This window comes from Bufo gargarizans, chromosome 4 (assembly GCF_014858855.1).
Source record: "Bufo gargarizans isolate SCDJY-AF-19 chromosome 4, ASM1485885v1, whole genome shotgun sequence".
In the NCBI taxonomy this organism is placed as follows: Eukaryota; Metazoa; Chordata; class Amphibia; order Anura; family Bufonidae; genus Bufo; species Bufo gargarizans.
Genome location: NC_058083.1, coordinates 181,695,343 through 181,756,290, shown reverse-complemented (window position 1 = coordinate 181,756,290; position 60,948 = coordinate 181,695,343). Strand labels below are relative to the sequence as shown.

General features: G+C 44.9%; 1 protein-coding gene across 2 annotated transcripts; it reads right to left on the bottom strand.

The window, feature by feature from the left end:
* Positions 1 to 598: 598 nt before the first annotated feature.
* LRRC31 (leucine rich repeat containing 31) lies at positions 599 to 47,279 on the bottom strand. 2 transcript variants are annotated; one of them, XM_044291415.1, is made up of 9 exons: positions 46,959 to 47,277; positions 27,772 to 27,906; positions 25,744 to 25,911; positions 16,185 to 16,352; positions 13,045 to 13,212; positions 7,528 to 7,695; positions 5,160 to 5,327; positions 4,552 to 4,719; positions 599 to 1,262 (listed from the first exon to the last, which is right to left on the bottom strand). In XM_044291415.1, the coding sequence occupies exons 1-9, from the start codon at positions 46,969 to 46,971 to the stop codon at positions 946 to 948; spliced, it is 1,473 nt and encodes a 490-aa protein (XP_044147350.1). In that variant the 5' UTR covers positions 46,972 to 47,277; the 3' UTR covers positions 599 to 945. The 2 variants fall into 2 exon arrangements, 1 of the variants encoding a protein (XP_044147350.1); XR_006388809.1 differs by having other exon boundaries at positions 1,139 to 1,262; positions 4,466 to 4,719; positions 46,959 to 47,279.
* Between the last annotated feature and the right edge of the window lie 13,669 nt (positions 47,280 to 60,948).

The window sequence follows — 60,948 nt, the reverse complement described above, 5'->3', positions numbered from 1 at the left end:
CAGATTGATCCTTTCATTTTCCAAAGGAGCTCTGGAAAATGAATGGTGGAATCTGGTTGCTATGGACAACTAAGTCATTTTTCTTTTGCACCAGTTTGGATATATCTCCTCTATAGTTCTTTGTAATGACGGACCCTGTCAATATTTCATGCTGATCGTTTATGAGGAAGCATGAAACTAATAACAGGTTCCCTTTCAGAAAAAAAAAACTTAGCTTATTCAGATGACGCTAAGTAGAACATTTGAAAGCAGGTATGAAATGTGTTCAGATCTTTTGTACAGAGCACCATAGACAAGGTACTTCCTGCAGAATGATGGTTTCTTGTTTCCAATACCGGCCAAACCGGTTCTGTAAGCAAGCAGAGGAATTTCATAATATCCAGTAAACATCATTTCCAGTGCCCATAAAGCTCAGCCATTTCACTTGCATAGGAAGGTTAAAGGGGTTGTCTCACTTCAGAAAATGGCATTTATCATGTAAAGAAAGTTAATAGAAGGCACTTACTAATGTATTGTGATTGTCCATATTGTCTCCTTTGCTGGCTAGACTCATTTTTCCATCAAATTTTACACCTCTTGTTTCCATGGTTATGACCAGCCTGCAATCCTGCATCGGTGGCTGTGCTTGCACACTATAGGAAAAAGCGCTGGCCTCTATGGAGGCTGGGACTGTGGGAGTGCACAAAGGCCAGTGCTTTTTCCTATAGTGTACAAGCCCGTTGCAGGATTGCAGGGTCGTAACCACGGAAACGAGCAGTGTATAATGCGATAGAAAAATGAATCAAGCAAGCAAAGGAAGCAATATGGATAATCACAACATTAGTAAGTGCCTTGTATTAACTTTCTCTATATGATAAATGCCATTCGCTGAAGCGGGGCAATCCCTTTAAAGGTGGTTCCCACTAAAGCTTTTGAAACTCATGATGTCCATGTATATGTGAAAGATTAGTCCTGGTGTATATTGATCTTAACCTCCATTTGTATACGGCTCAGCTGCTGACGCTCGGCTGTAGACAGCGCCCAGCGTTGCAGTCCCAGTTCCTTCAGCTTTGGTAGCTTAACCACGTTGGATAGCAAATGAATGAACCATGGTCCACATTCACGGGAGGAAGCAGGTCTGAGGCTAATATCTAATTCAACAATGTTCTTCAGGGCGGACAGACTTTCAAAGAACAAAGACCACCCCTCATCAGGCACTGTGTCATTGTAGGCAATGTCCAGCTGCTCCAGTCTTTCCAGATTACCATTTTGTGCTGCTGAGGCTGAAACCCAAAAACAATGGAGTAAACTGACTTAAAATGTACGATATTTTACCGGATTACATGTCATTGCAAAGTATAGTCATATTCTGAAGTCTGCCCTCTAGGTCGGCTAAGACACTGCTTTAGAAAGAATGCTGTAAAGGTAGTCTGTCAGCAGGAAATTCACCGTAAAACCAGGCATAATGCCTTGTAGGACTAGATCAACTGAATGTAATGGTACCTTAGTGATCCTTTGTTTCTTCTTTTAAACCGTATGCACATGAGCAGTTAAGTGCACTGAGGGCGAGTCCAAGAAACTCTGTGCACCCTTGCTGCTCCAGCTTCTTCTGCCAGCCCCACCCTGTCCTTGATTGACGGGGCCAGGTTCCTACATAGTCATCCCACCTAGCCCTGTAGGATGCACAGGGTGGCTTGGTGCACTGATCAGCTGCATATAAAAAAGTACTTTTTCTCCAGAATGAGGCAAAAGATCACTACGTGAAAGGTATCAAAACATCCATCTGAGCTAGTCCTACAAGACATTGGGCCAGATTTATCATTAGCTCAGGTCAGAATAATGGAGTGAAAAAGTCTCAAAAAAGTCCCAAAGGCTAAAACTGCACACAAATTTGCAACTTTTTTCTGCTCTGCACTATGCTTGCCAGTTTTCTGAAAGTGGGCGTGTTTTCTTATGTAAATGAATCTCTAGACAGATTTACTATTGGGACTTTTCTAAAAAGTCGCAAAAAAGTCTCAATTTCACTCCAGTGAGGACCATGCTTATCTTATGAGACTTTTTAATAGAACATGCGACTTTTTCATAAAACGTGTGACTTTTTCATAAAACGTGCGACTTTAGTAAAGCTGCTTACTGACGGATAAACTGCTACCGTCAAACCACATTTATTACAGTCTTAAAGGGCCGATCATAAATTTGACTTGGCTAAAACTGACTTTAGCCATATGTGAAAGTGGAGTGAGCTGTCAGAGTCGTGATAAATCTGGCCCATTGTGTTTGGTTTAAAGGTGATTTTCCTGATAACAGACTTCCTTTAGAAATCTCATTCACATAACATAAAAATGGTTGAGTAGATGCCTTCTCAAAATATGAACTTTTTGAAAGGTGACAAGTGAATACAGAGTTCCCTCTGATTACAATATTAAAGGGGTTATCCCATCTTAGACAATGGGGGCATACCATTGTCTGATAGGTGCAGGTCCCACTTCTGGGACCCGCACCTACAAGGAGAACGGAGCGGAGAAACTTGAGGAGGGCGCACTGCGCATGCGCAGCCACCCTCCATTCATTTCTATAGAGCCGCCGAAAATAGCCAAGCTCTGGCTCGGCTATTTACGTCGGCCCCATAGAAATGAATGGAAGCGGTGGCCGCGCATTCGCGATGCGCTCCCATTCACTTCAATGGGAGAGGCGCGGAGCTGTGCCTGGTGGTGGACGGACTCCGGGAAACTCGGGGTCCTCCAGCCACAACTCTCCCCTGCTCCGTTCTCCTTGTAGGTGCGGGTCCCAGAGGTGGGACCCGCACCTATCAGACAATGGGAGCATACCCTAGCGATATGCCCCCATTGTCTAAGATGGGATAACCCCTTTAATGTCTTCTTAAAGGGATTGTCCAGGTTCAGAGCTGAACCTGGGCATACCTCCATTTTCACCCAGGCAACCCCCCCTGACATGAGCATCGGAGCAGTTCATGCTCCGATGCTCTCCTTTGCCCTGCGCTAAATCGCGCAGGGCAAAGGCATTTTTCTGAGTTCCGGTGACGTACCGGGGCTCTCTATGGGGCTGACAGGCAGCCCGGTGACGTCACCGGCACTGATGGGCGGGATTTGGCTCTGCCCTAGCCCCTCAGAGCCGGTGACGTCACCGAACACACCGCTGGGTGGAAGTTACCGCCCGGCAGTGTGTTATTGAAAACACAAGAGCCCGTGCCCTGCGCGATCTAGCGCAGGGCACGGGAGCGCATCGGAGCATGAGATGCTCCGATGCCAGGCTCAGGAGGGCTGCCGGGGTGAAAATAAGGGTATGTCCGGGTTCAGCTCTGAACCCGGACAACCCCTTTAAGTGGAGTAAATACTTGTATTCCCCATAATATAAAAAATTTGCAGCTTTTTTTCTTAGAACTCTGCGTTTTGCTGCTGCTCAGTTTTTCCTCATAGAAATTTAGGACTAAAATTGACATTAGTTGAAGCTGTGACATGACTGAGGAGTGATGCCAAACTTACTGAGAACACCACCACGGTTAGTGATTGGCTTCAGTGGTCAGGAATGTCACAGTTGCAGCCACTAAGACTGACGGTGGACTGTGGACCATAGGAGCTTGAGAGCAGCGGATTAGAAGGGCTTTTTTTATTTATTAAAGTGTAGGCGCATTAAGGATATTGAGGGCATATTGCTAGGATATGCCATTAATCTCAGATTGGTGCAGGTCCCACCTTTGGGACCTGCTCCTAACTAGAGAACGGGGCCCCCTCTACGGGAGTTCCAAAAATAGCTGAACGAGCATGCTCGGCTAGTTCCAGAAGTCCCAAAGCAGTGAACTGAGGATGGCCACACAAGCTCAGCTGCTCTCTGGTCACTTTGTGAGTCCCGTTCTGGAGACAGGAGTGGGTCCCAGAAATGGGACCTCGACTGTCTGACATTGAGGGGGTATGCCATCAATGTCCCAGATGGAAATGCCCCTTTAAAGGGAACCTGTTACCATGAAAATGCAGTGCAATCTGCAGGCAGCATGTTAGGACAGCAGAAGGAGCTGAGCGTTTTTTATATAGTTTTGTGGGAAAGGATTCAGTAAAACTTGTAATTTACTGATTTATATCCCTGCTCATTCTGGGCTTTGAAGTCCAGGAGACGTCCTATCAGTGACTGACAGCCTTCCCTCCATGACTGTGTATATAGAGAGAGCTGTCAGTCACTGATAGGACGTCTCCTTGACATCAAAGCCCAGAATGAGTAGGGATATAAATGTATAAATTACTAATTTCACAGAATCTTTGCTATAAAACTATATATCGATCTGCTCAGCTCCTCCTGCTCTATAACAGGCCGTGACATGCAGAGGAAAGTGCCTTTTCTTAAAGCCAGGATAAAACCATCTGCCATGCTCTCTGAGCTCATTGTTGCCTGTTTTTGCCAAGCTTGTGAAAACAGCTACCACCCAGGGGTGCCCTGCAGATCTGATAGTAAGTCGGCAACCACTTCCACTTACCTTATCTATGAATTGTAGCATTTCTGTTGTCGGTTCAATGTCACACGTCATATAATAGACTAGTTCTTATATAGCGCAGACTTTACCTAGAACTGCCAGGTCCTGTGCCACCAAATTGCAGCTGCTCAGAAGGAGGCTTTGTAGACCCGTTGCATTCTTCAGAGTTTCCGAAAGCAGTTTCAGGTTTCCTCCAACACATTTATTCCAGGAAAGGTCCAGCATCTGAAGGTCCATCAGATAATGCGAGGCTTCAGCTAGGGATACATGTTATAGTTACATGCCTATCATGGAATTTATCTTTCACTGCATTTTGCATGTATAGTCTAATGAAGACAATGACATGAACTATCAAACAGGACTGGCAAAGTCCAAATGTGCGGATCTTTGCAAAGTTTCCTTGCCAGTGTTTCTAGGAGGTGTTGATGTTTCTATTACAGCGCTGTATTTACCACATAAAAGACAATGGAGGAAGAGATACCGATCCACATTTCATCATTTCAGCCCCGCTGACTTATGTGGGCAATCATGACATGAAGACATCTTCAGACTACCCTTGTCATTTAGTAGTAACATTATACATTTAACTGTTACAAGGAGGAGACGGCCCGTTCTCCATCAGGTTGTCGAGGGGAATACATTGGCAATGATAAAACATGTTTTGAAAATCAAATCATTTTTAAATATAAATCCATACCCAGTCCTGCAAAGGATTCTTTCTTTAATGTGCATTTGCTGATATTCACGGATTTTAATTTAGGCAAAAAACGTAGTCGGCTGAATAGATGTTCAGAAGTAAGTCCTATGCTTTTGTTGGATGACAGATCCAAAGTCTGAAGGTTGGAAAGAAGAGGTATGACCTGGGCTAGAAAATAAAGATACAAAATGATTAGACCACATCATAAACTTCCACTGTTACATCTGCCGTTCTATGCATTCTTGATTCTATTACGGTACTTGTGAGTGATTTGTCTATTTAGTATTTTAAATCCAAAATTGTGTTTTCTGTGTTAAAGAGGACCTTTCACCAATTATTACATTGTGAACTAAGTATACAGACATGTAGAGCGGCGCCCGGGGATCTCCCTGCACTTACTATTATCCCTGGGCGCCGCTCTGTTCTCCTGCTATGCCCTCCGGTATCTCCGCTCACTAAGTTATAGTAGGCAGAGATTTCAGTCACTAAGTTATGGTAGGCGGAGTCTGCCCTTGTTCTGCTCTAGCGCTGGCCAATCGCAGCGCAGAGCTCACAACCTGGGAGGTTATTTTCTCCCAGGCTTTGAGCTCTGCAATGCGATTGGCCAGCGCTACAGCAGAACAAGGGCAGACTCCGCCTACCATAACTTTGTGACCGGAGATACCGGAGGGCATAGCGGGAGAACGGAGCGGCGCCCAGGGATAATAGTAAGTGCAGTGAGATCCCTGGGCGCCACTCTCCATGTCTGTATTCTTAGTTCACAGTGTAATAATCGGTGAAAGGTCCTCTTTAAAGAGGACCTTTCACCACTCCTGACATGCCTGTTTTAATAGCTTCATGCATTCCCCATGTAATACAGTGGACGAAAAGTTTGGGCAACCTTGTTAATAGTCATGATTTTCCTGTATAAATCATGACGATTAACAAGATTCGTGTGCTAGGCAGTAATAACTTGTATAAAGCTAAATGTCGCTATGGGAATCATTTTACGGCAGTGGGATTGATGAGACCACCGATCTATTTCTCCATTGACAATGTCCATTTATCAATCACTGAGGAATGAGGTAGTGATGGCATTAAACCTGATTGTGAGTTCCACAGAGGTCAAGCACTGATGTAAATGTGTTCACTTTTTGTGCTCAGTAATTAAAAAAAGCTTCTCAAGGACTAAAATATTGTTGACCTATCATCAGGATAGGTGATCAACATCTGACTGGTGGGGGTCCGACTCCCAGCACCCACGCTGATAAGAGTTTGAAAGGGGCCAAGGCACTCAGGTGAGGGCTGCCATCCCTTCCACAGTCAGGTACGTCAAATTTATTGGTGACAAGGCCTTTCAGCAGCTCAGCTTTCAAGTGAATAGGGCTGAGCTGTAATACCAAGTACAGCCACTATACAATGTACAGCGCTGTCCTTGGAATACAGTAAGGAGGCCACAGCGCAAGCACCATGGCTTCTTTACCATCTGATCGGCAGGGGTGCTGGATGCCAAACCCCCACCAATCAAATATTGATGACCTGTCCTGAGGAGAGGACATCAATATTTGAGTCCTGTACATTTAACAGATAAAAAATACTTGAAGCATGGCTGTTGTGAGCATTATCTATTTAATTTTTGTTCATCATTTATTTTCACTCATATTATTGATTTTACAGATGTTCGTCCAGAACATATGCTGGATGTGAAAATACAGATTGTGCCGAGATTCTGTGATACATATACATTATATAGAACCTGCTCAGTAAGTCCTGACTATGTTCTATTAAAGGGCATCTGTCAGCAGATTTGTACCTATAAAAATGGCTGACCTGTTACATGTGCGCTTGGCAGCTTAAGGCATCTGTATTGGTCCCATGTTCATATGTGCCCACATTGCTGTGAAAAATGTAATGTTAATATATGCAAATGAGCCTCTAGGAGCAATGGGGGCGTTGTCATTACATCTAGAGGCTCTGCTCTCTCTGCAACTGCCGCACCCTCTGCACTTTAATTGACAGGGCCAGGCGGTGTAAATGTGATCATGTCTGGCTCTGACTTCTCCTAAAGTCAATCATAGTGCAGAGGGCCTGGCAGTTACAGAGAGAACTGAGCCTCTAGGAGTAACGGCAACGCCCCTGTTGCTCCTTGAAGCTCATTTGCATATATTAAAACATAATTTTTCTCAGCAAAGCGGGCACATATGAACATGGGACCAACACAGATGCCTCGCTGCCAAGCGCACATGTAACAGATCAGACAGTTTCATAGGTACAAATCTGCTGACAGATGCCCTTTAAATGGTTGGTGCACTTTAAGAATACTTGTTAATATCAAGCTCCCATTTGGAAGTATTAAGCTATATATAAATAAGAGAAGTCATTGAATTACTCAGTGCTGTAACATCATCCTTGGAAAGGCAGCATTGATGAATGTCTAGTAGTTCCAGTCGTTTGAAGGCCGTCAGACGAGCCGCAGCCTCACGGAATCCACCCCCTGTTGCCTTATTGCATGATAGATCCAATTTTCTCAAGTAAGGCCAATACTGAAATGCAGAACCTTAAGAAAACAAATAAAAAAATGTACCATGAAACTTCTTGTAGACAAAATTGTTTTAGGAAGATGATAAAAAGGCAAATGCATATATTTGTAATTGTTGTAGGGTGCAGGTCAGCTGCATACACATATAAATACATGCACACATCTGAAAGGCCACGTAACTTTTGTGTAGCTCTATTTCCATATTAATCAGAATGGAAAAAAAAATATTTGAACACTATATGCCAGGGATGGCCAACCTGCGGCTCTCCAGCTGTTGTAAAACTACAAATCCCACCATGCCCTGCTGTAGGCTGATAGCTGTAGGCAGTCTGGGCATGCTGGGAGTTGTAGTTTTGCAACAGCCGGAGAGCCGCAGGTTGGCCTTCCTTGCTATATGCTGTATTACTGACGTATTCTAGTCTTGATGCATTGGATCTACCCTGAGGCCCAGATTTACTAATGTGTCTGTGCCACAAAAAAGTGGTGCGATTTGGCACATCTAGAGTTTCTATACTTTGTTCCCATCAGTGGCGTACATAAAGAAGTAAGGGCCCCATAGCAAGGGTCAAACCAGCACCCCCCCCCCCCCTCCCCCCACAGGACAGAAGACTTGCAATAATCCGTGGGCCATTTTTTTCCACTGCCTCATTTGCTAAAAGTTGTCTCTTGAGAAATCTAACGTGTCTGTGTTACAAACTGTGTAGAGATGAGATGTGGCTGAAAGAATTTGTCATGGCTGTCTGGGTCAAATGGAGCAGAAGAGGAAAGAGAAGGTCTACATGACAGGAGATGTCCCTGGATGTAAGAGGTATGTGGTGCTGTATTCTCTTCCAAGTCTTTTTTATCATAGTTATATGTATTTTAAATTTGGCAACAAAATTTTTCAGTTTAGGACCCAATTTGGGGTATTTTTTTTAGTCTGAAGATGTCATATGGCCTATGAAGAGACTGTGGCGCTCTTGAAGCACCGCAGCCTCTTATACAAAAAAATAAATAAAAAAATGGAGGGAGGGGCCCAAGTTGGGTAGACAGCCCCCGGCCTATCGTGCACTTAATCCGCCCCTGGAGGAGATTATCCCAACTGGGCCCCCTTTTGCCCTGAGCCCCATAGCATTCGCATGGTCTGCCGCCATGGTAGTTACACCCCTGGTTCCCATAATGCTCAAAAGGGGAAGGGGCTTAGTGGAAAGGTGTGAAGCTACACATGAAAGGACTGAGGCCTACGATGCATCATAATAGCGCCACAATTCTGTCGTAAAAATAAGCCAATCAATAGTCTATCCCTGCACCAGGTTTATCATCCAGCCTGTGATACATCTGGTGCAGGTATGGACAGTCTGTCTAAGCTTACGCCATCTCTAGGATTAGTAAATCTGGGCCTGAGTGCCCACAACACCATATTACTGATCTGTACTGACTCTGTATGCTACCATACAGACTCGGCTCCATACATGCAGCTCTGTTAATGCATAAGACCTCACACACAACTGCATTACCTATGATGGCCTTTTCCTCCAGCATACCTTCTTCTTAGGGTTCATGCACACGACCATGTGCTGGGCTGGCCCATGCTGCGGATGGCAAATTGCAGTCCGCAATGCACGGGCACCGACCGTGGGGCCACCGCATGCGGATCGCGGACCCATTCACTTGAATGGGGTTCGCGATTCTCATCCGATGGTCCGCATGCCCTACTTTTTTGAGGTGCGGGGGCACGGGCAGAAAACCCACGGAAGTACTCCGTAGGGCTTCCGTGGGCTCCCTATCCGTTCCGCACTGCATTTCCCCATATTGCGGACCCATTCACTTGGGTGCACACGGCCGGTGCCCGTGTATTGCGGACCTGCTGTATGCGGGCTACAATATGGCCACGGCCGGTCAACGGCCGTGTGCATGAGCCCTTATACCACTGTTCTACAGATTATGAACCACAGGTATTTGTTAGAAAACCCCTCCGCTCCTACAGCATTTACTAGCGCTTTGCTTTAGTGTATGGTACGGCAATGTATTAGCATCTGTCAACAGATTTACTGGTGTGAGAATCCGTGTAAGCTTATGTGCTGTACTTTATGTTCATAGTAAATCTTGTTTAAAGGGGTTGTCCAGTTTAGAAACACAAATCCTAATAGAAAATTCTGGAATAATAGAGGAGTATTCTCTGTTCAGGATTCTCGTATGTTGGCCAGAGTAAAGAGCCAAGAGAGGTCCTCTCCTCCATTACATAGATATCCCACTGATTTGAATGGTCACTGTGTAGCGCTGCAAGAAAATGAATGGACATGTTTCCCCACAGATAACAGCTGATTTCTGGGGTCCCAGTAGGTTACACTCTGCAATAAGCTTGTTGTAAACCAGTTAGGGATTGTCCAAAGCTGAGAATACCTTATTTAAGAGGACTTAAAGGGAACCTGTTGTTGTCCCCCTGCTGATCATTGCCTCCATTACTGCAAAATTAAGCCTTTTGTATTATGCAAATTTGGTGTAACGAGGGCACGATCATCGCACACCATCGCACCAACAGCTCCCTTCTTTAAAATGCTTATCTACACCCCCTCATCCCAGTGACAGGGCCAGGCAGTGGTGATATAATATCGCTTGACCCTGCGTTCTAGCTAATAGAGCCAGCAGTACAGCCCTAATGCTTTCTAGGGCTGCATAGTATTGACTTCAGCCCAGGCAAGCATCAGGGCTGTTCTGCATTTGAGCTGATTCCTTAAAGCGTCAGGGCACGGGCGAGAACACAGGGCCAGGTGAGATTACATTGATACTGCCTGGCCCTGTCACTCAGAGCTGGGGGGAGGAGCTAAGCACGATAGGTTAGGGAGCTGTAGGTGTTACGTTGATTCCGTTGTTGCACCGAACAGCTAATTTGCATAATACAAAAGGTTTGATTTCTCAGCAAAGGAAACACTGATCTGCAGTAGGACAACAACGATGGCACAGCAGACTGTGATGAAGTTAGCAGTTTATTTGGTTTATTACATTGTGAGAGATGCTCTTGAAATCAGATCTGTCACTTATAATATGTAATAATTGCAGGTCCACAATATCTTCATGGTCCTTGTCCAATGACCTCATAAAAAGAAGTAATACAGAAAGGCCCCCACTTAAAGCCATCCTTAATGCTGAATGATGGCAGCCTTCATGTGGCTATATACACTGAACAAAAATAGAAAAGCAACGCTTTCGGTTTTGCTCCCATTTTCCATGAGCTGAACTCAAAGATCTGAAACATTTTCTACATACACAAAAGACCCATTACTCTCAAATATTGTTCACAAATCTGTCAAAATCTGTGTTAGTGAGCACTTCTCCTTCGCCAAGATGATCCATCTAACCTCACAGGTGTGGCATATCAAGGTGCTGATTAGACAGCATGAATATTGCACAGGTGTGCCTTAGACTGCCCACAATAAAGGGACACTCTGAATTGTGCACAGTTTTGCCTTACTGGAGGGGGGGCATTCATATCTCGGTAAAGGAGAAGTGCTCACTAACACAGATTTAGACATATTTGTGAACAATATTTGAGAGTAATGGGTCTTTTGTGTATGTAGAAAATGTTTCCAGATCTTTGAGTTCAGCTCATGCAAAATGGGAGCAAAACCAAAAGTGTTGCCGTTATATTTTTGTGTAAGGAGTGAGGAGAACAGGTGTCACGGGGCGCCGACGATGTGCTCACTCTCCACAGCACACTCGGTGCCCCGTTTATCACCCCGGCTTCCTCTGACTATTCTCTGCTTGCTCCATTTGTACTTCGTTGCTCTCCTGGTATTGACTCGGTCCGTTCACGTTCTGTTGTTTGTCTGTTCTGTCCTCCCTGCACTTATTCCAAACTAGGGATTGCAGTCCAGTTGTCCCCTGTCATTAGGACTTGCGAGACAAGTAGGCAGGGCCAGGGGTGAGGGTGGAGCGCAGTGGTCACTTCCCTTCCCCCTGTGTGTGTGTGTGTGTGTGTGTGTACGCGACCGTTACACAGGCCCAGATATAGGGAAAAAATTAAAATACACAAAACTATTGTTTCCCTATATCTGGGCCTGTGTAACGGTCGCGTACACACACACACAGGGGGGAGGAAAGTGACCACTGCGCTCCCCCCTTACCCCTGGCCCTGCCTACTTGCCTCGCAAGTCCTAATGACAGGGGACAACTGGACGGCAATCCCTAGCTTGGAATAAGTGCAGGGAGGACAGACCAGACAAACAACAGAACGTGAACGGACCAAGTCAATACCAGGAGAGCAACGAAGTACAAATGGAGCAAGCAGAGAATAGTCAGGAGAAGCCGTGGTCATAAATACCAGGAGAGTCGTGAAGTACCAAAGGAGTCAGAAGAGGATCGTCAGGAGGAAGCTGGGGCCAGAATACCAGGAGAGCAGCAAAAGTACACCAGGAGCAGGCAGAGGATCGTCAGGAAATCAGCAGGAGGTAAGTACGCCAGGTCAGACACAATCGCAGGTGGAACCTAAATAACAGGCAACCTGTGGCCAGCAGGCTGCCTGTTAAATACTGACTAGCAGGGGTCATGTGACGTGGCCAGCATCACATGACTAACCTTGCTGCATACAGCTGAGCACCGAGTGCCCAGCTCGGTGCTCAGGCTTATTCTGGTTTCTGGGGGAACCAAGGACGCGCTGAGGAGACGTGCGCGGCCGGGTCCGTCCCGACCCCTATCATCTAGGAGACTAGGATGCTGCACGCGTCCTCGCTCCTGCACAGAGGCGGGGCACTGACGGCGCTGTGGAGAGTGAGCACATCGTCGGCGCCCTGTGACAACAGCGGTGGTGATCTACTTATGAATTTTTTAGACCCATAGATATACGTCTGATGTATTCCTTTAACACTAATATAAAAAAGATTGCAAGGTATGTGTTCTGAGATGGAGGCTTGAGGGCCACAGGCAAATTAAATTAAGCTTTAAAGAGGACCTTTCATGCAATATTTTTTTTGTTTAAGTACCTTTATTTGCAGGGTACCCTCCACTGATGCTGCTATCCTTGTTCTTTTTTTTCAAATACCCCTTAGATGCCCCTTTTTTCACACCCAGTATGTTAATACTGAGCATTGGTACAGGGAAGAGGAGACTCCAGGTTTTCTCAGTGGACGTCTCCTTCTCCCGGGCTATGCTGCGGTCCAATGCCCACTGAGAAATCCTGGCATCTCCTCCTCCCTGTACCGATGCTCAGTATGAACATACTGGGCACAAAACCTGCAGGTGGGCACAGAGAGGCAAGCAAGGGGTATTTGAAAAAAAGAACAAGGATGGCAGAATCAGCGGCGGGTACCCTGCAAGTAAAGGTACTTAATTAAAGCAAAATAAATCCATGAAAGGTCCTCTTTAAATGATGTAGGAGATATAGGTACTGACTCAGATACTTGATGCTGTCCTGCCCTAGGCCAGTAGAGCGCAGTTTTAAAACACACAAGCAGGAGCAGTTTTTTAGTTCTTCGGTAATGTTCTTCATTGCAAGTCCAAGCTCCTTGTTTTCTGAAAGTTCCAAAACTTCCATTCTTGCCATCTTGCTAAAAGCCCGTGCTGAAATATGGAAAAAGAAGAAGTCACACAAAGTACTGCAGCCATATCTGCACATGAAAAAAACCATTGAGGCAATGCTTCTTCTGTTCGCTGCTCCCCTCAGTACGAAAAGATAATAGAGGTATGCACCCTGCCCTGGCACTTGAGACCTATTACCATGTTGTGGAAAATACAGTAGACAAAAATATTGGTAACATGTTTTCAGTACACACTACCACATTGGTCTCCACAAGAAAGTGTGGATCTGTTGGGGGTTTCTCTAACTACAGGGTCTGTTGCTGTTCTTCCGGGAATGTAAGGGACTACATAATGAATACTTAGAGTGGAAACTCTGGTTTGTATTTATAGTTATAACTGTTTCTGGGATGGTGCAAGATAGACCGATTACGAAGTTTGACAGACATATGAGAGATAGATAGATAGATAGATAGATATTCAATAGATAATAGGTAGATAGATAGAATATAGATAGATAGAGTGCCTTGAAAAAATATTCACACCCCTTGAACAATTCCACATTTTTTCACTTTTCACCCACAAAGTAGCAAGTATGTGAGAAGGAAAAGGAAAATGATACATGGTTTTCAAAACTTTTAATAAATAAAAATCTATAAAGTGTAGTGTGCATTTGTATTCAGCCCCCTCTGAGTCAATACTTTATATGACCTCCTGTCACTGCAATTACAGCTACGGGTCTTTTGGTGTATGCTTCTACCAGTTTTGTACATCTAGAGGTAGACATTTTTTGCCCATTCTTCTTTGCAAAATAGCTCCAGCTCAGTCAGATTGGATGGAGGGTCTCTGTGAACAGCAATTTTCAATTCTTGCCACATAATCTTAATGGGATTTAGGTCTGGACTTTGACTGGGCCATTATAACACATGAATATGCTTTGATGTAAACCATTCCACTGTAGCTCTGGCTGTAGGTTTAGGGTTGTCCTGCTGGAAGCTAAACCTCCGCCCGTCTCAAGTCTTTTGCAGCCTCTACCAGGTTTTCCTCCAGGATTGACCTGTATTTAGCTCCATCCATCTTCCCATCAACTCTGACCAGCTTCCTTATACCTGCTGAAGAAAAGCATCCCCACAGCATGATGCTGCCACCACCATGTTGCATGGTGGGGATGGTGTGTTCAGGGTGATGTGCAGTGTCAGTTTTCCACCAGCATTTTGCATTTTGGCAAGAATAATGCAAAAAATGAAAATCAGACATCATATAGTACACAAAACCCTCTTTCTAACAAAGCTAGAACCAGCCCTGTACCAGCCTGACAGCTCAAGGGGAGTGTCTCTTCTGCTGTAGCTAAGGGGGCGTGTCCATGCTCTCCCTATCACAGCTCAGGAGGCAGTTGAAGGATGAAACTGAGCATGTGCGGCCATCTCAGTGAGCAGGGCCGTCTTTAATATTGATTGGACCCTGGGCAAAAATTAACTTGAGCCCCCTGGATCCCGCCTTCCCACACCTTAGCAGGCAATCACACCCTCCACCATAACACACAAAAAATCCACACATCTGGTAGAGTACAGTGAATGACTGTAAATACTTCCAGTTCTGAAGACTCCAGCGGCTCAGGATCAGTGCTCTGGGCAGCTGGGCTCAGGCTGGAAGTGGGCACCGCTCCTGCAGGAAGGAGACTAGAGCTCGGCTCACCCTAGTGTTACAGTGCACCCCAGCACCTCACAGTATGCAGTATAGCACCCTATAGTATACAGCAACCCACAGTATGCAGTATAGCACCCTATAGTATACCGCACCACACAGTATGCAGTATAGCACCCCACACTATACAGTACCCCACAGTATATAGTAGAGCAGTATAGCAGTCCACAGTATACAGCACCCCACAGTATACAACACCTCACAGAATACAGTAGAGCAGTATAGCACCTCACCGTATACAGCACCCCAAACTATACACGATACAGCACCCCACAGTATACAGTATTCAGCCCCCCACAGTACACAGCCCCCCACAGTATACAGGCCCCCACACTATACAGACCCCCACACTATACAGCACCCCACTATACAGTAGTTTACAGTATATTAGCATAACAGCCCCTGTCACCTTTTTCTGATGTAATTTTCACAAAAAAGCTCCACAGTTAAGGCAATCTTCTACAGAAAGGGCCTTGATGACCTCATAGCCATGTGACCAGTAATATTGCTAGGTTACTGGTCACATGGTGATGATGTAATCTAAGGTCCTAGAGAATCACAGCTCTCACAGTACGCTGCCTGGAGTGCCGGCAGGCATGGCATGGCAGCACCCCCTGTGTAGCTGACAGCCTGACACCCGGGGCAGTGGCTAGCAGGGCTCAAGAGGCAGCTGCCTTGGGCCTCCCAGGAGCAACTGGGCCCGGGGCAGCTGCCCCTTTTGCCCCTTGTTAAAGACCGCCCTGTCAGTGAGCAGGACAAAAAAAAAAACTGCAGGTGGTGCTATACAGATACATTTTATTGAATAACTTGGTGGCTATACAAAATTGTACAATATTTTTTATCGGACAACCCCTTTAAGGCCAGATTTGTGGCATACACAACAAGTTTTTTCTCTGGACAGATCCTCCCACCTGAGCTGTGGATTTTTTTTATAACCTAACTTTTCTTTACACTTTTCCACAACTTCAACCCTGACCTGTCTGGTATGTTCCTTGGTTTTCATGATGCTGTTTGATCACTAATGTTCACTAACAAACCTCTGAGGCCTTCACAGAACAGCTGTAGTTATACTGAGAATGAATTACCCACAGGTGGACTTGGTATTAGAGTTCAGGGGGCTGAATGCAAATGCATGCCACACTTTTCACTTCACACATACTTGCTACTTTGTCTTGGTCTATCAAATAAAATCCCAAGAAAATACATTTAAGATTGTAAGTATAACATGACAAAAATGTGGAAAATTTCAAAGGGTGTGAATACCTTTTCAAGGGACTGTAGATAGGTAGATATTATAGTAGATGTATTTTTACCTAGGGAATCACCATCCTCTGCTTGAAGGCTACACTCTGTTAAATTTAATGATTTTAATTCACAATTGCTTGAGAAGTGCTGGGTGAGTCTGGATAAGGCTCCTCCAAGATGACTGTTCCATGATAAATCCAGGTCTTGCAAATTAGGAATATGTTGTAGTGCTTCTCCTATGTGGAAGAAAAAACTAGTGCTATATTACATGTGGCAAATTGTACTGTCATAATGCATTACATATAATATTTCTATGGTCATTATAACAAATATTACTTGAGAATTTTGTCTCACTAATGCACCTGTACTATTTACATCCCTTCAGTCACTGCTAGCAGTTGTACTCTACCTGACGGAACAGCTTAAATATAGAATTATGTTCTTTGGGGGGAGGGGGGTTATCATGAGGGGAATTATTTGCAGGAATCTGCATTTACATACTTTGCACAATATTTATTAAATATCACAATATTTGATCAATTTAGTGCATGGGGAGATGTTACTCCAGTTTCTACACCACTCCTTTGCTAGAGTGAGACTGCAACAGTTTTTGCAACTTTTTGAATTGTTGCAGTTGATAAATCGTCTTAGGCCTCTTGCACACGTGTGCGCCCCGTGGTAGTGCTGCGGGCCGCAATGCACGAACACCCACCGTGGGGCAGCCGCAGTGGATCGCGGAGCCATTCACTGTAATGGGTCAGCCATCCGGCCATTCCGCAAAAGGATAGGACATGTTCTATCTTTTTGCGGAACAGAAGTACGGGACGAAACCCCACGGAAGCACTCCGTAGTGCTTCTGTAGGGTTCCGTGCTTCTGTTCCGCACCATTCCGCATCTCCGATGCGGAATGCCCACGGAACAGTGCCCGTATATTGCGGCTCTGCAACTGCGGTCCGCAATACTGCAACGGGGTGCACACATTCGTGTGCAATAAGCCTTAAAGGGGTTGTCAAACTTCTAAATGTGTTTTAATTAACCCCCTTCCCCCAGCACGACCAGTCAAGGGAAGCATACTTACCTGTTCTCCGATGCTCAGTACTGGCTCCGTGGGATCACTGCTGTTTTCACTGCACTTCGGTCCCCGCGTGTAAACTTCTAGCACAGATGGGGGTCATATGTGCTGCAGTGATGTGTCCCCCCAAGCAGCGCCTGACCACAGTGACATGCTGATTGGGGCCATGTCACCGCTGCGGACAGTCATTTACTACAGCAGTGCACTTGAAGACAGTAGTGGACCCACAGAACCAGAACCGAGCGTTGAGGAACATGTAAGTATGCTGCCCCTGAAAGGTCACACTGGGGGGTATTTAAAACACACTCAGAAGCTGGACAACCCCTTTATGTAAGTTTAGAAACCCATTAAATACTCTTAGTTTTTATAATCTCCTATTTTTAATGATCTGTGTTTCATCTTATATAATACAGTATATTTGTAGCCAAGGTACATGGACAAGTAGAACGCAGCTCCAAGTAATCCATCATATATTTATTTTTAGGGAGGCAATTGAATCCAGTTGAATGTTCTGAGTAATGAAAATGATGCATCTCCCACGCCTTGAATGTAAACATACTGTATGCATATGGAGAGCACGGCAATAAGGTCTCCATCTCCTGAGGGATTAAGATTAGGTGGCACAGATAAGGGGACCTACATTCTGGAGTTTCTAGTTTACTATGCCTGTGAGCAGAGGAATGAAATGCTCTCCCATATAGAAACATTTAACTACACACATGACCCTGATCCTGGAAAGATATATTTGATGTATTATTGCCATGTGTTCACCTTTATAATAAGTTATGCAATTTCTAAATATACTTTAAGGACCACTGCTTGCTGTCAGTGAATGAGAGCATTCTTGTTTATATTCAGAGGCTGAAAACCTCTCCTGATCACATCCAGCGGACAGTTATGTTGCCCATTACATGTATCAGTGTAATAAGTATTCCTGTGTCAGTTGTCACATGATCAGGACAGGTATTTGCCTGCTAAGTGAATACTGCCATTCATTGAAAGGAAGCAGAGATTTTGAAGATGGTAAAGAATAAAAGCACAAAGTATAGTGTAAAGTTGGAGAACTTTTCAGTATGCAATAAATATTTTTTATTTACATAAAAAATAATTCTAATTAAATTGACTATTATAGTAAGTATTCTGTTAGTATTATTATGGTTTTAGCAAACAAAGGTTATTCGTTAAAATGAAAAATTATATAATTTTCCAGTATAATTTCTGTTTAATTACCCATGATATTGAAAGGTATCTGCTTGCAGTTATATCACATTTTAGAATTTTTCAGGGAATGGGAGCTCTACTCCTCCCCTCTTCATCTATTCTCAACCTCCTACCCTCCTTGACGTCATCATGCCTCGCGCAGGGGCACATCTCCTTTATGTCTGCGCCATCTGTGCCCTTCTGTGGCCAGTGACTTCATCCACTGAACTGCACATGTACCAGAAGGCCACAAAACGGCAGAGATAGTGTAAGTGCAGACATAAATCAGATGTGCCCCTGCATAAGGCACAATGCCGTAGAGAAGGGGATGAGCGGGGCTCCATTCTAAAGGGCTCGGCTGGGCTCCTTTGGCAATAAGTACAGGCTCTTGGGCTCTTTTATCTGGATTTGCGTATTTCAGGGCCAAAAGAAGAGGAATCAGGATATAAATGTATATTTGGAAACTGTGACAGACCCCCTTTCTTTTGGAGTCTGGCTGCCACATTAAAATGAATGGATCAGTCAAAATGCTCAATATAATGTGAACAACCCCTAATTGGAATCTTTACCCCTTCACAGTTTACTTCTGTAGGATAAAATCTGTCCTGGTCATGTAATTAACACATAGGTACACAGCTCATTATAAGACACAGCTCTGATTAAATAGGGGTTGTCCAAGTGATGGCCTCTCCCCAGCCACCTAGGCCACCACAGGCTGATCGGTGGTGGTCCGACACACTGCACCTCTGCCAATCAACTCTGGCTGTGTAGTGGACAGAGCTCACCATGGCAGCACTGCTCCCATTTTCTTCACCCTAACAAGCTCCCTCCACTACACCGTTGACAGTGTTGTATAGTTTTGGCACTGACTTCTAGCACCAGAGCTAGAATGAAAAAGCTGAGTGCAGAGTGTTGGACCCTTGCCCATCAGCTAGTGAAAAGCTGGACAGCCCCTTTAATGTTTGCCCATCACTTGACAACAGGATCAGACTGGCCATAGACCCCACAGGACATTTTCCGGTGGGTTGATGCTCAGGGGGCCTCTTAAGGCCTCCTCATGGTCACTAGCCAGGTACTTAAAGATCTGAAACTCTCATCACTAATTAATGTAAGGAGCATCAGGCACTTGTGTTCCTGACCAGCGGCCGCAGCTGCCCTCTGAATTCCTCTGTATTGCCGTCCTCGGGACAATGATACAGCTTCATACTGTGGTGTGGGTGGCAGTATTTTGTGCTGCACTGTGATATTTGGTTCTGTTGGGCGGTATTTTGTTCTGCACTATAGTATTGCTGCCCTGCATTCTTCTGTTGGCCCTGCCTATTTGTGTTGCTTCGCCTTCTGTCAATTTGGACCCACCTACGACATGGGGCCACTTTTAGTTTTTTTCCAGAGCCAAGTTCCCAGTCCGCCCCTACATGACCAGGGCAGATTTATCCTCCAGAAGTAAGCATAGAGAGAATGTCGAGACTCGAAACAAAGAGAATATTCGAATTCGACTCCTTGATACCCAAGGGTCTTAATGCAGAATTCAAACTTTTTGGATTTTTATGAGTATTATGGGGACCCACGAGTCGATAACTAACCGCATATTTATATATTATATTCGGTTTCTTCTCTACACATGGGTCTACATTAAAATACATCAACCTATTTCAGATTTTATTTTGTCTTTTATCTCATCTCATCTTTTTTACCATTTTAAAATTTATAAGAACATTTATTATTGGAGTCCATACAATGTTTTATGTGTACATTTGTGCCCCTCACTTATTATCACTATTTATGATTCATATTTATGTATAAACTATACCAAATGCTTGCTGAATGGGAAAAAAAAAATGGAAAAACCCATGGAAACCGCAGCAAAAACGCATGGGGTGACCATGCGTTTTTTAGTCTTGGAGAAAGATAAGCTTAAGCTATATCAGTAGGTGTAATTATATAAGTATAGCACAGTGGTCAGCAACCTGCGGCTCTAGAGCCACATGCGGCTCTTTAGCCCCCTGATATTGGCTCTTCCAGGTGCGGGCTCACATGTACAGTGCGATAGCATTTTCGTTGCCCGTAGCAAAAATAGGTAGGAGGGTGAAGACCAGGAAGCGGTGAAGGCTCTGTACTCACCGCTTCCTGGTCCTCGGTTGTAGGCTGTGCAGGGCTGCGCACAGTGTGAGGCGCTCTGTGACGTCACTCTGTGCACGCCAGTTCACAGCACAGCCGACAGCAGGAGGAACACAGAGCGCGGGTGGTGAGGAGCAGCGGCATCCAGGAGCCGGAGAGGTAAGTGCTTTTTTATTTTATGAAACTTGGGGCTGATCTGAGGCAATGAGGTGATGAGAATCATAATGAGGGATATGAGAGGCATCATGGATGATGAGAGGCATCATGGATGATAATGGTGATGACGAGAGGCATCATGGTTGATAATGGGGATGATGAGAGGCATGGGGCTCTTATCTGAGGTCTGATTGAGGGGGTCATTTACTTTGGGGTCTGAGCTGACAACTGATCTCAGGGAGGTCTTATTAACATTGAGGTTCTGCTTAAGTGCTTGAGGCATAAGGTCACTGACTTTTTGAATGTTCGTATTGCCCTTCAAACAATACCTTCATGGGAATAGGGGTTCTAAGTTAGTCTCCAACCTTATTAAGAACCAAAGAAATAAATCCTTTATTCAAGCCATCAAATCAGCCTCAGGCCCCCGACTTATTAATACTCCAGCGATAGCTCAGGAGTTTTGCTCCTTTTATTCAAATCTGTATAACCTCCCAATACCCCTCACCAGCCAGCAAATCGAGACACGCACGTCGGAGTTCCTTAGCTCTATTAACATCCCAAGAATTTCTGAGGTTGATATACATCAGCTGCTTCAACCGTTTACAACGGAAGAGGTAGAAAAGGTTCTAATGTCTATCCCTTCAGGCAGGAGTCCCGGACCTGACGGTTTTCCAAGCTCATATTACAAAAAGTATAAAGATATTTTAGTCCCACATTTTGTCACGGCATGCAATCTCCTCCTTACAGGTGGCTCTCTGACCCCACAAGCCTAGGAAGCGCACATAACGATTATCCATAAAGAAGGGAAGGATAAGGAAGCATGTGGATGTTACAGGCCGATTTCACTGCTGAACACCGATTTGAAGTGGTGGGCTAAACTGCTTAACAGCAGGATGTCAGGGTTTCTCCCTGGGCTTGTGGCTGAAGAACAGGTAGGTTTCGTTGCAGGTAGAGAGGGTAGGCATAATATCAGTAGAGTCATACATGCGATCACCCACGCCATCAAATCTAAGTCCCCTCTTGTACTCCTGGGCACAGATGCGGAGAAGGCGTTCGATAGGGTTAGCTGGGCCTATATGGAGAAAGTACTACAAGCCTTTGGCTTCCCTGAAGGCCTCATCAGAGCTATCTATACTCTATACTCTGCACCATCTGCGAGAGTACTAGTTAACGGCACCCTATCGAACGCCTTCCAAATTAGAAACGGTACTTGTCAAGGATGCCCATTATCCCCCACCTTGTTTGTACTCACCCTAGAGACGCTTCTTCTTAAGTTCCGCCAATCCCCCACGATCAAAGGAGTGAAACTAGGCAGATTTACTGCTCCTGATGATTTACTGCTCCTGTTGTCAAATCCTGAAGAGGCTTTGCTGGAGGTTATGCAGATTTTCGAAACTTTTGGGGTTATCTCAAATTTTAAGATAAATTTCGATAAGTCGGAGGCCCTTGGCGTTTCCCTCCCAGCTGTCCTGCGTACTAAGGTCAAAGCCCTCACACCTTTCAAGTGGCCTACACAAGCAATAAAATATTTGGGGGTGACGATCCCGATGGACCCCAAGTTGTTGTTTAGTCTTAATTTCCCCCCGCTACTCTCCAAAGTCACCTCTATTCTCTCTAAGAGCAGCTCTCCTTTCCTAACCTGGCTAGGCAGGAAAAATGTCCTCACCACCTACATCCTGCCACTGATAATGTACACCTTGAGAGCCCTACCCATATCGGTACCTGTTAGTTTCATTAATAAACTACAATCCATCATGAGCAGTTATTTGTGGGGTAAGAAGCTCACTAGAATGTCCTTTCGCCTTCTTTCCCGAAGAAAGAAACATGGGGGTATCTCCCTCCCTGACCTATCAACCTATATACAGGCTATTAGTTTGGAAAGGTGGCTTAAACTGGCCAGACAAGAGACATTCTGTATGCATGTAGATTTAGAATTGGCCCTGTTGGGTAAGGAATTGTTCCATAGGTTATGGACACCTGAGAGGACAGGAGAAGGGACCAAAGTAGATAGCGTACTCACCAGAGGAATGCTGCATATTTGCCATAAGTCTTTGGTCTTAACATCTGCTCAGGACAAGATTTCTCCCTTAGCTCCTATCTCAGTTATCCCCACACTACTGTTCCCACAAATTAAATCTCCATCAGACATTTGGCTATCAATGTCACTCCACAGATTAGGAGATTTGAAAGGGTAACAGATCACTTCCGACTTCTATACTGCCCTCTCGGGTGTACCTGCCCTTGGTAAATATTTCATTCAAAGAAATGACTTTGAAAATGCTAGTAGGCAGTTTATGATTTCCAAATTTACCCCTCTCCATGATCCATCATGGTTGGAGAATTATGTTCTGCTGCCAAATTTACCTCATAAATGCACCACCCTCATTTATAGGCAGATTCTAAGTGAGAGCTATTCTAGCGTACCGCCCTGGGTTGCTGAGTGGGGAAAAGAACTCCACCTTGAATTTAGTGACACTGACAGTAAATGGATTCAGAAATCTTCGCACGGCTTTTCCAAGTGCATAAAAATTCAAGAAAACTCTGTTAAGACAGCGTTGCGTTGGTACAGAACCCCCGAGTTCCTTTTTAAAATCCGGTTGCTCTCTACGGATCTTTGTTGGAGGTGTGCTGCTGCCACCGGATCCTTATCCCACATCTGGTGGTTATGTCCTGCCATCAGATCCTTCTGGACAGATGTAGAAAGCGCCATTAACAGGATCTGTGCAATGACCCTGAAACTTTCAGCCCAGCTAGTACTACTCTGGATCCCTACCCCAGATTTTCGCCCCGGAAAAAAATAACTTGGCCACGCATCTGCTTATGGCCACAAAGCTCTTAATCCCAGTAAAATGGAGATCAGTTGACCCACCAACACTGAAGATGTGGCGGAGTAGGGTCCAACAGATATGCCAGATGGAGGAACTGATAGGCTGGACATACCATAGCAGAAATAGATTTTTACAGATCTGGCAACCGTGGTTAGATTATAGGACAAACCTTCTCAACGCTCAACAGTGGGACTCTGATTAAGGATATGGGAAGACGGTCACTTCTTTCAATCAATATGCAGAACCCCCTTTTTTATTTATTTATTTTTATTTCTTTTATTTCTTTTTATTTCATTACATTCCTTCTTTTCGGCACGCTTCCTATCCTCCCCTGTAGTTGTCTCTATTGATATAGTCAAAACTTGTTTGTGCCAGGTTATAGATAAATATACATAACCTTAGATAAATATAACTAGTCTTAGTTATATAGACGTTCCTGAGCGGGACCCTAACTGCACCTTGGGTTGACACACTGTTAGGGCTGTTATCCCCATCCCACCTCCCCTCCCCTTACTGTTATGTATCTAATGTTACCCGCATTTGTTTTGTAAGATCAATCACTTTAAGGGCCCCTTGCCCTAGCTGAGTGGTTGTCACATCCTAACCTGTATTGTTAGGCTATGCCTTCGATGATCTATGACTAGATTTGATTGTGATGTGTCACCCGCTGTACTGCGCTACATGCGATTTGGTGATATTTCTTTGCTTGTCTAATAAAAAGAGATTTCAAACATTGAGGTTCTGATTAGTGGTCTGACCTGAGGTGTAATGAAAAATATTTTTTTCCATATTGTCCTCCTCTAAAACCTATGTGCGTCTTATAGGGTAAAACGTTGTGGAGTGAAAGAAGATGTAGTGTCGAGGATTGAGAAAGGTATGTTCAGATGGTTAGGAATACCCTTATGAAGTAAATAACAATGTACCTTCCTATATATTTGAAGTTTAAAAAATCTGGCTCTCAAAAAAATAAAAATCGCAGTTTTGTCGATATTTGGCTCATTTTACTAATAAGGTTGCCCACCACTGGTATAGCATATTGCTAAGTATTAGAAAACACTACTTCAAAAACTGTCATTTTGAGAACAAGTCCAAACAGCAATCTTGGTCACCTGGGTGAATTGAAAAACAGGATCTGATGTTCAAGGGTGTGTCCAATGAGTCCACAGAAGACACAGTATATAAGAGGGGTATTGGTAGGGGTGCTGCATACCACTGAGGAAGGGGCAATAACTTGGACCCCGAAATGCGTCTGGTGCTACACCCCCCATCTTTATATTGAAGGAGCAAAGTACCCCAAACCGACTGATTTACAGACTACATTTGGAAGCCTCATTTGACGGGATATCTCTGTTGTAAACGCCACTGCAGACTTTCCACCAATAGATTGAGATCTGGTGGGCTTGGTTGAATCCAACAGAAACACAGAGTCGTCTAAGAAAAATTTCTTGATACACCGTGTCACAGACACTTCTGAGGAGAGGAGAGGATCCAAAGTCTAAAGTCTGGAGAACCTTCGGTCGATATAAGGTAAAATTTACTTGCAAGTAATTTTATAGCGGGACGCCGCTATCTACTTCGTTTTCAGCTGGACGCTGCTGTAATTGGAAGTGGGACATAACAATATTCGATTGGACTTTATCAATACCCAGGTGTACACACTAAAATTGGACTGAACAATTGAATTAGAGATTGTATTTTATGACTGTCGATATTTGCACTATATTACCCTGAGTCTTTGTGTAAAACAATCATTTTTATTCATTTTATCGATCCATCTATCGATTTTTACAATTGATTTGTTTGAATAACATTATTCATAATAGCAATAAAGATATCAAACTGCATCAACCACATGGTCACGATTTCTTGAGTGCCCTGTTACACTGTTTAATATTTACCTATTGCATTGAGTGAGTGGTCTCAATACACAGGTGCACCGATTTGGGGTCCATTTTTTCCTAGTGCGACATCTTATTTAATTAATGATGGTTCATGTTGGATGACTACAAGCATAGATCTTGGCAACCATAAAAAATTTAAACAGATAATATATTGGATAATTGCATAACGTCTCGTGTCACTGTGAATAACCGTTTCTTGTTGAAAAAGTAACACCCCTTTAAGCAGCCAATTGTACCTGCAACTGTATGAAAGCGAGCAAACCTTGGCCAAAAGATTCAGTTGTGGTATCTACAAAACATGTAATCCTAGAGCCCCAAAAATTCAATTATACCCACCCCCACAAAGCCATACCTAAAGCACCAGCATCATCCGCTGTTAGACCACAGTTACTTAAGTTCAATATTCTCAGTCTACTGACATGGCAGAGGTGTGGGGTGAGCATCATCATAGCTCCACCAACCAACTCATTCCAAGAAAGATCGATTTCTTCAACATCTGGGAGAAATGACATCAATGAACCTAAAGGAAGATATAAGTATACAGTGGTAAGGAGCGTCATTTGTTGTAGAAGATAATGATTTACTTGATTATGATAGATGATAACGCTGGATAATATTCATTGCTGATCTGCTTCCCTTCTCAAGAATCCTCAGATCTTCTTATTAACACTTATTACAGGTTTTATCGATCTCTCCCCCTTACAGCTACACAAACAATGTCCATGGCTGGATTATCCCTGTAATGAAGTTTTCCTACAAGATACATATGTTGATTGGTGGAATGCGTGAACCCCTACTGATCGGACATCCTATTGACGTGTTATAGATCTGTCTACTGAGAAGACCCTTTAAAGGATGCTATTTCTATAGTAGTTGTCAGACTGTGTAAACTACGTACAGATTCCAAGACAGGAGCAGCAGATTTTGTTATCCTCACTTTGGGTATCAATAACACATAAAATGTCCTATAGCTTGATAAGACATATAAAGTAAAGTATTAACAAAGTTCCTCAGCATTAGATCTAGTGGATGAGTCCAACGGAATGGGGTAAACGCAGGAGTGACATAGTGGCCTAGCTGTGTTTGATGACTCGTGAAATCTGCTAAAGCTAGAATAAGGTCTAGGACATGTACCGTAGATCTGCCATGTACCGTAAATACACATTTATATACAGTTACAATGCAGGCTTGCAAACAGTCCTTGAAGGGTAATTCCATCTGGGACATTTATGACATATCGAAAGAAGATGCTAGAACTATCCAATAGGTTTCAGGTCCCACATTTGGGTCCTACTCCAATCTCAAGAACAGGACCCCGACATGAATTGAGAGCATGTCGCGCATGTGCTGCTTCTCTATTCGCCGCGCTCTGACTCTGTTAATATTTTTGGAAGTCCGATACCGGTGAATGGAGAGGTAGGCAAGCGTGCACATCATACTCTCCATTCATGACAGACCCCATGAGATAGGAGCAGTTCTAAAAGGTGGAACCTGCACCTATTGGACATTTATGGCATGTATTTTTGATATGTCATAAATGTCCGGAATACCCCTTTAAGATAGGCCTAGAGTCTAGACTCTAGACAATGTTAGAGTAGGTTCACATGTAGGTTTTTTCTGCACTTTTGCATTTTTAGTGGTGTTTTTTGCACCTGCATTTTTGGTGTGCTTTTTATTAGGTTAAAACAGGAACTCTTGATGCTAGCTGAATATCTATGTGAAATATGAAACTCTGGGCACAAAAGCGTTCTTTTACTACTGCCAATTTTTTTAGGTGGAGTTTTTTTGTCTTTCTAGCTTATCAAAAACACACCACGCTGGAGCTCTTGGCATTTCTTTCAGGCATTATACCATTACCTTCTCTATAGAGGAAAAAGAACACAAATAAATTGCAAGTGGCAAAGCACACTGTTTCCCAAAAATGCAGCAAAAAATCAGGCAGACAAAAAGGCGCATGCAGTTTTTCTGGTTACAACCCAAAAAACGCCAGTACAAATTTGTGTGTAATAAAACTTGCATGCAGTGCTACTTAAAGGTGTTTTCCAGGTGTTTAATATTGATTACCGGTCCTCAGGATAGGCCATCAATATCAGATTAGTGGGGGTCTGACACCCGGCACCCCGGCTATCAGCTGTTTGGGGAGGCTGTGCCCCTCCAGTAAGCGCTGTGGCCTCCTTGCAGATTACCACAAACAGCTTAATCCATTATATAGTGGCTGTGTTGGTATTGCAGCTCTGATCAGTGGTGGTGCTGGGAGTCGCGCCCCTGCCAATTTGATACTGAAGGTCATCAATATCAAAATCTTGAAAAACCTTGGAGAAAATATAATACAGTACTATTAACTATCTGATCATTCCTACAGTAAAATGAGTTTACTTACCCAGCTCTTTTATGCCAGCAGCAGTCAGACCACAGTTATTCAGATTTATAAAGTGAATTTCTGCTTTTTTACCAAACTTCTCCATAAACTGCTTTACCTTCCACCATCCAGATGTGTCCGAATCCAGCTCGTCCTCTGTGCAATGCAAAATATTGTAGGCAAAATGACATAAAACTGCACAACCCCAATGTATTGCTCTTCTTACAGCAATGAATGCCTTGTGCATGCAGCCATATTAAAATCAAGACTGATGGGATATGCAGTCTGCACTTTTTTGATGATAGCTATATATAGTTAGGTCCATATATATTTAGACAGAGACAAAATTTTTCTAATTTTTGTACTGTACATTACCACAATGGATTTTGAACAAAACTATTCAGATGGAGTTGAAGTTCAGACTTTCAGATTTAATTCAGTGGGTTGAACAAAATGATTGCATAAAAATGTGAGGAATAAAGCATTTTTTTAAAACTCAATCCCTTCATTTCAGGATGCGCAAAAGTAATTGGACAAATTAAATAATTGTAAATAAAATGTTAATTTCTAATACTTTCTGCCTGAAGTCTTGAACTCATGGACATCACCGGACGCTGTGTTTCCTCCTTTTTAATGCTCTGCCAGGCCTTTACTGCAGCGGTTTTCAGTTGCTGTTTGTTTGTGGGCTTTTCTGTCTGAAGTTTAGTCTTTAACAAGTGAAATGCTCTATTGGGTTCAGATCGGTGACTGACTCGGCCATTCAAGAATATTCCACTTCTTTGCTTTAATAAACTCCTGGGTTGCTTTGGCTTTATGTTTTGGGTCATTGTCCATCTGTATTATGAAACGCCGCCCAATCAGTTTGGCTGGATTTGAGCACACAGTATGTCTCTGAAAACCCCAGAATTCATCCATCTGCTTCTGTCCTGTGTCACATCATCAATAAACACTAGGGACCCAGTGCCACTGGCAGCCATGCATGCCCAAGCCATCACACTGCCTCTGCTGTGTTTTACAGATGATGTGGTATGCTTTGGATCAGGAGCTATACCATGCCTTCGCCTAACATTTTTCTTTCCATCATTCTGGTAGAGGTTGATCTTGGTTTCATCTGTCCAAAGAATGTTCTTCCAGAAATGTGCAGTTTTTTTCTAGATGTTTTTTTAGTAAAGTCCAATCTAGCCTTCTTATTCTTGAGGCTTATGAGTAGCTTGCACCGTGCAGTGAACCCTCTGTATTTACTATTTCTACTATTTACGGTAGATTTGGATATTGATACGCCTATATCAGGGATGGCCAACCTGCGGCTCTCCAGCTGTTGTAAAACTACAAGTCCCACTATGCCCTGCTGTAGGCTGATAGCCGTAGGCTGTCTGGGCATGCTGGGAGTTGTAGTTTTGCAACAGCTGGAGAGCCACAGGTTGGCCAGCCCTGGCCTATATCCTGGAGAGTGTTGTTTACTTGGTTGGCTGTTGTGAAGGGGTTTCTCTTCACAATAGTAATTATTCTAAGATCATCCACCACTGTTGTCTTCCGTGGGCGTCCAGGTCTTTTTGCATTGTTGAGGTCACCAGTGCTTTTTGTTTCTCAGGATCTACCAAACTGTAGATTTTGCCACTCCTAATAGTGTAGCAATTTCTCTGATTTTTTCCCCCGGTTTTCGCAGATAAAGGATGGCTTGTTTCACCTGCATGGAGAGCTCCTTTGACCTCATGTTTACTTCTCAGCAAAATCTTAAAAATGCAAGCACCACACCTCAAATCAACTCCAGGCATTTTATGTGCTTAAGGGCTCGTTCACACGACCGTGTGAAGCCCGTGCCCATATTGCGGACCGCATTTGCGGATCCGCAATGCACGGGTCCCATTCCGTGGCCATTCCGCATTACGGATGCGGACCTATTCATTTCAATGGGTCCGCAAATCCGGAGATGCGGAACGGTGCAGAACGGAACCACGGAACACTATGGAAGCACTACGGAGTGCTTTCTTAGGTTCCGTTCCGTGCTTCCGCACCACAAAAAGATAGAGCTTGCTCTATCTTTTTGTGGAATGGAGGGATCGCGGACCCATCCAAGTGAATGGGGCCGCGATCCCTATGCGGCTGCCACACGGCAGGTGCCCGTGCTTAGCGGACCGCAATTTACGGTCCACAGCGCGGGCACGGGCTTCACGCAGTCGTGTGAACGAGCCCTAATTGAGAATGAAATAATGAAGGAATTGCCCACACCTGCCCATGAAACGGCCTTTGAGTCAATTGTCCAATTACTTTTGGTCCCTTTAAAAACAGGGTGCCACATGTAAAGGAGCTGAAACTCCTAAATCCTTCATCCAAATTATTGTGGATACCCTCAAATGAAAGCTAAAAGTCTGGACTTTATGTCCATGTCCATTATATAACTATAACTTGAATATGTTTTAGTAAACAGGTAAAAAAAACTATGTGTCAGTGTCCAAATATATATAGAGCTAACTGTATGGTGTACTATATGGTGTCCTATGCGGGTATAGATACCATGTGAATTTATTGCACTTCCATACAATTTCCAGGTACCATATCAGTTCCAAATTATTTCCTACTTCAAAACTAGCCCTTCTTCATGGCAGTTTGGAGCGGGGGGAGTGGTGCCCCTTAGTGTTGAGCGCGAATATTCGAATAGCGAATATTTATCGCGAATATTGCAACTTCGCTAATTTGCGAATATTTAGAATATAGTGCTATATATTCACTATATCGAATAGTTATCATTTTTAACATCTTAAAACATGATTCCTCCCTGCTTCTTTCTTGTGGGTCAATGAGTCATTGGCCCACAAGCAACTTAAGCAGGAAGGAATCATGTTTTCATATGGAAAAAAAATGACGAATATTCTAAAAAACAAATATATAGCAATATAGCGAATATATTCATTATTTAGAATATTTGTTTGTTTTTGTTTTTTTTCAATGTGTACTGTTATTCCACTTCGGCATACTCCTCCCCGACAAGTGTCCCCGTCACCATGGGAACGCCTGTGGGTTAGAAAATACCATCGGATCTGAGTTTTCCCTGAGATCGTGAAAACTCATATCCAATGGTATATTCTAACTCATAGGCGTTCCCATGGTGACGGGGACGCTTGTCGGAGAGGAGTATGCCAAAGTGGAATAACAGTACACATTGAAAAAAAATTATGAATATTCTAAATACCAAATATATTCGCTATATTGCTATAACTTCACTTTGTAGAATATTTGTCATATTCTAAAACAAGAATATATAGCAATATAGCGAATATATTCGTTATTTAGAATATTCGTTTTTTGTCAATGTGTACTGTTATTCCACTTCGGCATACTCCTCCCCGACAAGTGTCCCCGTCATCATGGGAACGCCTGTGGGTTAGAAAATACCATCGGATCTGAGTTTTTCCTGAGATCGTGAAAACTCACATCCGATGGTATATTCTAACTCATAGGCGTTCCCATGGTGACGGGGACGCTTGTCGGGGAGGAGTATGCCAAAGTGGAATAACAGTACACATTGAAAAAAAATGATGAATATTCTAAATACTGAATATATTCGCTATATTGCTATAACTTCATTTTTTTGAATATTCGTCATATTCTAAAACAAGAATCTATACTGTAGCAATATAGCGAATACGTCTTCTCTTTCGGTGATGTCATCGGCGCAGGCGCACTGAGGGAGTTCTGAGGAGACGAGCCTCCTCATCTCAGAGCGCCTGCGCCGAATGAACAGAGGCGCGCGATTTTTGAAATACTGACAGGGCCGGCCGGAGGAGGAGATCACGGCTGGCCCTGTCAATCAACACGACGAGGGGGCGGTTTTCTGCGGCGGCTACCAGCAAGTAGACACCCTACTTGCTGGTAGAGACCGGATTTGCATATTATAAAACTTCGTTTTCTCAAGAAACGGCCGCATGAAAGTAAGTGACAACATTATATTCTCATATATCGCGCTATAATGAATGTAACTAGCCAAAAAAAAAAAAAAATGACTGTTGTGGGGTGACAGAAGCCCTTTAACCACTTCAGCCCCGCTAGGTGAAACCCCCTTCATGACCAGAGCACTTTTTACACTTCGGCACTACACTACTTTCACCGTTTATCGCTCGGTCATGCAACTTACCATACAAATGAATTTTACCTCCTTTTCTTCTCACTAATAGAGCTTTCATTTGGTGGTATTTCATTGCTGCTGGCATTTTTACTTTTTTTTGTTATTAATCAAAATGTAACGATTTTTTTGCAAAAAAATGACATTTTTCACTTTCAGCTGTAAAATTTTGCAAAAAAAACGACATCCATATATAAATTTGTCGCCAAATTTATTGTTCTACATGTCTTTGATAAAAAAAAAATGTTTGGGCAAAAAAAAAAATGGTTTGGGTAAAAGTTATAGCATTTACAAACTATGGTACAAAAATGTGAATTTCCGCTTTTTGAAACAGCTCTGACTTTCTGAGCACCTGTCATGTTTCCTGAGGTTCTACAATGCCCAAACAGTAGAAAACCCCCACAAATGACCCCATTTCGGAAAGTAGACACCCTAAGGTATTCGCTGATGGGCATAGTGAGTTCATAGAACTTTTTATTTTTTGTCACAAGTTAGCGGAAAATGATGATGATTTTATTTTTTTTATTTTTTCTTACAAAGTCTCATATTCCACTAACTTGCGACAAAAAATAAAAAATTCTAGGAACTCGCCATGCCCCTCACAGAATACCTTGGGGTGTCTTCTTTCCAAAATGGGGTCACTTGTGGGGTAGTTATACTGCCCTGGCAATTTAGGGGCCCAAATGTGTGAGAAGAACTTTGCAATCAAAATGTGTAAAAAATGACCGGTGAAATCCAAAAGGTGCACTTTGGAATATGTGCCCCTTTGCCCACCTTGGCAGCAAAAAAGTGTGACACATCTGGTATCGCCGTACTCAGGAGAAGTTGGGGAATGTGTTTTGGGGTGTCATTTTACATATACCCATGCTGGGTGAGAAAAATATCTTGGTCAAATGCCAACTTTGTATAAAAAAATGGGAAAAGTTGTCTTTTGCCAAGATATTTCTCTCATCCAGCATGGGTATATGTAAAATGACACCCCAAAACACATTCCCCAACTTCTCCTGAGTACGGCGATACCAGATGTGTCACACTTTTTTGCTGCCAAGGTGGGCAAAGGGGCACATATTCCAAAGTGCACCTTTCAGATTTTGCAGGCCATTTTTTACACATTTTGATTGCAAGGTACTTCTCACACATTTGGGCCCCTAAATTGCCAGGGCAGTATAACTACGCCACAAGTGACCCCATTTTGGAAAGAAGACACCCCAAGGTATTCCGTGAGGGGCATGGCGAGTTCCTAGAATTTTTTATTTTTTGTCACAAGTTAGCGGAAAATGATGATTTTTTTTTTTTTCTATTTTTTCCTTACAAAGTCTCATATTCCACTAACTTGCGACAAAAAAAAAAAAATTCTAGGAACTCGCCATGCCCCTCACGGAATACCTTGGGGTGTCTTCTTTCCAAAATGGGGTCACTTGTGGCGTAGTTATACTGCCCTGGCAATTTAGGGGCCCAAATGTGTAAGAAGTACCTTGCAATCAAAATGTGTAAAAAATGGCCTGCGAAATCCGAAAGGTGCTCTTTGGAATATGTGCCCCTTTGCCCACCTTGGCTGCAAAAAAGTGTCACACATGTGGTATCGCCGTACTCAGGAGAAGTTGGGCAATGTGTTTTGGGGTGTCATTTTACATATACCCATGCTGGGTGAGAGAAATATCTTGGCAAAAGACAACTTTTCCCATTTTTTTATACAAAGTTGGCATTTGACCAAGATATTTTTCTCACCCAGCATGGGTATATGTAAAATGACACCCCAAAACACATTCCCCAACTTCTCCTGAGTACGGCGATACCACATGTGTGACACTTTTTTGCAGCCTAGATGCGCAAAGGTGCCCAAATTCTTTTTAGGAGGGCATTTTTAGACATTTGGATCCCAGACTTCTTCTCACACTTTCGGGCCCCTAAAAAGCCAGGGCAGTATAAATACCCCACATCTGACCCCACTTTGGAAAGAAGACACCCCAAGGTATTCAATGAGGGGCATGGCGAGTTCCTAGAATTTTTTTTTTTTTGCATAAGTTAGCGGATATTGATTTTTTTTTGTTTTTTTCTCACAAAGTCTCACTTTCCGCTAACTTAGGACAAAAATTTCAATCTTTCATGGATTCAATATGCCCCTCACGGAATACCTTGGGGTGTCTTCTTTCCGAAATGGGGTCACATGTGGGGTATTTATACTGCCCTGGCTTTTTAGGGGCCCTAAAGCGTGAGAAGAAGTCTGGAATATAAATGTCTAAAAATGTTTACGCATTTGGATTCCGTGAGGGGTATGGTGCGTCCATGTGAGATTTTATTTTTTGACACAAGTTAGTAGAATATGAGACTTTGTAAGAAAAAACAAAAACAAAAACAAACAAAAAATTTCCGCTAACTTGTGCCAAAAAAAATGTCTGAATGGAGCCTTACCGGGGGGGGGGGGGGTTGATCAATGACAGGGGGTGATCAATGACAGGGGGGTGATCACCCATATAGACTCCCTGATCACCCCCCTGTCATTGATCACCCCCTGTAAGGCTCCATTCAGACGTCCGTATAATTTTTACGGATCCATGGATCGGATCCGCAAAACACATGCGGACGTCTGAATGGAGCCTTACAGGGGGGTTATCAATGACAGGGGGTGATCAGGGTGATCACCCCCCTGTCACTGATCACCCCCCTGTAAGGCTCCATTCAGACATCCGCATGATTTTTACGGATCCATGGATACATGGATCGGATCCACAAAACACATGCTGACGTCTGAATGGAGCCTTACAGGGGGGTTATCAATGACAGGGGGTGATCAGGGTGATCAGGGTGATCACCCCCCTGTCAATGATCACCCCCCCTGTAAGGCTCCATTCAGACATCCGCATGATTTTTTACGGATCCATGGATACATGGATCGGATCCACAAAACGCATGCGGACGTCTGAATGGAGCCTTACAGGGGGGTTATCAATGACAGGGGGTGATCAGGGTGATGAGGGTGATCACCCCCCTGTCAATGATCACCCCTCCTGTAAGGCTCCATTCAGACATCCGCATGATTTTTTACGGATCCATGGATACATGGATCGGATCCACAAAACACATACGGACGTCTGAATGGAGCCTTACAGGGGGTGATCAATGACAGGCGGGTGATCACCCATATACACTCCCTGATCACCCCCCTGTCATTGATAACCCCCCTGTAAGGCTCCATTTAGACGTCCGCATGTGTTTTGTGGATCCGATCCATGTATCCATGGATCTGTAAAAATCATGCGGACGTCTGAATGGAGCCTTACAGGGGGGTGATCAATGACAGGGGGGTGATCAATGACAGGGGGTGATCAGGGAGTGTATATGGGTGATCACCCGCCTGTCATTGATCACCCCCCTGTAAGGCTCCATTCAGACGTCCGTATGCTTTTTGCGGATCCGATCCATGTATCCGTGGATCCGTAAAAATCATACGGACGTCTGAACGGAGCCTGACAGGGGGGTGATCAATGACAGGGCGGTGATCAATGACAGGGGGGTGATCAGGGAGTTTATATGGGGTGATCATGGGTGATCAGGGGTTATAAGGGGTTAATAAGTGACGGGGGGGGGGGTGTAGTGTAGTGTAGTGTGGTGTTTGGTGCGACTGTACTGACCTACCTGAGTCCTCTGGTGGTCGATCCTAACAAAAGAGACCACCAGAGGACCAGGTAGGAGGTATATTAGACGCTGTTATGAAAACAGCGTCTAATATACCTGTTAGGGGTTAAAAAATTCGGATCTCCAGCCTGCCAGCGAGCGATCGCCGCTGGCAGGCTGGAGATCCACTTGCTTACCTTCCGTTCCTGTGAGCGCGCGCGCCTGTGTGCGCGCGTTCACAGGAAATCTCGCGTCTCGCGAGAAGACGCGTATATGCGTCCAGGAGGAATAAAGCAACCACCTCCCGGACGCATATATGCGTACAGCGGTCGGGAGGTGGTTAAACTGCCACCAGCTATACTTTCTGTTATGGGGAAAGAGCTGCAGCAGAAAGGGCAAACACACTAATCTGTTCCCACTGCCCTATTCACTACTTAGGGCTTATCTTAAGGAAAGCCAGGGTTTAGGCACGTGATCGGCGTACGGGTAAAAAACCCGTCTAGGGACGTCAGGGCAGTCAGGTGCCAGCCTCAAGGTGAGTTAGGGGTCACCATCTTTCCCTCTCCCTTGGACAGGGCCTTCCCTTTTCCCTCCCTTTGCGTCACGTATGTGATCGGCACGCCGGTCGTGATGTCCCCTGAGCTGTGATAGGGAGAGAGCTGCAGCAGAAAGGGTATGCCCCCTGAGCTGTGATAGGGAGAGAGCTGCAGCAGAAAGGACACACCTGCTGAGTTGAATGAGGAGATCTCTTGATCCATGTGAGCTACGGGGCTGGTTCAAGAGACTTTCATGTACTATATGATTTCTGATTTTCATTTTTTACATCAGTCATGGCATAACCCCTTTGATCAATAAGTGTCACGGCCACGGTTTGGCCGTGACTCCTTGGGAGCCGCATACAGTTGCCCGCGGTTTGGGTAGTTATTTTAACCGCAGCTTGAGGCATGATGTTGTTTGCCTCAAGTGCGATTGCCACGGACAACAGCTATGTGTGCGGTTCCCTTGGAGTTGTGTGCGTGTGTGTAGGCACTTTTGTATGTCTGGTGTGCACTGTGTTTTATGTTTGGTGCGCACAGACATCTTCCTTTCTCTGTGGCTGCCCGTGGCAACGTTTAGAATGTTGTACATGTGGTGGCAGTGTCCTGGCCTTCGGGCTGTCTCTCAGGACGGCTGCCACCCATGTCGTTGCCTGCGGCAACAGCCACAGTGTGATCTTAGTTTGGTCACTTCCCCTTTATGTGTGTTTCCCTTCTGTGGTGCTGGAAGGGTTAACTCCCTTCCCAGTGTGTGTGTGTGTGATGTCACTGGGTGTGTCCGACTGTGGGGTGTGGCTTCTTGGCCTATATAGCCTTGGTGTTTGACATGGCTCAGGAGGTTGCTCCAGTCATGCTTGGCTGGAGCAGCCTCCTGTGCATATTACCTGTCAGTGAGAGCCACCCCTGTGGTCATAAAGATATTGTCGTTATGTTTATGTCTTGCTGTGTGTGATGTTGTATGTTATGTTCTGTTGGGACCTTCCTATGTGTTTTGGTGCAGCTTACGGTCCTGGATTCCTGTTTGCACAGGGATCCAGTCAGCAAGGCTGTGACAGGTTGGTGGAACTAATAGTTCGCCTGTCATTCCCGTAAGGCTGTATGAGTTCCCCTTTTCCCAACAGCTTGGCCATGGAGACTCCTGCTCCTCCGTGCCTAGGAGGAGTAGGTCGTCTTACCCAGCTCCTAGCTCAGGGATCTGCGGAGGGTAATTCATGGCTCCGAGGTTCCTGCGCATGGGTCCTCCTACCTTAAAGGTCGGCCCATGCAGGTAGGAGTTAGGGTCAGGTTAGGGATGCTTGAGGAGGTGACCTGCTCCCTATCCTGTTCTCCTGGCCGAGCAGCCATAACAGCATCTGGCATCACACGGCTGAGGGTTTCCCCCATCCTCAGCCGTGACAATAAGCTAGATTTTTGTCCCATGTTCTAGCCTCCCCGTGATCCAGCGTCATCACATAAAAAAAGGATATATTTGCATGGTCAGAATTTCTGAAGTGGATCTGTGGAATTTTACATCTGATCATGCTGTACATTATAAAATCAGCGGTACTGTCATTTTTACCATCCAGATGCATTGCAGGAAGAGTGGATACGGATTCTGACAAAATCCACAACTACATCATATACTGTAGTAATAGAGACTTCACATTTGGACCACCATGATAAAAAGGAGAAAGTGTATAACACTTAAAGTACTGAGTCTTAATCTCAAGGCCAAACTAGAACAGCATGCGTCTAAAATAACATCTCTCAGACGGAAATGGCTCAAACAGATGCCAAATGTGCATCAGTCTTTTACACAATACGTTTTTTTCCTTTATTTTTCTGTTCTTCTGGCAGATCAGAAGAAAGGAAGAATAACGGTCATGTGAACTCTTCCTCAGACTTATGAAAAAACGTACATGATTTATTCTTACTAGCCATAACTTCTGCCCACTCTTATTTCTAATGTATATTTTGTCCTGAATAATCTGATATATTTCAGTGCTAATTTTAGCAATAAAAGTGTAGTAGGGCATTTCCCATGCTTTATTAGTGTTACGCCACGTGCAGACCCTCTGGATCTGATGTAGATATTAATGTTCCACTCTGAAAATACGCAACAAAGTACAGGATAACGCAAGTGAATGTGGTTTAGGCCTCATGCACACGACAGTATTTTTTCACGGTCCGCAAAAACGGGGTCCGTAGGTCCGTGATCCGTGACCGTTTTTTCGTCCGTGGGTCTTCCTTGATTTTTGGAGGATCCACGGACATGAAAAAAATGTCGTTTTGGTGTCCGCCTGGCCGTGCGGAGCCAAACGGATCCGTCCTGAATTACAATGCAAGTCAATGGGGACGGATCCGTTTGACGTTGACACAATATGGTGCAATTGCAAACGGATCCGTCCCCCATTGACTTTTAATGTAAAGTCAGGAGTCACTTTTATACCATCGGATCAGAGTTTTCTCCAATCCGATGGTATATTTTAACTTGAAGCGTCCCCATCACCATGGGAACGCCTCTATGTTAGAATATACTGTCGGATATGAGCTAGATCGTGAAACTCAGATCCGACAGTATATTCTAACACAGAGGTGTTCCCATGGTGATGGGGACGCTTCAGGTTAGAATATACTGAATAACTGTGTACATGACTGCCCCCTGCTGCCTGGCAGGTGCTGCCAGGCAGCAGGAGGCAGACCCCCCCCCCCTGTTTTTAACTCATTGGTGGCCAGTGCGGCCGGCCCTCCCTCCCCTGTAGTTAACTCATTGGTAGCCAGCCCCCCCCTCCCTCCCCTGTAGTTAACTCATTGGTGGCCAGTGGGCCCCCCTCCCTCCCCTGTAGTTAACTTGTTGGTAGCCAGCCGCCCCTCCCTCCCCTGTAGTTAACTCATTGGTGTCCAGTGGGCCCCCCCTCCCTCCGCTCTAGTTAACTCGTTGGTGGCCAGTGGGCCCTCTCCCCTCCCTCCCCCTCCTAATTAAAATCTCCCCCCCCTATCATTGGTGGCAGCGGAGAGTACCGATCGGAGTCCCAGTTTAATCACTGGGGCTCTGATCGGTAACCATGGCAACCGGGACACTACTGCAGTCCCGGTTGCCATGGTTACTTAGCAATTTGTAGAAGCATCATACTTACCTGCGAGCTGTGATGTCTGTGTCCGGCCGGGAGCTCCTCCTACTGGTAAGTGACAGATCATTAGGCAATGCACCGCACAGACCTGTCACTTACCAGTAGGAGGAGCTCCCGGCCGGACACAGACAGACATCGCTGCTCGCAGGTAAGTATGATGCTTCTACAAATTGCTAAGTAACCATGGCAACCGGGACTGCAGTAGCGTCCCGGTTGCCATGGTTACCGATCGGAGCCCCAGCGATTAAACTGGGACTCCGATCGGTACTCTCCACTGCCACCAATGATAGGGGGGGGGAGATTTTAATTAGGAGGGGGAGGGAGGGGAGAGGGCCCACTGGCCACCAACGAGTTAACTACAGCGGAGGGAGGGGGGCCCACTGGACACCAATGAGTTAACTACAGGGGAGGGAGGGGGGCCCACTGGACACCAATGAGTTAACTACAGGGGAGGGAGGGGGGCCCACTGGACACCAATGAGTTAACTACAGGGGAGGGAGGGAGGGGGGGCTGGCTACCAACGAGTTAACTACAGGGGAGGGGAGGGAGGGGGGGACCCCACTGGCTACCAATGAGTTAACTACAGGGGAGGGAGGGGGGGGGGCCGGCCACACTGGCCACCAATGTGTTAACTACAGGGGGGGAGGGGGGGTCTGCCCCCTGCTGCCTGGCAGCACCTGCCAGGCAGCAGGGGGCAGTCATGTACACAGTTCTTTTACTATATTCTAACCTGAAGCGTCCCCATCACCATGGGAACGCCTCTGTGTTAGAATATACTGTCGGATCTGAGTTTTCACGAAGTGAAAACTCACCTCTGAAAAAGCTTTTATGCAGACGGATCTTCGGATCCGTCTGTATGAAAGTAGCCTACGGCCACGGATCACGGACACGGATGCCAATCTTGTGTGCATCCGTGTTCTTTCACGGACCCATTGACTTGAATGGGTCCGTGAACCGTTGTCCGTCAAAAAACATAGGACAGGTCATATTTTTTTGACGGACAGGAAACACGGATCACGGTCTCGGCTGCAAAACGGTGCATTTTCCGATTTTTCAGCGAAAAAAAAAACTGAAAAAGGCACAACGGCCACGGATGCACACAACGGTCGTGTGCATGAGGCCTTAAAAAAACTGCCTCCACATACAATGGAAAAGATGTACTGCTATGTTTTGTGCTGGCTTTATCTGTTGCATAGGTTTATCTCCCCAGAGAACAAAAGGCTATCATCACCTGTCGGGGGAGAGTCAAAAGCTCTCCCCACACAAGTGTGTTAGCCGAAACCCGCCAACACCTTTTTCTATAGTGTGCAAGCACGGCCACCGCTGATAGATTGCAGGGTGGTCGTACACATGGAAACAAGCAGTGTATAATGTGATAGAAAAATGAATCCAGCCAGCAAGGGAAGCAATGAAGCAATATGGACAATCACTATACATTAGTAAGTGCCTTGTATTAACTTTCACTACATGATAAATGCCATTTGCTGAAATGAGACAACCCCTTTAACTCTTAGGCCCCTTTCACACGGGCGAGAATTCCGTGCGGGTGCAATGCGTGAGGTGAATCCGGACCCATTCTCTTCAATGGGGCTGTGTACATGAGCAGTGATTTTCACGCATGACTGGTGCGTTGCGTGAAAATCGCAGCAAGCTCTATATTGTGCCTTTTTCACGCAACACAAGCCCCATAGAAGTGAATGGGGCTGTGTGAAAATCGAAAGCATCCGCAAGCGGTGCGATTTTCATGCATGGTTGCTAGGAGATCTTTATTATTTCTCCTTATAACATGGTTATAAGGGAAAATAATAGCATTCTTAATACAGAATGCTTAGTAAAATAGTGATGGAGGGGTTAAAAAATAAAAAACAATTAATAAACTCACCTTAATCCACTTAAACGCACAGCCTGGCATGTTTTCTTTCTTTTTTGATGAAAAGGACCTTTGGTGATGTCACTGCACTCATCACATGGTCCATCACCATGGTGATGGACCATGTGATGAGCGAAGTGACGTCATCAAAGGTCCTTTAGCCAGGTCCTGAAGAAAGTAGAAAGAAGAGGAGATCCACTACTCGATCAAGTGGATGGGGTGAGTTAAATTTGTTTATTATTTTTAACCCCTCAATGGACATTTTACTAAGCATTCTGTATTAAGAATGCTATTATTTTCCCTTATAACCATGTTATTGGGGAAAATAATAAAATCTACAGAACACCTAACCCAAACCCGAACTTCTGTGAAGAAGTCTGGGTTCGGGTCTGGGTACCAAACATTTTCCCGCAACTCACCCGCATCTTGTCCGGCCCTCACACGCGACGCCCGTGTGAAAGAGGCCTTACTATTATCCATAAAAAGCACATATACTCATTGCTGATATGTATGTCCTAGACATAAACAGATAGAATTGAAATACAAATACAGTGGTTCCTCAAGATACAGTGGCCTCAGGATACAATATTTTCAACATACAATGGTCTTTTCTGGCCCATCGTAAGTTGAAACTAGACTCATCATACAATGCCTCAAACTCAGATCCAACCAATCGACACCACTTCTCTGGTAAAATAGCTGTAGTAGTTGCGAGTTAGCAGCTAGCCCTGGGTTTTATATGTAAGGACATGTCTTATCTGTCTTAGTTATCTGCTTATTTTTCTTAAATTTTAATTTTCTCTTATCTTGGATGACATTTTGGGGCTTTGGAACTGATTACTCAAGTTAAAAATGGTTTCAACATGCAATGGTCCTCCAGGAACCAATAAATATTGTAACTTGAGGGACCACTGGTACACCAAAACAACTGAAACAACTATCTGCAGGGTAGCCCACGAAAAAGTAGCCCACCTCCAGCAATAGTATGACAAGATGAATCAGCAAGTGGACTGTTTTTTTCTAATTACCCACAAGTCACAAAAAATGCTGAAAGTGGTCCCCATTCCCATCTACGCATCTTTGGGCACGGCGGATTATGTTGGCTGATACTGCTTGCAACTCTTCAACAGTGATGCTGCAGAAGAAAAAATGTCCTGCTTTTTCAAACAAGATGGGACAACATGTCACACCTCACAGATCTCACTGGACCGGGTTCATGAACTGTTTACGGAGGAGCGAACTGTGAGAAAGGGGTTATGGCCACTACATTCCCCAGACTTATCCAGATACGATTTTTATCTGTGGGGAAATTTTAAACAGAAAGGGCTGTTTCACCGTGGGCCGTGCGTGACATCCGCTCCGTGAATGACATCCAAGACCCGATGCGAACTGCAGAGGCACGGAGCATTAACATGACTGATAATGCTCCGTGCCTCTCTGTGATCTCTTTACTACGAAATCACAGGTAGATAAAGTTGTCACTGTGATTTCGTAGTAAAGAGGTCACAGAGAGGCCCGGAGCATTATCAGTCATGTTACTGCTCCGTGCTTCTGCAGTTCGCATCGGGTCTTGGCTGTCATTCACGGAGCTGATGTCACGCAAGGCATCCGCTCGTGTGAAACAGCCCAAAGTGTCCACTAACAATCCACATCTCCTGGATAAACTTAGGGAAAACATCCCAAACACTATCCGCAGGATCACTGTTGAGGAGCTGCAAGCAGTATCAGCCAACATGATCTGATGTGCCCAAAGATGCATAGAACGGGGAGCACTGTCAGCAGTGTTCAAGGATTCTTCAGGGGAACTAGGCTCAGGTACCATTAACCAGCTTGTCAGGGTATCAGAGCAATATCTAGTGGTGCAACAACATGTGATTGTGTTAGGCCCCTTGCAGACGAGCGTGTGTGGATTAGGTCCATTCGCAAATTCAGTTTTGTCTGCGACCGTAGTTTTTATCGCGTGGGTGCAACGCTACTTAATGCGTTTTACACGCGTGTGATAAATAACTTAAGGTATACAAACAACATCTCTTAGCAACCATCCGCGAAAAACGCAAGTGCGGATGCGATTTCATGCAGCTTTATTCACTTCTATGGGGCCAGCGTTGAGTGAAAATCGCAGAATATAGAACATGCTGCGATTTTCACGCAGCGCACAAGTAATGCGTGAAAACCAACGCACATGTACACAGTCCCATTGAAATTAATGGGTCTGGATTTCGTCCGGGCGCAATGCGTTCGCATCACGCATTGCACCTGCGCGGAATACTTGCTCGTGTGAAAGAATATAGATTGAAATGCAAAGGAGTCCACTTCTAAGGCCCAGAGTTAGTCTCCTGTGCTCACTCCTGCATCAAAGAAATGAGTCCTCCAATAAGGTTAAAGAGGTATTCCAGTTTTGTAATATTGATGACCTATTCTCGGTGGACATCTGACTCTTGGCACCACAGTCAATTAGCTGTTTGAAGAGGTTGCGGCGCTATTGCGAGACCTGCAGTCTCTTTAATGTTTACCTGCACGCCGTCTACATCGTAGTGGTGGCGCAGTGTAATTACACCTTCCGCTCTCACTCACTTGAATGGGATGAACAGTGTAATTACAACTCGCCACTAAAGAAAATGCGGCGCTGGCACTAGCGCCACGGCCTCTTCAAAAAGCTGATCAGCAAGGGTGCCAAGAGTCGGACCCCACCAATCCTGTCTAAAGCTCATCAAAATCATGAGACTGGAATACCACCTTAACCAGCTCCCGACCGCCTAACGCAGGGATGCGTCCTGCGGGCGGCCGGGTTATTCCTCGTTGACACGTCGGCGCGTCATCTTGCGAGACGCGAGATTTCCTGTGAACGCGCGCTCACAGGATCGGAAGGTAAACTAGTTGATCTACAGTTGGCAGGCTGTAGATGCGATTTTTTTTAACCCTTAAAAGGTATATCAGACGCTGTTTTGTTAACAGCGTCTGATAAACCTGCTACCTGGTCCTCTGGTGGTCCCTTTTGCTTGGATCGACCACCAGAGGACACAGGCAGCTCTGTAATAAGTGGCACCAAGCACCACACTACACTACACCCCCCCTGTCACTTATTAACCCCTTATTAACCCCTGATCACCCCCCATGTCATTGATCACCCCCCTGTAAGGCTCCATTCAGACGTCTGTATGTGTTTTGCGAATCCGCGGATCCGCAAAACACAGACACCGCGGATCTGTAAAACACGGACACCAGCAATGTGCTTTCCGCATTTTGCGGATCCGTACATTACCAGAACTATACAGAAAATGCCTTTTCTTGTCCGCAATTCCGGACAAGAATAGGACATGTTCTATAGGCTCTACAAAAAACGCAGTGTTCACCCGATCAGGCCTGATCTTGTGCGCACACTTGCGTTCAGTCCGTCCCACCGCAGTGACAGAAATATATTTTTTCTGATCACTGCAAAAACACCGCTGCGGCGCTATAAAGATCACTTTTGAGGGGCATGGCGAGTTCATAGAAGATTTTTTTTGGCACAAGTTGTTTTTTTTTTTCTTACAAAGTCTCATATTCCACTAACTTGTGACAAAAAATAAAATCTCACATGAACTCACCATACCCCTCGCGGAATCCAAATAAGTAAATATTTTTAGACATTTATATTCTAGACTTTAGGGCCCCTAAAATGCTAGGGCAGTATAAATACCCCATAAGTGACCCCATTTTGGAAAGAAGGGGCATGGCGAGGGGCATGGCGAGTTCCTAGAATATTTTTTGGGGGGCACAAGTTAGCGGAAAATGTTTTTTTTTCTGCTAACTTGTGCCCAAAAAAATATTCTAGGAACTCGCCATGCCCCTCACGGAATAACTTGGGTGTCTTCTTTCCAATATGGGGTCACATGTGGGGTATTTATACTGCCCTGGCATTTTAGGGGCCCTAAAGCGTGAGAAGAAGTCTGGAATCCAAATGCCTAAAAATGCCCTCCTAAAAGGTACTTATTGGAATTTGGGCCCCTTTGCGCACCTAGGCTGCAAAAAAGTGTCACACATGTGGTATCGTCGTACTCAGGAGAAGTAGGGCAATGTGTTTTGGGGTGTATTTTTACATATACCCATGCTGGGTGAGAGAAATATCTCTGTAAAATGACAACTTTGTATAAAAAAAGTTGTCTTTTACAGAGATATTTCTCTCACCCACCATGGGTATATGTAAAAATACACCCCAAAACACATTGCCCTACTTCTTCTGAGTACGGCGATACCACATGTGTGACACTTTTTTGCAGCCTAGGTGAGCAAAGGGGCCCAAATTCTAAAGAGCACCTTTAGGATTTCACAGGGCATTTTTTACGCATTTGGATTCCACTCTACTTCTCACGCTTTAGGTCCCCTAAAATGCCAGGGCAGTATAAATACCCCACAAGTGACCCCATTTTGGAAAGAAGACACCCCCAGGTATTTCGTGAGGGGCATGACGAGTTCATGTAAAATTTTATTTTTTTGTCACAAGTTAGTGGAATATGAACTTTGTAAGAAAAGAAAAAAAAAAAGAAAAATAATCATTTTCCGCTAACTTGTGACAAAACATAAAAACTTCCATGAACTCACTATGCCCATCAGCGAATACCTTAGGGTGTCTACTTTCCGAAATGGGGTCATTTGTGGGGTGTTTCTACTGTCTGGGAATTGTAGAACCTCAGGAAACATGAGAGGTGCTCAGAAAGTCAGAGCTGCTTTAAAATGCGGAGATTCACATTTTTGTACCATAGTTTGTAAATGCTATAACTTTTGCGCAAACCAATAAATATACACTTATTGCATTTTTTTTTATCAAAGACATGTAGAACAATACATTTTGAGAAAAATTTATATAGAAATGTAGTTTTATTTTAAAAATGTTACAACAAAAAGTGAAAAATGTAATTTTTTAGCAAAAATTTCAGTCAATTTTGATTAATAACAAAAAAAGTAAAAATGTCAGCAGCAATGAAATACCACAAAATGAAAGAGCTCTATTAGTGAGAAGAAAAGGAGGTAAAATTCATTTGGGTGGCAAGTTGTATGACCGTGCAATAAACCGTGAAAGTAGTGCAGTGCAGAATTGTAAAACATGGTCTGGTCATTAAGTGGGTTTAAGCTAGGGGGGCTGAGGTGGTTAAAGGGAATCTGTCACCCCGATTTTGCACTATTATCTACAGTAATACATGGGTAGTACTGCAGATAAGATGTCACTACTTTTTATTTTCCTACTGCCCCCTCTCCCCCCACCTCTGTCAGCGCTCAGAGCTGCACTGAAATACATAGTCTGGACTGCTGTACTGTTCTGACATAATGGAGAGGACTCATGTGCGCATGCACAGCAGTCCTGACAATGTATTTCAGTGGAGCTCTGAGCGCTGACAGCTGGGGAGTGGGTGCAGTAGGAAAATTAAAAATACTGATCTGGAACCCATATCTCAGTACTACTCATGTATTACTGTAGATAATGGTCCAAACTCGGGGTGACAGATTCCCTTCAAGGAGCAGCGTCTGCAGTGGCAGAACAGTATGGTTAAAAAAACTGTATGAAAAAACTGCCACGAAAACTGTGACTTAAAGAAAGAACTCTCTGTGACTCTGTGTGTGTATGTGTATGTAAATCCATCATTGGATGTGGATTTTGACACTGATTTACTGCTGATTCTGCCAAAACAAACTAAGACTGGTGATAATATGCCAAAACATACTGACAGATTACTCAAACTCTTATTATTTGCAAATGTATAACCCTACATCAAAAAATAAAATTGTGCATTAAAAAAAGACTCATTAGAACATATTCTATATATAGAACGTATTCCTTCCTGCACTTTACACCACATTTGCCTCTGCATTCTTCCAACTCATTGCACTTGTCTTCCACTGAATTCACTTGAAACGTCCATACCACTCCCTGATTCAGTTCTGCAGATTACATTCACAGAACATCAGCTGTGTTAGCCTACCTTTAATGTCCATGCTTTCTACTGCCTTACAGAGGTTGTGCGCTCCAAGATGTTGGGAATTGTAGCGGTATGTCTCTTGGTGTCCCTTGGTGTTACGACTTCAGGTCTGGCTGAACTAACATTCATGGTTTTAAGCAAAAATCAGTTGGAAACCCAAGGCTTTCTCTCTGCAGATACACCATGCTGCATTCCTGTCCACTGTACGAGACTAAAGTGAGAAGGTGTGATCATGTAACCAAACAAGCTCCTCTGCTCCGAGCAGTCATAGCTACACTAGAACCGGTAATGCAGAATATCCAGGAAATAAGCAGGTGGACTTTGGCTTGAAACCTTCCTTAGAGTATGGGTTGCCAAGAAGAATGCCGTAAGAGGCTGAGTCAGTTCCTAGCTCAGGTTACAGAATGAGAAAGTTAAAATATGTTGATTGAGTACTTTATAAAGTCAATGTACAATCCAGACAGTGTTAGGTAGGGTATGAGGAAGACTCTGCAACTGTTTTCATAATCATTGGTCATTTCCCAATGTTGAGCCCAACACTACAGTAGTTCTGTCTCTTACTGTTTTGCATGCGCACATCTCCAAAGGAGTACATCTTAAAGAGCAACTAAACTTTTGATAAAATTTCTCTAATGCCCTAATAACACTTTTTGTAATATGCTTTATTAAGGCATTTTAATATTTTTAATAGACTTTAACCTCCCTAAAGCGCACCTTTTCCTGCTTAAAATTGACTTTTCTGTACACAGCTGACTTCTCCGGGGGGCACGGGCAGGGGCAGCAATGTGCGCTCCTGGTCGCACTGCCTGCGCTTCGGCCCCCTTCATAAAATGTAGAGTCCGTACACCATACACCTCTGAGAAGTCAGCGGTGTACAGAAAAGTCCATTTTAAGCGCACAGGGAAAAGGATTTGAGGAGGTAAAGTGCGCTTTTGGGGGGGGGGGGGTAAAGTCTATTAAAAGTAGAAAAAAAATCCAGTAATAAAGTATATTACAAAAACTGTTGTTAGGGCATTAGGGACATTTTAGCTAAAATTATACCAAAAATGTAGTTACTCTTTAAAGGGATTCTGTCACCAGATTTGAGGCCTATAACCTAAACATATGGCCAGGTCCCTACTAATACGCTGAATCCGAAACTGACCTTATTAAATGTGCCTGTGGCTCTATTAGCACATAAAACAGGTTTTTATAACCTGTCATTCACCTAACTAAGGTGCCCAAGGGGACGTCTCTTCATGCAGGGTGTCCGGCTGCAGCCATCTCCGTCTGGTGCCCAGCGCCGCCTTCCCACTAGAAATCGCCGCCCTCCCTTTCAATAGATCCGTCTACCTCACCTCAGCGCCGCCTCCGAAATCGTCCGCTCTCCTCAGCCAGATCCTGCGAGTGCGCACTAGGTATAACCTGATGTGCCCATGTGGACTCCTGGCAGCGGCCTCGCTGAGCGAAGTGCGCATGCGCTGGCCGGCCCACTTCGCTCAAACCTGCCTTGACCGCCCTATTGCAGCCATCCTCTCACAGCCGCACGGGATCTGGCTGAGGAGAGCGGACGATTTCGGAGGCGGCGCTGAGGTGAGGTAGGCGGCTCTATTGAAAGGGAGGGCGGCGATTTCTAGTGGGAAGGCGGCGCTGGGCACCAGACAGAGATGGCTGCAGCCGGGCACCCTGTATGAAGCGATGTCCCCTTGGGCACCTTAGTTAGGTGAATGACAGGTTATAAAAACCTGTTTTATGTGCTAATAGAGCCACAGGCACATTTAATAAGGTCAGTTTCGGATTTAGCGTATTAGTAGGGACCTGGCCATATGTTTAGGTTATAGGCCTCAAATCTGGTGACAGAATCCCTTTAACCATTGTGTACTGTCAAACTGAGCATACATAACCATGCCAAACACAGCATAATTATCATAGCCATATAGTATGGCACCCACATTACAGTGCCATACATTGCCCACACTTGCCTAAATAAAAATGAAGGACAGTGCCATATGCTTCCATATAATATGCTGCATCACATACTGCCTAAAGTCAAGTATGCTGTGTTAAAATAACACTAATATGTAGTGCTCAAATAATAGCTAGATATATAAGTAATCTAGTGCTATACATTGCAGGGGTGTGGAAATAAATAAAAAAACTACTTGTCGAAGGACTAAAGCGGGGTCTCAATCTACTTGTCCCTCATGACAATCTACTTGTCCTGATACAAAAAGTAATTTTAAATCAAAACCATATTTAAGTGAATCCCTTTAATGTACATGCCATACTGGGGCAGTGAATCCCTTTAATGTACATGCCATACTGGGCCAGTGAATCCCTTTAATATACATGCCATACTGGGCCAGTGAATCCCTTTAATGTACATGCCATACTGGGCCAGTGAATCCCTTTAATATACATGCCATACTGGGCCAGTGAATCCCTTTAATATACATGTCATACTGGGGCAGTGAATCCCTTTAATGTACATGCCATACTGGGGCAGTGAATCCCTTTAATATACATGCCATACTGGGCCAGTGAATCCCTTTAATATACATGTCATACTGGGGCAGTGAATCCCTTTAATGTACATGCCATACTGGGGCAGTGAATCCCTTTAATATACATGCCATACTGGGGCAGTAAATCCCTTTAATGTACATGCCATACTGGGGCAGTGAATCCCTTTAATGTACATGCCATACTGGGCCAGTGAATCCCTTTAATATACATGTCATACTGGGGCAGTGAATCCCTTTAATGTACATGCCATACTGGGGCAGTGAATCCCTTTAATATACATGCCATACTGGGGCAGTAAATCCCTTTAATATACATGCCATACTGGGCCAGTGAATCCCTTTAATATACATGCCATACTGGGGCAGTGAATCCCTTTAATGTACATGCCATACTGGGCCAGTGAATCCCTTTAATATACATGCCATACTGGGGCAGTAAATCCCTTTAATGTACATGCCATACTGGGGCAGTGAATCCCTTTAATATACATGCCATACTGGGGCAGTGAATCCCTTTAATATACATGCCATACTGGGGCAGTGAATCCCTTTAATGTACATGCCATACTGGGCCAGTGAATCCCTTTAATATACATGCCATACTGGGGCAGTGAATCCCTTTAATGTACATGCCATACTGGGCCAGTGAATCCCTTTAATATACATGCCATACTGGGGCAGTGAATCCCTTTACTGGGGCAGTGAATCCCTTTAATATACATACCATACTGGGGCAGTGAATCCCTTTAATATACATGCCATACTGGGCCAGTGAATCCCTTTAATATACATGCCATACTGGGGCAGTGAATCCCTTTAATGTACATGCCATACTGGGCCAGTGAATCCCTTTAATGTACATGCCATACTGGGGCAGTGAATCCCTTTAATGTACATGCCATACTGGGGCAGTGAATCCCTTTAATGTACATGCCATACTGGGGCAGTGAATCCCCTTAATGTACATGCCATACTGGGGAAGTCCCCCGTCCCCCCCCCCTATTCATGGAGGGTGAGTGGCTGGAAGTTGGAACCTGGCAGCACTCCTATTGACACTTCAATGCCAGGGAGAAGAAGCAGAGCGGCAGCCTGACAGCAGAGCATAGCTGACCCAGAGCAGTCACCACACACACTACCTGCTGGGCTATCTATCACAGCACGGGCTGCCACCATGTCAGGAGCTCCTATTACAGCCGCTGACTAACGCGTGCCTCCGCTGGGAGCTGACTTCCGGCCCGTGGCACCCGACTTCCGGCCTGCACAGGAGCGCTGATAACACTGCGGTAAGCAGCCCGGACTTGCTGCACCGGGCTGTGTATTAGAGGAAAACTCGGCGCAACCCTAGCCCTGCTACTTGCCCGCAGGGCTAAGCTGCCTGCACAAACTACCTGCCCGGTGCCCGGAACTGCATGTCCCGGGCGTCGGGCGATAGGAATTCCACACCCCTGCATTGTCTACTGTCACAACCAGACAGCTGAGAAGCTCTGACAGAAGCCTTTCAGAACCTCCTCCTTGAGTTTTCTTTGTTTTTGGTTTTCAATTCCTCATCTCGTTAGCCTCTCTCAGCTGTCATGTAGTTGGACTGATTGCATCCCTTTAACCCCTTAAGGACACAGGGCGTACAGGTACGCCCTTGTGCCCTGGTACTTAAGGACACAGGGCGTACATGTACGCCCTGTGCATTTTCGATCACTGCCGTGCGGCTGGCAGTGATCGGAACCCGGTGCCTGCTCAAATCATTGAGCAGGCACCTAGGCAAAATGCGCGGGGGGGTCCCGTGACCCCCCCATGTCGGCGATCGCGGCAAACCGCAGGTCAATTCAGACCTGCGGTTTGCTGCGATTTCTGCAGTTTCTGATCCCCGCGGTCCCTGACCGCGGGGATCAGAAACTTTAGTATTCCTAAAGTGCATCTGTATCCCCCCCCCCTGCACCCCTTAGTGATTTTTGCCCGGTGGGAGGTGCAGGGGGAGGGTTGCGGGCGGTGCGGGCGGTGCGGGCGGTGCGGGCGGTGCGGTAGGCGGGATCGCGATCCCCGCCCGCCTCCCATTGCGTAATCGTTGGCGTCTAGTGGGTATACCAGGGTGCCAGCACATTGCTGGCACCCTGGTATAAACGGCTGACATCGGTGATGCGATGTCAGCCGTTTAACCCTTTCCATACAGCGGTCCGTACGGACCGCTGTATGGAAAAGGTTAACAGTAAGAGGGAGCTCCCTCCCTCTCCGATCGGGGGGCTGCTGTGCCTTTGCAGTCCCCCGAATGGAGAGGGAGAGAACTTCCAGGCAGCCCCCCAAGCCCCGTCCTTACCCTTCCCCGTCTGCGCAGTTCTGGCCACTACTGAGCAGACGGGGAAGGTTCCCATGGCAACAGGACGCCTTCTCAGGCGTCCTGCTGTCCATGGTGCTGAACAGATCTGTGCTGAAAGGCATAGATCTGTTCAGACAAAGTGTAAAATACAGTATAGTACTATATATTGTACTGTACTGTATTATGCAGACATCAGACCCACTGGATCTTCAAGAACCAAGTGGGTCTGGGTCAAAAAAAAAGTGAAAAAAGTGAAAAATAAAGTAAAAATCAAAAAACACATTTATCACTGATTAAAAATGAAAAAAATAAAATTCCCTACACATGTTTGGTATCGCCGCGTCCGTAACGACCTGATCTATAAAACGGTAATGTTACTTTACCCGAACGGTGAACGCCATAAAAATTAAAAATTAAAAACTATGATGAAATTGGAATTTTGCACACCTTACTTCCCAAAAAAGGTAATAAAAGTGATCAAAAAAGTCGCATCTATGCCAAAATTGTAACAATCAAACCGTTATCTCATCCCGCAAAAATCATACCCTACCCAAGATAATCGCCCAAAAACTGAAAAAGTTATGGCTCTTACACTATGGAAACACTAAAACATGATTTCTTTTGTTTCAAAAATGAAATCATTGTGTAAAACTTACATAAATAAAAAAAAGTATACATATTAGGTATCGCCGCGTCCGTATTCACCGGCTCTATAAAAATATCACATGCCCTAACCCCTCAGATGACCACCGTAAAAAAATAAAAATAAAAACGGTGTAAAAAAAGCCATTTTTTGTCATCTTCCGTCACAAAAAGTGTAATAGCAAGCAATCAAAAAGTCATGTGCACCCCAAAATAGTGCCAATCAAACCGTCATCTCATCCCACAAAAAATGAGACCCTACTTAAGATAATCGCCCAAAAATTTAAAAAACTATGGCTCTTAGACTATGGAGACACTAAAACATTTTTTTTGTTTTAAAAATGAAATTATTGTGTAAAACGTACATAAATAAAAAAAATTGTATACATATTGGGTATCACCGCGTCCGTGACAACCTGCTCTATAAAATTACCACATGATCTAACCTGTCAGATGAATGGTGTAAATAAAAAAAAAAAAAACGGTGCCAAAAAAGCAATTTCTTGTTACCTTGCCGCACAAAAAGTGTAATATAGAGCAACCAAAAATCATATGTACCCTAAACTTGTACCAACAAAACTGCCACCCTATCCCGTAGTTTCTAAAATGGGGTCACTTTTTTGGAGTTTCTACTCTAGGGGTGCATCAGGGGGGCTTCAAATGGGACATGGTGTCAAAAAAACCAGTCCAGCAAAATCTGCCTTCCAAAAACCGTATGGCACTCCTTTCCTTCTGCGCCCTGCCGTGTGACCGTACAGCGGTTTACGACCACATATGAGGTGTTTCTGTAAACTACAGAATCAGGGCCAGAAATAATGAGTTTTGTTTGGCTGTTAACCCTTGCTTTGTAACTGGAAAAAAAATATTAAAATGGAAAATCTGCCAAAAAAGTGAAATTTTGAAATTGTATCTCTATTTTCTATTAAATCTTGTGCAACACCTAAAGGGTTAACAAAGTTTGTAAAATCAGTTTTGAATACCTTGAGGGGTGTAGTTTCTTAGATGGGGTCACTTTTATGGAGTTTCTACTCTAGGGGTGCATCAGGGGGCTTCAAATGGGACATGGTGTCAAAAAAACTGTCCAGCAAAACATGCCTTCCAAAAACCAAACGGCGCACCTTTCACTCTACGCCCCGCTGTGTGGCCGTACAGTAGTTTACGGCCACATATTGGGTGTTTCTGTAAACGGCAGAGTCAGGGCAATAAAGATACAGTCTTGTTTGGCTGTTAACCCTTGCTTTGTTAGTGGAAAAAATGGGTTAAAATGGAAAATTAGGCAAAAAAATGAAATTCTCAAATTTCATCCCCATTTGCCAATAACTCTTGTGCAACACCTAAAGGGTTAACAAAGTTTGTGAAAACAGTTTTGAATACCTTGAGGGGTGTAGTTTATAGAATGGGGTCATTTTTGGGTGGTTTCTATTATGTAAGCCTCGCAAAGTGACTTCAGAGCTGTAGTGGTCCCTAAAAATTGGGTTTTTGTAAATTTCTGAAAAATTTCAAGATTTGCTTCTAAACTTCTAAGCCTTGTAACATCCCCAAAAAATAAAATATCATTCCCAAAATAATTCAAACATGAAGTAGACATATGGGGAATGTTAAGTCATCACAATTTTTGGGGGTATTACTATGTATTACAGAAGTAGAGAAACTGAAACTTTGAAATTTGCAAATTTTTCCCAATTTTTGGTAAATTTGACTTTTTTTATGCAAAAAAAAAATATTTTTTTTAACTTTATTTTACCAGTGTCATGAAGTACAATATGTGACGAAAAAACAATCTCAGAATGGCCTGGATAAGTCAAAGCGTTTTAAAGTTATCAGCACTTAAAGTGACACTGGTCAGATTTTCAAAAAATGGCCTGGTCCTAAGGTGTAAAAAGGCTGTGTCCCTAAGGGGTTAAATTCCTCCCCATAATGCATTAGTGTGCGGTTTATACAGCTTGCTGGAGTGTGTGTGCATGCTGATCCTATCAGTCTTCTACAAGTTAAGTGTTGTACATTCATTTGTGTTTTTCTGTTTGCTGGATCCCAGGTGACCCTGACTCCCTCCGTGTCCAGTGTAGGGAGCCGGTGGTCGTGTCCCTTCACTATTGTAGGGTGTTCAGGTGTTATATAGTCGAGGTACGAGGATATGCGATCGTCCACCATTGGGATTATTGCATAGTTTGAGCAGTAAGGGAGAGAGCCAGGTCTGATGCAGGGGTCTCCCTTTTTGTTCCTTAGTTTTGGATCCAGTGAGTCATATATTCATTTTGCATTGTCTTGTTTCCTGTACACCTTCCGTGACATTATAAACCGCCAAAACCGTCTCAAGCATGGATCCGGTTTCACTTTTGACTGAACGCTTCCAGGGTCTTTCATTGGAGGCAGCTGATCTCCGTAAGACTCTTTCTCAGTTTCTAGTGATCGGTTCAGCTTGCGTTCATGGAGTTTGTTCTGAGCCTAAGATCTCGCTCCCAGATACCTTCTCCGGGGGTAGTGAGAATTTTGTGCGTTTCAGAGAGGCTTGCAAACTCCATTTTCGCCTTCTTCCCCATTCCTCTGGTGATGAGGAACGGAGGGTGGGGATCATTATATCGCTGCTCAGGGGTAACGCTCAGTCGTGGGCTTTTCGCTGCCGGTGGGGGCACGGCCCCTCCGTTCAGTGGATGAATTATTTTTAGCCCTGGGTCAGATATATGATGATCCGGATCGTTTTGCTTTGGCTGAGTCTAGACTACGTCTGTTATGCCAGGGTAAACAATCCGCAGAGATATACTGCTCAGAATTTCGGAGATGGGCAGCTGATACTGGTTGGAATGATGCCGCACTCCGAAGTCAACTTTGCCATGGTCTTTCAGAGGGATTGAAAGATGCATTTGGCCTTTCATGAAAGGCCTATCTCCTTGGACTCCGCTATGTCTCAGGCCGTTCGTATTGACAGGCGTCTTAGAGAGAGAGGAGAGATCACTCCTTTCTGTCATACTCAATCCCAGGACAGTGCAGCAGCCTCATTCTGTGCGCAGGGTTCTCAGTCGCTGTCAGCCCCTTCTGAGCAGGAGCCCATGCAGCTGGGGTTGATTGCCTCTGACAATAGAAGATTCAGCCCGCATGGGAAGGTTTGTTTTTGTTGTGGAGGTATAAATCATTTGGCAAATGTTTGTCCCTCTAGGAGATTCAGGCAGTTTTCTGGGAGTAATAAAGAAACAAAAAGGAAAAAAATCTTTTAAAAATGTTCCATCTGTTACTATTGGCAGGGTTGAGGCGGAAATTGAAGGTTTTCCGTTTTGTCCTGCCTGCCAGGGTGGCGCTAGAGAGCAAGAACATTTTTTGTGAGATTTTTGTAGATAGTGGAGCAGCTGTCAATCTCATTGATAATTATTTTACGTTAACTCATGGTTTCCAGGTGTGCACTTTGGGAAAGGATATTCCTGTTTTTGCTATTGATTCCGCTTCACTTTCTCAGAAATCATTAAAGGGCATAGTTCACAATATTCGTTTAATTGTGAGTGATGCTCATGTTGAGGATGTGTCATGTTTCGTCCTTAGCGGATTACCTACTCCTCTTGTGTTGGGGCTACCCTGGCTCACTAAACATAACCCCAACATTGATTGGCAAGCGAGGCAAATAAATGGTTGGAGCGACTTTTGCTGAGAGAATTGCCTCACGTCATCTGTTTCTGAGGTTTCTACTAAGACTGTACCACCTTTTCTCTCTGAATTTTCGGATGTCTTCTCTGAGAGTGGAGTTCAGGATTTGCCCCCGCACAGGGAGTACGATTGCCCTATTAATCTCATCTCAGGCGCCAAGCTGCCTAAATCTCGTTTATACAACCTCTCCCAACCTGAAAGGGTCGCTATGCGTGCTTATATCTCTGAGAGTCTGAGAAAAGTACATACGACCCTCGAAGTCACCTGTTGCCGCTGGTTTTTTCTTTGTTAAGAAAAAAGATGGTTCTTTAAGACCTTGTCTGGATTTCAGGGAGCTGAACAGTATCACTATTCGTGACCCTTATCCGCTTCCTCTGATCCCGGACCTGTTTAACCAGATTGTTGGGGCTAAAGTCTTTTCCAAGTTAGATCTAAGAGGGGCAGACAACCTGGTCAGGGTCAGAGAAGGAGACGAATGGAAGACGGCCTTCAATACCCCTGAGGGCCATTTTGAGAATTTGGTTATGCCTTTTGGTTTGATGAATGCCCCAGCCGTTTTTTCAGCATTTCGTGAACAGCATTTTTTTATCATTTAATGGGAAAATTTGTATTAGTGTATTTGGATGACATTTAGATTTTTTCTCCTGATTTCAAAACTCATAAGGAACACTTACGTCAGGTCTTGCTCATCCTGCGAGAGAATAAATTATACGCGAAACTGGAAAAATGTGTGTTTGCGGTTCCAAAGATTCAATTTCTGGGGTTTCTTCTCTCCGCTTCAAGTTTTCGCATGGACCCCGAGAAGGTCCGCGCTGTGCTTGAGTGGGAGCTTCCTGAGAATCAGAAGGCGCTGATGCGTTTTTTAGGCTTTGCCAATTATTACAGGAAGTTTATTTTGAATTATTCCTCTATTGTTAAACCACTCACTGATATGACCAGAAAGGGGGTAGATTTTTCTTCCTGGTCGGTAGAGGCGCGTAAGGCCTTTTCTAATATCAAGGAGTTTTGCTTCCGCTCCCATCTTGGTAAAACCTGATATTTCTCTACCCTTCATAGTTGAGGTTGATGCTTCTGAGGTGGGTGTGGGTGCGGTCTTGTCTCAGGGTTCCTCTCCTGCCAAATGGCAACCGTGTGCCTTTTTCTCGAAGAAACTCTCCTCCGCAGAGAGAAATTACGATGTGGGAGATAGGGAATTGTTGGCCATCAAGTTGGCTTTTGAGGAATGGCGCCATTGGCTAGAGGGAGCCAGACACCCTATTACCGTGTTTACTGACCATAAAAATCTGGCCTACTTGGAGTCAGCCAAGCGTCTGAACCCGAGACAGGCCAGATGGTCTTTGTTCTTTTCAAGGTTTAATTTTGTTGTCACGTTCCGCCCTGGGGTTAAGAATGTGAAGGCAGATGCCCTGTCACGTTGTTTTCCGGGAGGTGGGAATTTTGAAGACCCGGGTCCCATTTTGGCTGAAGGTGTGGTGGTCTCTGCTCTTTTTCCTGAATTGGAGGCAGAGGTGCAGGCAGCCCAGTCAGAGGCTCCTGATCTTTGTCCTCCTGGGAGGTTGTTTGTGCCTCTCGCTTTAAGACACAAGATTTTTAAGGAACACCACGATACGGTCCTTGCTGGGCACCCAGGGGCAAGAGCCACAGTGGATCTCATTGCTCGGAGATTCTGGTGGCCTGCGCTTCGTAAATCGGTTGAGGGTTTTGTGGCAGCCTGCGAGACTTGCGCTCGTGCCAAAGTCTCTCATTCACGGCTATCAGGTCCTCTCCTTCCCTTACCCATTCCTTCCCGTCCTTGGACACATCTGTCCATGGACTTCATAATGGACCTGCCTTGTTCCTCGGGGAAGACTGTGATTCTGGTGGTGGTGGACCGTTTTAGCAAAATGGTGCATTGCATCCCTTTTCCTGGTTTGCCCAATGCTAAGACGCTGGTGCAGGCATTTATTGATCACATTGTCAAATTGCATGGTATTCCTTCAGACATAGTCTCTGATAGGGGCACGCAGTTTGTTTCCAGATTCTGGAAGGCTTTCTGTTCTCGCTTGGGGGTTCGGTTGTCATTCTCTTCTGCTTTCCACCCGTAGTCGAATGGCCAGACAGAGTGCGTCAATCAGAATCTGGAGACATATCTGCGCTGTTTTGTGGCGGAGAATCAGGAGGATTGGTGTTCTTTTTTGTCCCTTGCTGAGTTTGCTTTAAATAACCGTCGTCAGGAGTCCTCTGATAAGTCACCATTTTTTGGTGCATATGGGTTTCATCCGCAGTTTGGGACTTTCTCGGGAGAGGGGTCTTCTGGTTTACCTGATGAGGACAGATTCTCCTCATCTTTGTCATCTATTTGGCAAAAGATTCAGGATAATCTAAAGAGCATGAGTGAGAGATATAAGCGTGTGGCAGATAAGAGACGTGTGCCTGGTCCGGACCTGAATGTTGGTGATCTGGTGTGGTTGTCTACCAAGAATATCAAATTGAAGGTTCCCTCCTGGAAGTTGGGTCCTAGGTTTATTGGGCCTTACAAAATCCTGTCTGTCATCAATCCTGTTGCCTACCGTCTTGATCTTCCTCAGGAAGATCCATAATGTTTTTCAAGTCCTTATTGAAACCTTATGTTCAACCCATTGTACCCTCGCCTTTGCCTCCTCCTCCGATTATGGTTGATGGGAATCTTGAATTTCAGGTCTCTAGGATTGTGGATTCTCGTCTTGTCCGCGGTTCTCTCCAGTACCTCGTTCATTGGGAGGGTAATTGTCCTGAGGAGAGGATGTGGGTCCCAGTGACGGACATTAAGGCCACTCATCTCATCAGGGCTTTTCATAAGTCCCATCCTGAGAAAGTGGGCTCTGAGTGTCCGGAGTCCACTCGTAGAGGGAGGGGTACTGTCACAACCAGACAGCTGAGAAGCTCTGACAGAAGCCTTTCAGAACCTCCTCCTTGAGTTTTCTTTGTTTTTGGTTTTCAGTTCCTCATCTCGTTAGCCTCTCTCAGCTGTCATGTAGTTGGACTGATTGCATCCCTTTAAATTCCTCCCCATAATGCATTAGTGTGCGGTTTATACAGCTTGCTGGAGTGTGTGTGCATGCTGATCCTATCAGTCTTCTACAAGTTATGTGTTGTACATTCATTTGTGTTTTTCTGTTTGCTGGATCCCAGGTGACCCTGACTCCCTCCGTGTCCAGTGTAGGGAGCCGGTGGTCATGTCCCTTTACTATTGTAGGGTGTTCAGGTGTTATATAGTCGAGGTACGAGGATATGCGATCGTCCACCATTGGGATTATTGCATAGTTTGAGCAGTAAGGGAGAGAGCCAGGTCTGATGCAGGGGTCTCCCTTTTTGTTCCTTAGTTTTGGATCCAGTGAGTCATATATTCATTTTGCATTGTCTTGTTTCCTGTACACCTTCCGTGACATCTACATTATACTGCTATACAATTAATATTACAGTTTGTGGTAGTCACTCACAAGCCTCGGCTTCCAGACCAGATACAACTATGGCAGGAAATCCATAGAAAGAAAATCCAGCACACTCTCTTGAGCTATTGATCCATACCACCGCAGAGTTTCACAGCGTGCTTGCACCCAGGGAAATCCATAGTGTGAAGAGAAAAGGATCCTGTCATGGAACCATGAACCAGACGTACAACAAGAGATAAGTGGAAATAAGAAGGCTTTATTGAAAATCAAGCTGTAAGGCAAAAGTCCAAACGGATGGCTAAACCGAAGCAGGGTCTTGCGAAGCCAGAGGTCAGGAACCAGAAGGGTAGTCAGACGAAGCCTGGATCAGGAACCAGCAGGGTAGTCAGACGAAGCCTGGATCAGGAGCCAGCAGGGTAGTCAGACGAAGCCAGGATCAGGAACCAGAAGCAGCAGCAGTCTTAGAAGCATGTGAACACAGGAGGACCAAGCAAGGAACTGAAGCCACAGACCTCCTATATATATGAGCTAGGCATCCAGCTCCTCCCAGTGGGAAGGAGAAGCCGCAGGGTGGGAGGCTACAAGAAACCCAGAAACCAAGATGGCCGCCAGCACATGTCAAACGAAGGAGACCAGCAAGAAGGTAAGACCATGACAGTACCTCCCCCTCAAGGGCCCCTCCTCCGCGGAGTAAAGAACGGTTTCTGAGGGAAGCGTGCGTGGAAGGCTCGGAGCAAGGCAGGAGCATGGACATCTGCGGAGGGAACCCAGGAACGCTCCTCTGGACCATAACCACGCCAATGGACCAAAAACTGCACCCGACCGCGGACCAGGCGTGAGTCCAGAATATTGCTCACCTCATACTCCTCACGATTGCCCACTTGGACCGGACGAGGCCGAGGAACCGAGGAAGTGAAACGATTACACACCAGTGGCTTCAACAAGGAGACATGAAATACGTTGGAGATCCGCATGCCAGGAGGAAGCGCAAGGGCATAGGCTACCGGGTTTACCCTGCGAAGCACTCGGAAGGGACCAACAAAGCGAGGCGCCAGCTTGGGAGTGGGCACTCGAAGGTTGAGGTTGCGGGTGGACAACCGTACGCGGTCTCCGACCTGGTAGGAAGGAGCGGGCGCTCGTCTGCGATCAGCCTGGAGTCTCTGGCGCTGCGCAGAGACCTCAAGGGACCTCTGGATCTGTACCCAAGAAGCACGTAGGACGGAAAGGTGATCCTCCACAGCCGGAATATCCTGGGGAGAGAATACCTCCGGTAACACGGCAGGTTGGAACCCATAATTGGCCATGAAGGGAGACGTCCCAGAGGAAGAGTTCACCGCCGTGTTCCTGGCAAACTCAGCCCAAGGCAGGAGGTCAACCCAATTGTCTTGGTGATCGGAGACATAGCAACGAAGGAATTGCTCCAAGGCCTGATTGGATCGTTCTGCGGCCCCATTGGACTGAGGGTGGTAGGCCGAGGAGAAAGAGAGATGAATCCC

Bases quoted from the DNA above. Each gene is read 5' to 3' on its own strand.
- LRRC31 (XM_044291415.1), bottom strand. The intron at 13,213-16,184 runs GTAAAAATACAT...TCCATATTTCAG, and splicing joins AGAGGATGGTGATTCCCTAG to CACGGGCTTTTAGCAAGATG. The intron at 4,720-5,159 runs GTATGGATTTAT...ATGTATCCCTAG, and splicing joins AGAATCCTTTGCAGGACTGG to CTGAAGCCTCGCATTATCTG.